A 72089-nucleotide genomic window follows, 5' to 3' on the forward strand; every position below is an offset into this window, starting at 1 on the left:
ATAGCAGGTCTGTGGAGTCGGGAGTCATATTTGAGACTCGGCGTACCGTAATCGATTTATTTTGCTGAAATCGGACTGATGGAGTCCCGAGTCTGACGTGCGCAATACCAATTTTAAAACTAATAATCCCGCCAAATGCAAATTAAAAAGGCGAAATAGCATATGGTGGATATTTTCCAGCAATGTATTTTGGTTGGATGAGATATATGACACCCCTATGAGGGGATTGTTGAAAATCCACCTTAATTTAGATACGTAAATGGGAAAATTAAACGCTGTAGGATTGCAGACGAGTCGGACTCGGGAGTTGGAGTCGGGTTATTTTTAACCGACTCCGCAAGCTGCTTAATAGATAATAGAATTGGGAGGCTGGTGTAATAAAAATTGCCAGCAAAAAACAAAGTTAGCAGTCGACTCGCGCGTCAGGTGCGCCACCACGTGAAAAAGGTCGAGAAACACTGATCTAAGTAAACTCTCCAAAATGCAAGGCAGGTTAAATAATTGCTTAAACAATGGCATAGAATGTAAACTTGCAGATGACAGACTGATATTTTTGGCATGTGGCATTTTGTCCAGGTGAGTACTGATTTGTTTGCACTTACCAGACTGACAGGGCTGCGGAGTTGGTTAAAAACAACCCGAATCCGACTCCCGACTTCGACTCCAGTCAAAAGAGCTATTTTGTCAAGTACCGAGCCTGGCCCGGACTCTACAGCCTGTATTTCACCAAATTGCGTAACTCTTATAACATGGATATTCAGCAATCCACCTATAGGGGTATAAAATAATTCATTCACTCACAATACATGGTTGGAAAATATTACACCATTACAATTTCCATTTGGCGGCCATATCAGTCTACTTGGGTAGATTTACAAGGTGTTACCCGAGTTCAGAGTCGAACTCCAACCAAAACAAATCGACTCCCCGAGTCCGACTCCGCATCCCTGCTAGCGAGTGAAAATTTAACTTCAAAATCAACCCTGGATCACTTTGTAATTTTGCAGATCCGTGGACAGTATTTCAAATTTCAAAATTTGATGCCAAGAAAACACAACTTTCAATAGTATTAAGAGCACTTATTTGTTGTATGTTATGCAATGAATTTAGGAATTTGAAAAAATGAATGTAACAGACCAAGAGCCATAACAAAATGATTGATTCTACAAATGTACACATGCTTTTAGAAAGGCTTCTAGAAATTGAGGGCTCTTTTAATTTGGTACATCAAAAAAGGCAAAAAAATACGAAAAGGTACGGTCTACAAATACCACATACTGCAACGCACATTATTTGAGTTAGCGTTTGGGTTAGTGTTAGCCAAGCATTATTATTAATAGTAAATAAAAAATGTGTGAACTCTTGAAACCCCAACCTGCAGGGTAACCCAAACAATGTGTGTTGCAGTGTTTGCAGACCATTTTTCTTTGCGTTACTCTTTACTTACCAAATTGAAAAAAATTGGTGCCCCAAAATCAGTTAGCTTAATCAGGATTTGCATGCAAGCAAGGCTATAAAATAACCTTTCTTTGCTTGCACTAAAATCCTGATCCAACTAATTTCAGTAAGCCTTCCCGAAGGCATGATGCATGGTATATAATGTGTGGAAATATCATTGGTCAGCACTAGGGAGAATTAATTAAATGTTTGGAGCTAAAATAAAATAGTTTTAAACATCATAATGATGAAATTAGGCACAAATATATTCGTCAGGATTTTCATTTTTCAATCCTGTTTCTCAGGAGTGAAAAAATCTGGGAACAAGAGGAACCCTAGTCAGCACAGCTCCAGAAGGGCTTGGTAACAAATTGTAAATTGTTTTATTTGTTGTATATGGGCTGTTGATCCTCTTCAAATAAAGTTGTATTTACCAACAAAATGCAGCAGGCGTCTGTGTTAATTGTCATGTTTCAAACAGCTCCCACTGAGCCTGTGCAGGTCAGTTGTAAAACGACAACAAATTTTAGACGTAGCTTTATTTTAGCACTGCAATAACCAGAGTTTCCAACTTCTAAATTGGTATACTGTACACTTAAATATTGAAAAAAGCTTTTGTGGTAGGATTTCCAACACAAGGTATGTAAAAACATAATTGCACACCTTGAAAGTTGTTTCTGTATGCTAGAGATCTCGGCGTAAAGTGCAATGAAATTCAGACAGCAGACTGGTGCTTATGTACTGCATGGTGGCTAATGGGTAAACAAGACATTTGCTACTTCCCCTAAACGTTGCTAAGTTTGTATAGCAAGCTACCATTTTGTACGCTTAATGGCACCTTTCCATGAGAAAACATATAAAGCTACAGTGTTAAAAGAGCTTCCCTGTTGTTTGTTGAGAGGGCAGCCAATTACATAAACTACAGAAACCCTGCATATGCCCCTTTTGTGCCAATTTATTACATTTCATTATAACTATAACCTACACTACAAGTACAAGAAGTTACTGGCGCTGGTCTAGAATCCTACCAAAACGCACATTATTTGGGTTAGGGTGGGTCAAGTATAATAATTAAATAATGAATATAACAACACAAAACTCACCCACACGCACGCCCAAACGCTAACACGCACGCTCAGGTTCGAAAGTAAGGCCAGTTTCCCGCTCATTCCATGTAAAATCAACGTATAATGCAGCCAGCCACTAAAAATCGCTCAAACGCGCAAAATTTTCGTCGCGATAACGGTTTTCATTCTTGTACTCCATTATCAGTCGCGCTAAATTTACAAATAACGTTATTACAGGAATTACAGCCGCGCAATTTCAAGCTGCAAAATCGTGGTAGGATTCTAGACCAGCGCCAAGTTACTTTTCCAGGCTATTTTGCTTTTGTCTGTTTTATTAGTTTATAAAATTATGTTGCTTGAAAAAAGCGCCTTTTGTCCTAGATTAGCGTTTTCCCGCGTTTCAGTCGCAAAAAGGTAAAGGGGAGTCCCCATCCAACGGGAATCAGGCATTTCTCTTTCTATGCTAACAGGCGTGATCCTGGAATCAGGAAATCATATTCCTTTGGCTTATCTTTGCGACAAAAATGCAGTATGCTGTGGCATGGCTAAGCCAAACTTGCCGACGAATCGGGTGCAAAATCAATATATTAATTAGAGCAGGGACGTGTAACCTGCGGCCCGCGGGCCAAATGCGGCCCGCGGAACCAAAACATGTGGCCCGCGGTGTGCTTTGGTTTTTGGCCCGCACAACTCAACTTTCAGGTGTTAAAATATTGAAACATCCTGACTGTTCAATAGCCTAGGCCGCCTTATATAGCATGTAAATTTTTAGTTTATTAGAATTAGAATAGAATGTGACCTGCTAACAAAATAAAACTACAAAATGTGTTTTGGATGCTGTTGCGGAAAGTGCACAACTTTGTGTGAAAGTGAATTGCACTGAGGGCTGCATTTTTTTTGTTCTTGAAATTCTTTCGAATAGCTACTTATGGCCATGTAAAGAAAGCATATTAAAAATGTCCGTTTGATCATGTTCGCTCATTTGAAATGTAATTGTTTTATATACAATATCAATGTTCATGTGAGTTGTAAAAAAAAAAGAAACAATTTCTCTCTGCGCAGCTAAAAAGTAGTTTTTTACCGCGAACATCTCGATCTAAATAAGTTTCCACAGCTTACAAAATTCGTCGCTTTTAAGGTGGCATTGTTCGGTTTAACGTAGGTGTGTAAGCAATTTTGTGGTAGTCACTAACACAGTGTTAGGCCCAACTGTGGACCGCGAGTTATTTTTGAATAGCTTGGTGTTATCATGTAACGTAGTTGTTGGCCGCATGATAGCCGTACATTCATTGCACTTTATTTTAACAATTGGTGGGGCATATAATGTTTTAAATTGGCTCAGCTTGGTAAGACCCACGTGCCAAATGTGATCTTGTGAGCCTGTAAAACTATATTTTTTGCCAACTTTAACTCTATGTAAACGCAAAATTTTCTCGCTTCGCGCGTATATTCTTTTTTATATAATGTTTTATATTATAGCCTGAATGCGCCACTGTTTTCGTAGTGGGCCTTTAAGTAACTCTGAAAAAACTACTTTGGGCCGCAACAAAAAGTTTGCCGACCACTGCACTAACAGGTAGACGACGAGATATGCAGTGGCCAGTGGTCTAATCCGAATACACATATTTGGCCCGGCAGTATGAAAGGTTGCACGCCCCTGATTTAGAGTACACAATATTTATAAATTTTTAGGGGGTCATGGCCTCTGTGGCCCCCTGAGCCTAACAGTCACATCCACTCCTTTTTTTACCAATCTCTTTGAAAGTTGCGTGTTATTTTTTTGTCCAGTCGTCTGATGCAAACCTTTTAAATGGGAAACAGATTTGCCTTTATTTATGACTCTAACTTCAGATTGATTGAAAGTGTAAATTTTCCTCCATTTTAGTTAAATTTTATATAAAAAACAATCCTTTACACTGCAAGAAGTCAATGTAGAAATGTTTCATAGCTGGGACGTCACATAAACTAATTTTATACCACTGTTACGTCATAAATACCAAAAACAGCTGTTTACAGTACTGCATTATCATGATGAACGAATCGTATCTCTAGAAAACATGGCGATCGTTCGGCAATTAATGAACGAAACTGAAATTTTTTTATGTAAACTAAAATTATTCTGCGGGCCGCACGAAATGTGTCCGCGGGCCGCATGCCGTCCGCGTGCCAGGGTTTGGACCACCCTGTGACAAACAGCCCGCCCCCTTTTTCTTGCTATATTTTACTTGTAATACCAAAAAATATTTTCTAGTTTTTAATATACGTTGAGTTCAGCAATGATCTACCACACTTACTTACCTAAATACATCATTCTAAAACACTTTGTCTGCAGTAGTTTAGAAAAATATCTTGTACAACGTGATACTGATGTTCTTCGGTGTCTTTTATGCGAAAAATGGAATCCTGCAAAGCAGTAGTGTTTTTTGTAAATTCGGCTTTTCGAGTTTGGAACCAAACTATTATAAAGATGATACAAGTTCGTATCGAAACGTCTTAATCAAGATGCTGTCGACCTACTTGACCTTTTTGGCTTTGAAATTTATTATTAAACTATTGTTAACATCCATAATAATTTTTAATTGACAAACGGTGTTTACAGCGCTTTTATACATCGACAAATGCGATTCTTTTACAATGGTGTATTATAATTATACTTTGCAACTATTACTTCTCTTTTTGCAATGATAATGCAATTGTTGCACAGTCGTCACGAGAAAACCTTAGCCCTAATAAAATAATAGTCTGCAAATTTTCGCTTACCGTTTCCGCAGTTTGGAGATAAAAACAAAGAAATGCTCACAACAACCATTATCAACAACAGGAGCCTCATTTTTGTAGTACCGGTATGCCTTTCCACTAGAATATATCCACTGGCTTGATTGATGCTGCATTTATATGCTTTCTCTCCCACAGCACCAGCTACGGACAAAACCTACCCTGGTGGATCTCTTGGTTTTGCGAGAACATAAGAACTTCATTGTTATTTACATTGGCCCGCTATAGTTGCTGACGGGGCTTTTCCAAAGTAAACAAGGCAAGGAGAAAATGTTGGGCCTACTCTGCAACTATGTCATTGTTACATCGCAAATCTACATTTTTGTAAACTGTTCCCCTTTCCGTGTAATTTAAATGGTTAAAAACACCGCCTCATGCGGTCACGGTGTCGCCTCGTTTTTTGTTGGAAACGTAGCCGTTTTGTTTGCTGAGTTTTTGAGCTGCTAATGTTTTATTGTTAATGCCTTTGCAGAAGTAATTTAAAACCTAAATTTGACCTAACTGTATGAAGTTACATTTTCTGTGTATTTGAACGCAAGCTGATATTTTTGGTAAGTGTTGTCTTGACTGTTGGAAGTGTACATGTAAACATAACTCAGTGTGTAGTAATTGTAAGAATTGTCATTATTGTTCATTGTTACGGCAATTGTTTTCATTGTGCCAACAATAACTAACCTAAATATCATGTTATTATTACAGTTTGGCTTCGTACCGACACATATTTAATTGAAAACCCAGGCACAAACGTTTCGGTGAGATTTGTGCTATTTGTTGTTTTGTGTTGAAATATGTATATATAATTTGCCTATTCGTTGATTTTAGAAAACCGCTCACTCGCCTACATAATTGCTCGTCCTGCCATTTCAAGCCTTTAAAGCGTGTCAATAATAAAGTTTTGGTTAGATGCTTTGGGGGAGAGAACTGTGTAGGAGGGCGCGTTTTTGAATCGTCAAACCTGAAGTACCCGTTTGGGCGTCTGCGTAGGCCTGGACGCAGAAGTAGACGCTACATTCGAAGTTTTCGAAACGTTTTTTGTAAACGTTTTGCACCGAAGATTTTGAAACGTTTTTTGTAAACGTTTTGAACTGAAGAACAGGCCATATTGCCCACCATGCCCGGAAGTGAGAGTGGACATTCCTATAGATCTTCTCCTATGCATAGGAGAACAGTACAGCTAACTAAACATGCTGTACCTTCAATGCAGGAATGTAAGCATGATAAAGATCTGTTAAATGACTGGTACAGAACGGCCGAAAATGCAATGATGTATGGATGCATCATTGGTTAAATCAGTTAGTAAACGTATTGAAGAAGTTTCAGTGCGTCTAATGAATAATTATTCAAAGTTATTGGACTGGTTACCACCTGGCGAAAAACGTGATGATTTCCAGCAGCAATTAGATGGAGTCGTTCATGGCAAGATGGAAATGGAAAATAGAATTACGCAGTTTGAACAAAAGCTGATAGATAACATTGGACATGACCTTACTTCGAGTTCCTTGACATTTCTAACATCTCCTGTTGCTCAACGAACAATTTCAGCTGGAAAGCATTTACCTGTTGCTAGTGAAAACTCACACTCTTTAAAGTCTACGCATCGTTCTGGAAGTGTTGCAAAGACCCTGTCAAGTACCTCATCCAGTACAAAGAGACTGGAAGCTAAAGTTAGACTTGAGAAGGCACGGGTAAGATCATCACATGTTGAAAAGGAACAGAAACTTGAAACTGAAAAACAGAGACTTGAAACTGAAAGTCGGAAACTAGCAGCACGAAGGAAACTTGAAGAAGCAGAAGCTGAAGTTAAAGTGTGGGAGACAGCGTCAAGGCTGTCTGTAGAAGATCATGTTGTAACACATGTTAATACTTGTGATCTTCCTGTTTTAGAACCACCTAATAAAATCGTTTCTGAAGAGGAAGTCCGTTCTCCATTTAAACTGGTTCTGCCTCAGTCTACCGTTACACAGGAGCACAAACATGATTATGATCCCCCAGCTAAGGAGGAAGTGACACAAAGGGAAAGTAATGCTGTAGTTCGTGGAATTATGACTGCAGTTGGAGAAGCAATGTACACCCCCAAAACGGATGCTGTAAAGTTTAATGGAGAACCAATGGAATATTGGCCATTCATCAGAAGTTTTGAAACAATGATAGAGAAGAAGGCACCATCTGACCAGGTGAAATTAAATTATCTGTTGGGCCATTGTAAAGGAAAAGCATATTCTCTTATAGAGCATTGTACAGCTTTACCCCCAAGTGATGGATACAATGAGGCTCGATCCATATTATATGATAATTTTGGTAAACCTTATATTGTTTCGAGGGCGTTTGTTCGCCAACTTACCAGCGGACCTAACCTTAAACCTGATGATTCAGATGGCTTGCAGCATTTTGCTACTTCATTGCGAAAATGCCTTTTAATTTTGAAAGGTTTAGGAAATTTCAGTGACCTAAATACTACTGATCGCCTAGTAGAGTTGGTACTCAAACTACCCTACAGTTCACAGAATCTGTGGAAGCGACGTGTGGCTACCATTCTCAGGGAGTCTGGTAAAGAAGCAAATTTCCAGCATCTGGTGGAATTTGTTGAAGAAGAATCCGAGGTTGCCAATACTGTTTTTGGAAAGCTGTTGGTTCCTCGCAAAAGAGAAGAAGAGAAGCAGACAGAAAGACAAACGAAAAAGAGCTCTGTTCACACCGTTGTAACAAAGGTGAACAGAGCGCCAACCCAGCCCGTTTTTGTTAGGCCAGTACCAAGATGCTTGTTTTGCAGTCAAGGACATTTATTTGTGAATTGTCCATATTTAAAGGCAAAGACAGTTGCGGAAAGAGCCGGCTGGCTACGTGAAAAGAATCTGTGCTTTAATTGTTTACAGAGTGGGCACATTGCAAGACTCTGTAGAGAAGCTGTTACATGTACTGTTCAAGGCTGTGGAAGAAGGCATCATGCACTGCTGCATTTGCCTCCGAAAAGCATTCCTGTCTCAAGAAGTCCTGAAGCAAGAGAAAGGCACCCATCTGAAAATGATGTGCCTTCGACATCCAAAGTGAGTTGTAACAGAGTAAAGGACGGACACAGCGCCTATATGAGTGTTGTCCCTGTCAGGTTTCTCGCCAATAGCAAGGAAGTGGAGTCCTATGCTTTCCTTGATATTGGTTCAGATTCAACGTTTTGCCATACCAAACTGATAGAGACGCTTGGCTTATCTGGAAAACAAAAACGAGTACAAATGGATAGACTTGGCAGAAGACCAAAGATACTAAAAGGAATTGGAGTTGATTTACAAGTTGTGTCCATGGATGGAAAGGAAGTCATTGATATAGAAGACGCAATGTCAGTGGACCATATTCCAGTTTGTCCATACACCTATCCTACTGAAGAGCAATTACAGCATTTACCTCATTTAAAGGGACTGGATATGCCAAGAGTTGATAGCCAGGAAATAATGTTGTTAATTGGCACCGATACGCCATATGCTCACCGAACCTTAGAAATTAGAACTGGAAGAAAGAAGGAGCCATTTGCAGCTCGAACACCTCTAGGTTGGTCTCTGATCGGTCCTTCTCCAGACAAGGGATACATTAAAGCAAACCGAATTCAGACAGTGGAGCTTGATCACCAAATACAAAGATCGTGGTATCAAGATTTTCAAAAGGAACCTGGAGAACTAGAAATCCCAACTTCCAAGGAGGACAGAGAAGTTTTAAAGTTGATGAAGGAAGAAGTCCAGCATGTCAATGGACACTACTACCTTCCTCTACCATGGAGGCCAGGCATGAAGGAACTAGAGAGCAATTTTATTATGGCAGAAAGAAGACTGCAGTATTTAAAGAAGCGCCTGCAAAGAGACGAAGCGCTTCGCAATAACTATGTGGATAAAATCCAAGAGTAAAGAGTGAAAGCATTCCAAGGTTGGAACTTGTTGCAGCTGTTCTTGCAATCAAGGCTGACAAGTGGTTAAGAAACAATTTGGATGTCTCTGAGTGTGAGTCTGTTTTCTGGACAGACTCAAACGCTGTTTTATTCAGCATTCGCAATGAGCGAAAGCGATTTTCAACTTTTGTGGCAAATCGATTGTCAAAAATTCACCAGCAAACTACTCCATTTCAGTGGAGGCACGTGAGGACTAAGCTAAACCCTGCTGATGAAGCATCACGTGGGGTCACCGTGAAGAGGTTGCTAGGATCCAGCACATGGCTAAAAGGTCCAGCATATTTATGGAAAAGCAAAGAGTTTTGGCCATGCACTTCTAGCTCAGAAGAAAAGATACCGGACGAATTCAAGCCCATAGAAGCAAAAACGTCAATGGCAACCTGCTGCGGTTCTATAACGCCATTGGAAACCTTTGTTCAAAGATATTCATCTCTGAATCGCCTAAAAAGGGCAGTAGCGTGGCTGTTGCGCTACAAACGTTTCCTACGTTTCAAGAAAGGAGGAGTTTCACAAGGAAGACTTACAGTTCAAGAGATTAATGAAGCAGAGTTGGAAATTGTGAAGTTTGTTCAACGCTCCGCTTTTCCAGCTGCATTCAAGGCACTATCAGAGTCAAATTCAAACGCTGATAGGCAGACTCGTCGTTGTCTTAAGAAGTGCGACCAAACGAAGTGTTTAAATAAACTGAATCCCCTACTAATGAATGGTGTCATAAGACTTGGAGGAATATTGGACAATGCACCTATACCATTTGAGTCCAAGGATCCGATAATTCTGCCCAGCTACCATCACCTTACGAAGCTGATAATAACCTATTATCACAAAGAAGCAGGTCATTCCGGAACTGCGCACACCTGGACGTTAATTCGCCAAAAGTATTGGATTATAAAAGGCGGTGCAGCAGTTCGGAGCACTCTGGCCCATTGCATACTATGTCGCAAGCGTAATGCGCCGCGCGGCCAGCAACTGATGGCAGATCTACCCGTGGCTCGTTTGAAGAACAGCGAACCACCGTTTGCGCACACTGGAATTGATTATTTTGGCCCGTTTATTGTAAAACGTGGCCGCAGCGATGTGAAAAGATACGGCTGCATTTTCACTTGTATGACTATGCGAGCAGTGCACATTGAAATCGCTGAGGATTTATCAACTGACGCATTTATTAATGCCTTACGAAGATTCATTGCAAGACGAGGAAAGCCAATTGAGATATACAGCGACAATGGAACCAATTTCGTTGGCGCTGAACGTGTTTTGCGAGAACTAATGGAACGAATAGATGAAAAGGGGCTGGAAACGCACCTTCAGCAACAAGGAATCAAGTGGTCGTTCAATCCGCCTGCAGCCAGCCATATGGGCGGAATATGGGAAAGGATGATCCGTTCAATTAAAAAGATTTTGAGCGGAATGTTGCATAAAGCACCTAGCATCAGCGAGGACACTCTTCACACCCTGATGATAGAAGTTGAGAATATCCTCAACTCGCGACCACTGACACCTGTCACGTTTACCCCCAGCAACGTAGAACCGCTGACACCAAATCACATTCTACTGCAAAGGCCCAGTCCTGTAATGTCACCTGGGCAGTTTGATGAAAAGGATAACTACAATCGACGTCGCTGGCGACAAGTTCAGTTTCTAGCAGACGAATTTTGGAGGAGGTGGACGAAAGAGTACCTGCCCACCATCGCTCTCCGACAGAAGTGGCCTGACAAAAGAAGAAACCTCGAAGAAGGAGATATCGTTCTCATCGTAAACGAATCCATGCCCCGCCGTGGCTGGGACATGGGTCGTGTGATCAAAACCTATCCGGACAAACATGGAGTTGTCCGACATGTGGATCTAAAAACGCAATCGAGTGTCGTAAAGCGACCGATTGCAAAATTATGCCTCATCGTAGAGGCGCGCACCGGCGTGCATCCGACACGCTCCGACAACTAGTCGTCGATTACTAGATCGGCGTGTGGTGCACAAAAGAAGGATGATATGGAAACGAACGCTCTGCTGGTTCACGCTTGCTCAAATACAGGCGTGACTATCGCGATTGCAAATGTACATACAGAGAGGCTTCGGTCTTTCGACCTTACGTTGATTTGCGCCGTTTTTTCGATGTCAATTGAAATGTACTGTCCTGTGTCGTACATTTAGGGGGGAGAATGTTACATCGCAAATCTACATTTTTGTAAACTGTTCCCCTTTCCGTGTAATTTAAATGGTTAAAAATACCGCCTCATGCGGTCACGATGTCGCCTCGTTTTTTGTTGGAAACGTAGCCGTTTTGTTTGCTGAGTTTTTAAGCTGCTAATGTTTTATTGTTAATGCCTTTGCAGAAAGATACACACAAACATATGTGTTTAATAACATCTGTGATCTAGCCCCTCGGAAGTTGCTTTATGACCAACGATTACGGCTTCCGTATCAATAGTACACCGAAAAGCCATCGCAGACTCGCCGAATCTGTCGATCTATGATGCAAGCAGAGCAAGCCAGAAAAACAACTGGCCTGCAGTGAGGCTCGAACTCGCCTTTGCAGAAGTAATTTAAAACCTAAATTTGACCTAACTGTATGAAGTTACATTTTCTGTGTATTTGAACGCAAGCTGATATTTTTGGTAAGTGTTGTCTTGACTGTTGGAAGTGTACATGTAAACATAACTCAGTGTGTAGTAATTGTAAGAATTGTCATTATTGTTCATTGTTACGGCAATTGTTTTCATTGTGCCAACAATAACTAACCTAAATATCATGTTATTATTACAGTTTGGCTTCGTACCGACACATATTTGGCACAAACGTTTCGGTGAGATTTGTGCTATTTGTTGTTTTGTGTTGAAATATGTATATATAATTTGCCTATTCGTTGATTTTAGAAAACCGCTCACTCGCCTACATAATTGCTCGTCCTGCCATTTCAAGCCTTTAAAGCGTGTCAATAATAAAGTTTTGGTTAGATGCTTTTGTGGAGTCTTTGGGGAAGAGAACTGTGTATAGGAGGGCGCGTTTTTGAATCGTCAAACCTGAAGTACCCGTTTGGGCGTCTGCGTAGGCCTGGACGCAGAAGTAGACGCTACAGTCATGTTAGGAGAAAGTTTCAAACTCAACTTTTTATTTTGCATTTTTAATAAATTAATAAACTTTTGAGGATGGTGTGTTCATTGCACGACTAATAACACAAATCTGCCCCATCAATTTTGTTGAATAAAAAGTGAAAGGTATTTTTTGGGGTTAAAGATTTCGAAAATGAATTCAATTTTTTTCTATCACGTCCGATTGTTTTCACAAAACGCAATTCAATCTTTTGAGTGTACGAACCAATGAATAGCATTTAATAGTTACAGTCACTCTTACAATAATATTATTATATAAATGTCTGTGTGTAACAAGCAATAAAAATTAATATCAGAACATGTGTATCTAAATCAGAGGTTGTTGACCGGCCAGTATTTGTTTTTCTATAAAGATTTTATTGGTTCCATGTTGCGTTTGTTTGTTGTTAAATCTACTTGTATATTATGCTGCCCTATACATAACACCTAAATTACACACGCGTAGATAAGTAACTGGGATTTGCGAGATTTTGAACTACTATATTTTCTTGGTTCTTGTACAAATGCCTACGGTACTTATTATGTTCAATTTGCTACTTATTGTGATTTTGGCTATGTTTAGTGAGAACAGTATGATATGCCCGCGCGAACCTGTCATTCATATATCACGATTGGTTAGCGCAGACAATCTCTTTTTTGCGCGAATTTTTAATGTTATTTGCAGTATATCCATTGCATTGTGTATCATCACACCTTTTAAAACACGATTGACGCAATGTTTAATTTTTGCGCTTCGGGCACTTTTTTAAGTGGTTTCCATACAGCCTTAGCCTACAACTGTGGAGTCAATATCTTCATACCAGGTTTGGCAAAATCAGCTCGATGAAAGCAATATATGGATTTTGTTTTGCAGACCAATGCAATTTGTAGTACTACTACTAATAAGTAGTAATAATATTAAGCCATTTCAAAAATTACCATCCAAATTCGTAGAGTAATTTATTTGCGATATTACGTCAGATGTGAACGTTTGTGCTTTAAAATTTCGACAGCGGAAAGCTGCAAGTCCTTCTTGCACACATCGCAATGATAATTGCGCTGAAATGACGTCGCTGATTTCGATGTATTACTGCTTGTACCGGAACCGTCTTCATTTTTCTTTACAAAAAAACATTAGCTGTATACCAATATCGAGCAAAAATCCAATGGATATACTATAAGCAATTTTTTCTTGGTTAAATCATTTTCGTACGTATAAAACTATCACTACAAGGCAGTGTTGTAAAGAATTAAGTCAATGAATAAAAGTATAGAGTTGATGGTATGCAAAATTCTGTCTAATAATTTCTAGGTTTATTTTAGTTTTTTTGTTCATCACTATAGATATACAACTGAAAAAAACCTTATCGTGTTCTAGTTTTGCGCTTGGATCGCCGCAACTTGTCTGGTGACGTAATCGCTCAGATGTGGTCAGCGGCATTTTGACGTCACAGGTAGGGCAGGTCCAAAATGTCCTCAAATAGTCGCCCGTGTACTCCACGGCACCTTCTTTGAGACAGTTGTAGGTAAGGTAGGTCGCAAGGGAGATTCCGCCCTTGATTGGATTGGGATTAGCTTCAGAAAGAGGAATTGCAAACTTTTCGGAGTTGATACCTGGAATAAAATATACTTTTCCATGTGCTCGAGCTTAAAAAATTTCCTAATTGGATTAGGGTGTAGCCTGTGTTATCGCGGATTAGAAATATAGACAATATGTTTTGAGAAAATATTGGTTGTACGCTTAAAATATATTTGTTTATATAAAATGATAACAATATGTTTAAAATAAAGAATATAATTTTGATAAGTAGGGGTTAGGTCTAGTAACTGCTTTAATGTGGTCAACTGTTTCACAGACAAGAGGGAATTTTATGCTTTTTATACCTGTTTTGCCAAAAACAGTCTAAATATAATTTGATTCGAAAGCAAGAATCTTTGTTTACATTTTAAGATCTGCGGGAGATTCCTTATATACGAAAGGGTTACAGTCTAACATAGGGGACATTATTCCTCCACTTTCTATTTAGTAATTAAATTAACTTAAATTTCCATATAAAATTCCTAGAATATCATTTGGTAAAATAAATTTTTGTTTTAAGTATTTTTTTTGAATAGAGTGTAGTTTTTAAATAAGAAAGCAGCACAAAATGGATTGTCATATAGTAGCTGTAACTACCACTGTTTGAAAATGTCTTATTGTGAGGGTTTTAAACACTCTACCTTTATGGCAGTCTTCTGTGTTGTGTCCAGCTCCAACATAAATCTGCTTTTTTTCTAGTGCAGTAAAGCGGCGCAACCTGTAAACTACCTTGCTGTCCAGAAACTCTGCAAGCTTGTCGCCAAGGAATCGTTGAAGCTGTAAAGTTTTTCGACTACGCTTCGGATCTGTAAAAAACGGAGTTTAAGTATTTCACAACAAGTAGGTTGAGGCCAATAAAGTGCCGAAATGTTTGTCAGGACAACATTATCGAAGTACAACAGGCTTATAATTCTAACACAGGCCAACTGAAACAATGCTGTAAGGTGGAAAGCATTTAATTGGTTGTAAACCCTATGTTAGATGAACTTATACAATGAGAAAAGCAACACAAAGTAATGATCCCTTTTTAAATTATGTATCCCATGTTCCCATTATATACAGTCGATACGTGCCATTAAAATGGATGGCGGTTGAAGTTTTCGATAAACCTATTTACCACCACCAAACCTTTTTTCCCCCATGTACGAATTTGTCTTTTAAACGAATAACTTAAAACTGTTATGATTTCAATGGGACTTTCAGTATTATGTCGCTTCTAAATAGCATTTTATTAAAAACAACTGGCAACGTAAGTGCATGTGTTTTCCTCATTGTGAGGAATCCGTCAATGTTATTTGATTACAACGGAAATTTTACGGACAACCTCCTCCTTCTCACCCAGTCCTTTGCTCCTGATTCCTTCCAGTCTCAGCCTAAGCAGCTCCTCCCATGCGTTGCGAAGTTGGAGTGTGGACGCTGTAATCCGCTGAGCGACTTCGTCATCATCCAAGCACAACTCGATCCACTCATCAGCAACGATCCTCTTGCAACTCGCGTCCGTGTCCAGGGAGCGCGCGAAAAGGAGTAGAGTCTGCAGGGCTGGAATCTGTCGTAAGATAAAGGAGTATTTCTTAGGAATGACAAAAATTCAACGCCAATATAGGAACCGATAAGAGGACAGATTTTCGACAGATTCAGTGAGTCAGCAATGGCTTTCGGTGTACTAATGATACGTTCGCCGTACTCGTTGGTCAAAAAGCAGCTTTAGAAGGGCTAGATCTCAGTTGTTAACACACATTTGTGTGTGCATGTTTCGTTGAATAAATGATATGGCACTGTGGATCCCCTTCAATATGAAGTTGCAGATTGAGCAAGCATTGGCGTTTGGTTGTTTCTCGACTCGCTCCTCTCTGAGCCTGTGTAGCTCAGTTGGTAGAGCGAAGGTCCCGTGAGTTCGAACCTCACTGCAGGCTAGTTGTTTTTCTAGCCTGTCCTGCTTGCGTCATTGATCGACAGACTAGGTGAGTCTGCAATGACTTACGGTGTACTAATGATACGTAAGCCGTAATCGTTGGTCATAAAGCAGCTTCACATGTGTGTGTGCATGTTTCATCGATAAGAGGATATTGATATTTTTGTTTTCAAGCCAAGTCGTGCATAGTATACAATTTAAATATTATAATAGTATACAATTTAAATACTTTGTAAAAGTCTGCCTTTCACAAAGTCTTAAAAATTGAAGAAAATGTGTTGTTTTTACACATTTTCTCAATTCATAACGTGAATAAGGTTTATACGAAAACGTTTAAGCCAAGGTACGAAAATTGAAGTACAATGATACACAACTAACGTTCCTTTGTGAACGTTCCTTGAATTCCAACATATACAGATTGTTCGGAGATTTTAAGTTCAAATTAAGCAAAACATAAGAGTTAATACAGCTATAAAAGAGCGTACAGTACATACTAGTCGTTCGTACCCTCATCGTGTTGACCAAATAAGGTTTTGTGGTTTCCAGCAGTGACACGTAGGTCAGAAGCTGGTGTCGGTGACCCAACAGACCACGATGACCAGACTGACCCTCTTTAAGCAGGGCTGGGTCATCTTTGCCGGTGGGTTCTAATATCTGGGGGTGATGGGCGAAGTAGCTGTTGGGGTGAAGGATAACGAACAACTTACTGCGCGTGTGGAACACCTGCGAAATAATTATTATTATCGATCACTAATAGAACTGATGCTTCAAACTCGATAGGCGTTGTATTGCAATTTGTTTAATCAAAAGCAGTGGTCTCCAACCTGTGGGTCGCGATCCCGAGTGGGGTCGCCTAAAATGTTTGTGGGGTTGCCATAACTTATCATATTCCTACTGTTTTAGTACGATTTACGTATTTCGTTTTCTTTGCGATGACGTCACACTAATAAACGTGAGTGAGTGCGTAGGTGAGACAAGCTTTCGTTTCTTCTACATAAAATTGCTGTTTTTAGGTCTTCAGGGTTGGGATGTGATGCAATCAACGTACCCCACTGTCTAATTATGTCATTGAAATACTCATTCCATTTTCAACCACATGGCTTTATAAAGCTGGACTTTTTGAATATTATAAACGAAACATCGTAATCGCTTGGAAGTAGAGCATGGCATGTGGTTGTGCTTAAGCAAAGTGAAGTCGCGATTGCAAAAAATTAGCGCAACCATCGCACTGAATGCTTTTTTCTGTTGAAACAAATTGAAATTTTTGTGTAATTGTTGAATTCAAATTTATATGTTAACTAAATCTTCCTTAACTAAAAAGGCAATCATTTTGGTCACATGCGTATATTCGCTTGTGCTACTTTGTTTAGCAATAATCAAAATATTTGTATTTGTATCTGACACAAAATAGGTCGCACTATATATTCTGATTACATTTTATTCAAATTGGGGTCGCTGGTTAAAAAGGTTGAAGACCACTGATCTAAAGTAAACGGTACAAAAACCAACGCTTTATACTTTATAGGATTTATAGCATATTTAATTTAGTAGAATGCCTAATATGTTTTGACTCTTTGTCATTTGAAGAATTCTTGAAATAGACGTTTACGGTAAATTGGGAGTTGTTTTTACTTGCTAATAGAGAAGTAAGTGAGATATATGCATTTACACATCTTAGAAAACACGCTAATGTTTAGCGGATTACAGATTCTTTTTTAAACGTTTTTACGAGTGAGTAGCTGAGTTAAAGTGCACTTTGTTAATTAGAATTTAAAAAATAATACAATCCGACTGACCTGATCTGAATCCGGAGAATAGGAATTGCAATCGTCGGGGAAGGCGAGATTAGGGTATAATCCCGAACATAAGATTACTTTTAGCATGATAATGTCGCGCAAGGTGAACTGACGACGTTCGTTGGATGCCTAGAAAATAATTAAAATTTAGATCACATAAAATAATAAAATTTGGGAAGAGGAAACAATCATTGAAAGCAAAAAATGAAAATACCTAATCATTTACGGGCAACTAATTTTGATCGGTCTTTGCTAGTCTAACAGTGTGTTTTTGAAAATTCCTATTAAACAGTAAATGGTAGATATCTAATCTAAAACAGAAAGTTCAGGGTTTTTATTATCATTCCATGTAGATCCCTGCTTTATTTTCGGAAAATACATAACAGAAGAGCAACTAATAATCAGTTAAGACTAAGTATCAGACCAATTCGTACACCTTATAAAGCTTATCCAGATTATGCCGTAGTTTAAATTCGAGATCTTTCACGTTCGATGCAAGTCGTGACGCCGAGTCGCGCTTTTCCGAGTCCGAATTGTCGTCTTCCGAGTTGTCCAACTCGTATTTTCCTGCATCCAGACGAAGCACCTTGGTTTTTCTTGACTCTTGCCTAAAACAACCCAAAAAACAACGTTGGCATCATTTTTTTTGTCGCCCAAATACCAAAAGAACGAAAGCAACACAAAGAAATCCACATATTTGATAGCGGCTGTAGGCAATGCAAAAATATTTTCAACCGACTGTAAATTTTGTTGTATCATTATAAATTGCGAGTTAATTTATTCATTTCTTACATTTAGGTTTAGTTTCAAAGATTTAAAAAGGCAATAATTTAACCTTCAATAACCCTTGATATAACTTGATATAACTATTCGACTACTAAAATATAACGTTTTTATGAACTATACGTGAGAACTGACTTTTATTTCCCAATCAAAATTTGAAACAACCCAGCCCTACTTTGATGAATGTAACATGAATTACCGCTGTTCGTTCTTGAGAACTCGAAGTCTCTTACGATCGGCGTGTCTTCTCCTTCTCTCGTGGCTCGTCGTCGCTTCTTCTTCCGGCTCTACGTGCGACAGGAGGGAGTTTCCCTGTTGTTAAGAGTAGCTTTAACTAATGGTTTGCATATAAAGTAGACCAGGGGTGTGAAACCTTTTAAGCCGGCGGGACAATTATGTGTATGCAAACGGGTAAAACGATTTTGGCATCGATCCGATTAGCCTTAACTCAGTGTTTTCCAATTTTTCAGTTCGCGACCCACTTTTAATGCAAGTTTTATTGTGCGACTCACATGAGATATGACCAAACGAATAAAGTTACATAAAACCTGTATCTTTAATACTGGCTAACGTACTGAAATACTTAATGGGACACAACACATCTTATTCTTACCTATTTGTGATATTGTTGCATAAATGTTGCGTAATGATAATACAATAATTTCCCGATCTAATAGAAAACTGTAAAATTTAGAAAGGCTTCGCGGCCCACCTGAAATACCCTCACGACCCACCAAAGGGTCGCGACCCACTGGTTGGAAAGAACTGCCTTTAACTGATATGCTGGCGACCTAAAGTCCATTCTCTAAGTGTCTATTTAGTCAGTATACTAACCGATCGAAGAACTTCGTGTAGCCTATAGTTTGCCAAACATGTCCAGTGCCCACGCACGTACTTTACCGAATGCCAATTTACAGCCGCGAAAGTTGCCAGGATATATATTAGGGTTGTTAAAAAAAAACACTTTCTTGTCAAATTTCAGTGGGGACCCCCTGGAATTGTTAGGTTGCGGCTAAAAACCACACAAACCAAATCTGAGCACGTTTGGTTCAGTATTGACCGTGCAACGTCAATTTGAAAATTCCGATTTGGGCTAAAATTAAAAAAAAAAAAATTGTCCTCCCCCTAAAATTCTTTTTTTACATTGCTTTGCAATTGAATAGCCATAAATAAATCTGTTTTGCAGTAAAAAAGTGAGTAGTCATGGTACAAATGTCACATTTCAACAACATTTGTTAGTCTGTTTTGTATGAAAAATGGCTTTTTAGCACATTTTTTTTGAACTTTAAATAAGTAATTGATATAATTGTATGAAGAATAAATAAACTATTTTATTAATTTGATGTCACGTGTGCTGCATCTACTTTATTTTAACATTTTAAGCCATTTTTTATACAAAACAGCCTAACAAATGTTGTTAAAATGAAACATTTATACAATAACTACTCACTTTTTTACTGCAAAACAGGTTTATCTCTGGCTATTCAATTGCAAAGCAATGCAAAAAAAGAAGAAAAAAAAATTTTTTAGGGGGAGGACAATTTATTTTTTCAAAAATTTTAGCCCAAATCGGAATTTTCAAATTGACGTAGCAAGGTCAATATTGAACAAAACGTGCTCAGATTTGGTTTGTGGATTTTTTACACGCAACCCAACAATTCCAGGGGGTCCCCACTGAAATTTGACAAAACAGTGTTTTTGTGAACAACCCTAATATATATATATACTAAAGCAATTCGAAGTGAGAGACATCATTCTAATATTAAACAGAACTACTGCTATTCTCGATAGATTAGCACACATAAAGCTTGAAAAAATGACGGGGCGATAAAAACGTCTAATTTTGATCGCCATTATTCTAAACTCGTCAAGGGTACCTATGTCGCGGACCAAATATATTCGCTCTGCGGGCCGCAGCTTACACACATCCCTGACTACCTGAACAAATGCACAGTACAACTTGTCGAATGTATTCAATCAACTGCACCTTAAAACAAGATTGGCTCCGCAAATCATTATCATTTCCATTATTTGTTGGAAATCGCCATTTAAAGTCTAATCAAATAATATACGTAAGAATAAAATAAACCACTTTAAGCAATGGTTTGTTCATTTTTGATTATCCTAACCATGCTTTGTAAACTTCAATGTTATCATCATACTTTACCTGGAGTAAGTCTTCGAATTGCCTTTTCACATTAGCCATCTCGTAGAACCTTTGTTCTTCCAAGCACCTCTTCTTGCACCACGCGCGACTTGATACTTTGCCTTCCCGTTTAACCTTATATAACAATTGATTTACCGAATCAACTAGTCATAATAGATGAATAAAATAAAAATGTTACCAATTTTAATCATCGTGCATTTCAAACGCTTTAAGCGATTTTTAAATAGGCAATAGTAAACCTGAATCCACTCGTCAAACAGATTCAACAAAGTTATGGGATCGCCGTGGTCAGACTCGAAAGGTCGTCTTCTCGTGCAAGATTCCGCATCGTTGTATGCCGACCGTGTGTATGGCGACTGCACGCTAAGCACAGCAGCTGTCGACATGACAGGCTCGGTGACGTCGAACAAGCTTCCCATGACCATCATTTTGCCTGCGGATAAATCACTTGCGTTAAAATGCGTTGAAAGAATGCGGACTGACGGTAAACTAGTTTCTTTAGGTCGTAAATTTAACAAATGTATAATTCGCAAAAATGCACACACGGTAACCGCTTGTAAATCACATTCTTGTGTGCAGACTTGGACGACTAGATTTATTTAAGCTTTTTAAAATTATATTAGAATTTAAAATTAGATTTTTTTTAGATTAGAATTAGATCATTTTAAGTTTTTAATTAGATTAGAATTACTGAACTCCTAAAAAAACAAATTTCAACTGGAATTTGAACTAGAATCACATTTAATTATTTAGATTCAATTTAATTCAATCGCAAATTATTCTTATAAGAATGGTAATGGTGAGTATGTGTTTGCTAATTTATATGTCTTTTTATGCTTTTTAGACTGTAAAAATTACACACAAGTCGTTCCAACCAAGGAGTTTTAATTGAAATTGTGTGTAACTGAGAGAATAAAACGCCGTTGGACGAAGTAGCATTTTTGGAAAAATCCGAATTTGATTAGAACTAGAATATGAGAACACAGGCAATGACCAAATTAGATTAGAATTAGAATTAGTCGCATTGAGGTCTTATTCGATGAATTAGAAAACCTTAATTATCTATTTGTCCAAGTCTGCTTGTGTGACGTACGGTAGATATTTTGTTTTTTATTGTTATCTGAAAGTTTTACTGAATACGCTTACCCACTGTAACATCAACTGGTAACTGGGCCAGCATTTCACCCAACGGCGTGATGGCCTCCTGAGCGTCAATTGCCCCGTGGTTAGTTAAAGAACGGATGGCGTCGTTAAGTGCAGACGATGGGGGTGATTCGATAAAGCGAAACGAACGGACGTCGCCCACTCCCATACTTTTCATCTGGATATTTGCAGATACGATTTGAACACAGAAAAGGCATATTAGACTGGTATTTCATACTTTACTAATAGTTACAATGATCAAAAACGGCAGATTGATGTAACTCGTAAATATGGAAGAGGGTGCAAGCAAGAAAAACGTAAGTGAAATTGTTCGGAATAATAATAATTTTTTGTAACCGGATAACAGATATATCCGGATATTTGTACTTTAACCTAACCGGTTAACAGGATATATATATAACATCTGATATAAGATTTTTTAGACTCTCGATCTTTCGCAATTTACGTAAATACACGTTTGAAAACACACCCAACAGTAACACACTTAAATATCAACATTAATACATGCCACACAAATAAATAAATCACATAATTTGAATATTTACTTTATTATGAAGGACATTGTATCAAGCTTTATTTTTGTAACCGCGGCCTGTTGTGTTTCTTTATGAGTCACAATTATACGAGATAAAGGGCTTGATTTAACGATTAAAGTATAAGCTGCTTAAAACTAGGTCACTCAATGCTAACAACAGTCTGCTGTAGCTTAACAGCATTAGTTCAGTAGACCTAGGCCTCCAGTAAACTGAATTCGATAAACTGTTGCCGCCGCCCCTGTCGGGCTCATAAGCAAACATTCACCCGAAGAAACTTTGCTGAAAACGGACTGATAAGATGTAAAAACGAACTAAAAACTGTTTAAATTATTATGTCCGCATATCAGATAGCAAAAACAACCTCGGTTAACCGCCATAACCGGCAATCCGGATAGCACAGCCCTACGACGGAAATAAACAGACCTTGCGAACCGTACCCTTACCCCATCGGCCTAGAGCAGGGGTCGGCAACCTTTTTCTAGTCGCGGGCCAAAACCAAACTTAAAAAGGTCTCTGCGGGCCGCACAAAATAATAACTAAGAATTGTGTTGTTAAAATGTTAGTGAAAACTAATGGATCCGATCCGATACTGAAGTCTTTATCAGTGTACACGAACAGGAATTTATTAAAACACGTAAAGGCTTAAACAAGTGGATTCCTTAATTCGAATGAATTAATACAAAACAATGTTAATAAAACAGAAACAGAATCAGTAAGTTAAACATCATCGCCAAACACTTACAAGTAACTAACAAAATGAGCTCCTACCGCGACAAGGTAGTAACACCAACTGCCGTAAGGACAACTACAATGTCAGGGCACCATGTGCTCAGTGACTTTTGACCGCAAGTCATAGAATGATCACACAATTAAATAGGTCATAAAGTACTTATATAAAAATGCGGTTTAGCAAGCTCACTGTTAATCTTAACAAACTCACTGTTATTTTTTTTTCTTAAAAAAGTGAATCGCAACGAATAGAAAGATTAACGAACACTCGGCAATGTATAGCAAACGCAAGAATAGAAACATAACAGTCCGTCCCAACACCAACTCATTTACTGCGTTGGTGTGACACGCACAATAGGGCCGTCAGTACAGCAATGCACCTTGGCTCCCTCGTATACCATCACAGCAACCGATCAACCTCAAGTTGACAGGACGAAAAGTAAGAACCCGATGATATGTTGACGAACTCATCTGTCGCTCGACGACCACCGTACTTATCATCTGGACGAAGCATCCAACCATTGGATATAGTTCCTTTTACCTTCTTGCATTCTTTACACGCGTTGAAGTAATATCGATTCCGCTTATCATTGGCGAGATGTGGACATTCACCACAGTCTTCGTACTGCGCTGCATCTGTGATTTTACTGATTACACGCACAACTCGTTTAGTGTACTTTTTACTAGGTTCGCTGACCTTAGGAGCCACTCTTACTGGGCACGACGATTTGGCCAAATTGCCAGGGCTTTTCGATTTCTTCCGACCATGGAAGTGGTTGTCGCCATGTTTGTGCCTCCTCGGAAAAACACCAACACAGTAGTGACCACTAGACGACACAAACAGTTCAACGTCTTTGTTGAACATTGTTGCTCGACCACGAGCAAGATCAAGTACAGCACCTGCTTTCTGGAGTGACGACCTGCTAAGCAACAGGGGCAAGTCGTTCTTGACGACAGAAACGTCAATGCTGCACAATTTTCCACCAACACAAGCAGGAATTAGGACTTGGGATCTGGAAATGACTCGCTTTCCGTCACCAAACTTAAAAACTGTACGCGAAGGAGTGATTTTAACGTCACGTTTATACTTGGAATGTAAATTGAATAAATAATTTCGCAGCCACCGTTCACCACAGACAGTTTTCGAGCAAGCAGTGTCTATAACTGCCGACTTGTAGGTTTCAGCTACGCAACTGTTGGTAACACTTGAAAATAGCACAATGTTGACTTCATCGTCTGAAACATCATTAGAAGAAATAGACGTATTACAACTTTTGTGAGGACATTTTGCCGCCCAATGCATTTTAGAATCACATATGACGCATCTAGATATTTTTCCAAACTTATCGATAGGATTGAACTTTCTTTTATCAAAACTTTTTCGATGTCTTGGATTACTGGCTACGTAAGATTCTTCTTTGACGTCAATATATTGTGACAGTTTATCAGAAATTGGGCTTTCAGTAAATATGCGTTTTAGAGCAGACTTCATGGAATCAAACCTAAGGTCACTTGCAAATGTCAAAGCCAATTGTCGTTCGTTAGAAGTTAAATTTGCGCCATCCAACAGTTTAAAAGAAAGAATTGTATCTGGCAATTCCATCTCGTGAAACGTCATCTTATGCGATAAATGTTCAAACTCTAGAATGTAGTCAATCATCGTCTCAGTACTTTTATCAAACCTTGTAAACTTCGTGTATGTAGAGTACGCATCATCTACAGATTCCGTCTTGAACGCTGCATCGAGTTTTCCAATCAACGTAGACATTCCACTCTCTGCGTGTAGTTCCTCGCGCGTTAATTGCGAAACAGCCTTTTCCGCTTTCGAGTTGCCCTCTAGGCCCTCCAGTAGAACAATAATTGCTTGCTCTTTCTTGACGACGCCTGTGACAAGCTGCCACATTTGTACCTTGTTCTTCCATGCAGAATAAGGCAAATCGTCTTTAAACTTTGGTGGAGATCTCTTTGCACTTGTTGCCATTTTTCGTGTTTACAACTGGTTTCCTGTAACCATCCTCTGCTACCATGAAAACTAATGGATCCGATCCGATACTGAAGTCTTTATCAGTGTACACGAACAGGAATTTATTAAAACACGTAAAGGCTTAAACAAGTGGATTCCTTAATTCGAATGAATTAATACAAAACAATGTTAATAAAACAGAAACAGAATCAGTAAGTTAAACATCATCGCCAAACACTTACAAGTAACTAACAAAATGAGCTCCTACCGCGACAAGGTAGTAACACCAACTGCCGTAAGGACAACTACAATGTCAGGGCACCATGTGCTCAGTGACTTTTGACCGCAAGTCATAGAATGATCACACAATTAAATAGGTCATAAAGTACTTATATAAAAATGCGGTTTAGCAAGCTCACTGTTAATCTTAACAGTTAGAACAATTGTGAATAAGGCAGGCGTTGGATATTTTTCGCACTTAAAACGTGTTTAATTTCATTTACAAAGGCAGCAAAGTGTTGACCCAAAGCGGATGAAGAGTGTAATAAAACTACTTTGAGTGACGGGATCACATTTTAAGTTAATCTAGCTGAGTGTTTGTTAACTGTTTCAAGTCAAGGCGCACCTGGCGAGCGCGATTTTTTTGGTAGACCGGTATTTCTTTTAAATTTTTTGCTTATTATTGCATTGCCGAAAATAGAAAATGTTAAAAAATATATATCCAATATTTTTTAATATTTTTTTCCCATTTTGCGAAACGCACTTGCTTGGCAGCCTTCCACGGCGCAACGGTAAAGAATCGCTGATCTAGTTGAAAAGGTATCATCAATAGGTAAACAAACCGGACGTATAATGAACATTCGCACGAAGCGCGAAATTTTTTCGCAATTACGTAGTTAAAATAGTCAAAACGTATGTCAAATAGACTCGTGTCTAATTTGTCAAAAAGGCGGCGGGCCGGATGAAATAAATCGGCGGGCCGGATCCGGCCCGCGGGCCGTAGGTTGCCGACCCCTGGCCTAGAGTATGAGCTCAGGAAAACTTGCGTTCAGAATAAAATGGTGATATTAGTTAAATAAATTAGTGTAAACGAGAGAAGATTGCTTTTCTCATCAACAAATTTGATGTTAGATGTGGTGAAAACATATTTCTGAGAATTCGCGATCGACCGCGTAACAACATCTCACCTGAAGTAGGAGCGAGTCGAGTGGGACTCGTTGGATCTCGGGTACCGCGTAATCGGCCAACGCCTCGTAATCATCTTCTGAGTAAAGTCGAAAGCAAACTCCGGGTCCTGTGCGCCCAGCACGACCTGCAGATAAACAAAATTACAATACAAAATTTTTACCCCAGAGAACGTATCTTAATGGAAAACATGAACAGCATTTTTGTTGTAGGTTTTTACTTATCTGATGCACATTTAAAATTCAAACATTTGTAAAATCAATATCGGACATGCTAAAAAAGAATTTACTTTAACAGTTCGCAGAAATATACGCTATCCCTGTTTTATGGTTTTAACCCCAGGCTGGTAAAAAGTCTATGAGACAAAATAACTAACAAAAAATGATTAGAACCTTTTCGTTGCTCGGCACTGGCCCTGCTGATCCAGAACTCATGCAGCTTCTTCATCTTAAACTGCGAATCATAACTCATTTCCTTAACTCGGCCAGAGTCGGCAACAAATCGGACGCCATCCACAGTTACAGAAGTTTCTGCAATGTTGGTTGACAGGATACACTTACGTACGCCCTCCGGTGCCAAATCAAATACCTACAGAGTGCGAAAAGCGAAATTATCATTACAGGTGGATACGTAACATTTGAGATTATTAAAGGTCGTTAAAACACGTGATGAATAACTTAATAAAAACTGAAGAGAAAAGCAGAATTACATCACACCTTGTCCTGTTCTTCAATGGACAAAGTGCTGTGCAAAGGGAGCACGATCCATCGCTCAGTTTGTTCCGCGTATAGTTTTGCGGCTTCTTCCACAGACGTAATCTCCTATTCAATTATCATGGTGTTAAATGTGCACAGAATGCAAAATTTAACATCTTAAACACGGGACCCGAACGCCACAATAAAATACCCTACAGAGCAGTTATTTCTTAACCTTTTTACATCAGGGATCACCTGTAAACAATATGCAAAGGCATACCACGCGTTATAGGGATACCTGTATATTCAGAATTGTTTTGCAGGGTTTATTATTAGGAATTATTAAGCAAAAAGTGTATTATCTTTAAAGCACAAGATCTAAAATAAACAGAAAGCCAAAAACCAAAAAAAATATCAAAAATAAAGCAATTAAATTGAGATGAATTAAAAATTATAAAAACGCAAAGAACAACTTTTGGTTAGAAACAATTTTGTTATGAATTGAAAAAAATATTACACAAATTTCGGATTAAGAAGCACTGCCCTATGACAAATTACTTATTTTGGCTAACCAGGGGAGTGTTCGGTTTGTAGCGTTTCACTTACGCTACTCCTCAAATTAAAATAACCTCGTGTTAACCTGCATTCCCGGAAGAAACACCAGAAGATCCCCCCTTTCAGACGAGGGGTACTTGGTGTCGATTTTCTGAAGAATGCGTACGTAAGGGCGCGGATCCAAACGAGAGCTTTTAGAAGACTTCTCCATCTAAACGGCAACAACGAATTCAATATAATAAACAAAAATGTCACAATAAGTAACTATAAGACTATAAAAGCGTTAGATGGACCAAAAGCACGAGTCAGTCTAACAATTCTGTTTACGGCGTTTGCTCTAGTCAAATCGTATTTATGATCTTATGATTTTTCCATTGCATTTATTTTCAATTAAAAACCAAGCTAATCTTCAATTAAGTAGTTATTTTTGAAAAATAGAAACGTTGGCCATTTTATGACCTTTAATAGACTTTTAACATAATTGAATTATCTGTAAAGACATATCTTAGGATCTTATTAAGACAAAAACTAAATAAAAAAATTAACACTGACTTAAAAGGGGAAAATGGTATCCTTGATCTTTATTGATAGCAGTTAATTTTAGACTTAATAGAGCAACTTACAGAAATTCAGGAGTATTTTATTTTTTATTGCTATCTCATAATCGGACAAAGTGTTTTCTTAAACAAAAAGTCCTACTGACGAGAATAGAGGTTCAAATTAGCTGTACATAGCGTTAAAGTAAATCCAGGCATCCTTGGCAAATTTTCAAGAAATCCGCTTAAAAATGTTAACGTTTGGCCAATTTATTTAGGTTTCCAATAGGTTTATGTGCAATAACTTGAATGCGTACGTTTCCAAACCTGAAATTTGGGTCGCGACAACAAAAAATGAATTAAGTCACTGATCTAGTGTAACTGTATTGTTAGACTTTTTCACAACACTTTAATGATAATATGCGTCCAAGTGTGTTTTAGATCCAAATACCTAGGGCTTACAACGGGATTTTCATATGTGTTGTGCTAATCCATACACAATGTTGGCGCGTAGTTGAAAAAACATGCACCAGTTCAAGTTCATGGCGAATTAACTGACCAAGAGAATTATAAGAACGACGTACCATAGGAATAGGATGGTACTTGACTTGTATGGGGTAGAGTCTACCAGGAACTTGGATAACAGGGGCGTCCTTAAAGTATTCAGAAAACAGCTCCAGATTAATGGTGGCCGACATCAACACCAGTCGGATGTCCGTCTTGCGCTCATCCGACATAAGAAGGTTGCGCAAAAGACCGAGAAGTAAGTCTGACTGAAGATGTCGCTCGTGGACCTTGACAACATTTAGCGTTCAAACGTTAAGCGCGGACTATGAAATAAGACAACAAATCCAGACAAAGTCACATAAAAAGTTGTTATCCAAAAATATTTTATACACTCACTAGTTTTTCCTGAAATGTATGCATTGTCACGTATATATAAAATTAAATAATAAAGAAAATGCGTAATAAATAAGGTCCTGTTGTCATTTTGGGTGGGATGTTTATGAGGCTAAACATGGCCCGCAAAGGTGTAAATAAATGTGGTTCCCAGATGGATTTATAGTTTTAAAATTGACTACATCACGGTCGCAACAACTACGGAATAAGACGTCAACTCGTTACAAGTTTAGGTAGATAACCCAGTAAAATATAAGGTAAATAACTCATATAAATAACCAAAGTACCTACAAGACGTGGGCATACAACAATCCACTCATTAGGGTTTCATATAACTTTGGGGATGTTAAAATTACAATATGGGATCCTCGGGATTCGAATTCCGAAATATTCCAATCCGTTTCTGTCCTTTATATCGGGTAATTTGAACCGCTAAAATTTATTAGTTTTGTCTCTAAAGGTTGCGGTTTGAAAGAAACCCTGTTAACTCATATATAGTACTTGGCTTGAATGCAGCATTGTATACGGCGTTAATGTTTTTAGTCCCAAAATTAAACGCTAGTCGCTACACGATTTATCAAGGTCACCTTAAGGCTAATATTGAGCAAGGTTACGTAAAGCGTAATTAAAAAATGAGGGTAGCGTTTTGCTACTGTCAGGATTACCTATATAGCGTACCTTTTCGGTTCCTAGCTTGCTACGTTGCTAACCGAGTAATCTAACTCGAATCCCGACTAGATCGAGTCTTAAATCTTCCAGCCCGGCTTTTACTACGCAGCGCTATCTATTACTCACCTAAATCCGATACATATTACCCACCATGAACAGCAAAACGGCAGCGTCCAAACGACATCCTTAGAAAAACGCGTGCGCAATATAATGTTAGCGACAAACCAATTACAGATTAATTAAACGATCAGAAATAAGTTTTGTGCACCGACATAACAATTCACGTTGTGTCTAAACAAAATACAACATTCGGCTTTGGTTGAAATCACTATGATAATAATGTACAAAACAACAGTATCTACAGCCGAATTGTATTAAGAACAACGAAATAGTTAAACCATTGGGAGGCTAGCGTTACATAAACAGCGGTTTTGTGGGCCTGTCGCTGCGGCGGCTAACAGAGAATTCATTTGGAAATTTTCCCAAAGGAGATCTTTTTCGGCGAACCAGAACAGACGATTTCTTAAATGGCAAATCCTGGTCTGCTGTAAATGACATTATTTTAAACTTTTGCAAGATGCGTGATGTTCGCTGACTGCGCGTAATTGTAAGTTCAACAATCAGACAATTTACTAATGGCTCTTTGTTGTTGCTTTTCGTAAATTAGACACTCTTCACAAATATACAGGTACCCCTGGTTAAAAACCCCTGATTTAAATGAACAGAACGATTTGCCAGAGAAACCGACACCCTAGCCGCCCTATGAACTACTTATAACAGATGTTACATTCCGACGGATTTTGATCTTATTCCAAGAGGTTTGGTCTTATACTGCAGTCAATTTGTTTTTGGTAAGGCATACGTTTTGTTATTTTTTTTAGAATATATCCCATTACATTTGCTTCTAATGTCCCCCCCTTTTCGGAAGTGACATTAACGTTTTTTGTTCGTTTTTGTCAGGGTTTACATCACCGTCCGAAGCTGCGTGTATTTTCTCAGTTTAATTGGGTCACACGTCTTGCTAATGCGAAACCAAAATCAAACGCAAAACGCCTTTTTCGTTTCTTGTTTGGTCGACCGTGAACGCAGGATATTTTTTTCTCTTTCGCCTTTCGTTATTCGTTCGGGTTGGCTGATCAACAAGTGTGTGTTCGACAATTAATAACAATCAATCAAGCGGTCTCTGTAATTCATCTGGCCCGCTGCCTCTTCGACAAACTATACACGAGTCCATTTTAAATACTTTTTGACTATTTTCACTACGTAAGTACGACAAATTTTCGCGCTTCGCGCGAATGTTCTTTTTACGTTTTGATGCTGTCTATTGAAATAGATTAGCGCTTCTCTACCGTTGCGCCGTGGAAGGCTGCCAAGTGCGTCGCAGACAAACGGAAAACGTATTCAAAAATATTGGACATATATTTTTCAACATTTCTTTTATTTTTATTTTCGGCAATGTAATAAAAACTTGCAAGAAATTTTAAAAAATGCCTTTTTCTCCCAAAACAAAATCGCGCTCCCTTCGCTCGCCAGGTGTGCACACATTTAAAAAGGTTAAAAACACTCAACTAGATTAACTATTGAAGTGGCGTTTTTGCAGATGTTGCGCTAATTAAATAACACCGGGGAAAAGCGATCTTCGTTTAGTATTGCAGGTGACGAAAGACGTGCCTTTAATTTAGCGTAGTCCCGTAGATGGATTTACCAAAATCGATCACATATATTTCACGGACTTGTTTTCGTTTTTTTCCTGAAGTTAACGATTGCACACTAAGCGGTTTCGCAGCTGGCGCCTGGCAGGATTGTCGGCGACGCACGTGTGACGGTGTGTTTGGCGTCTAAAAGTTTGCTTTTGCTGGACGTTAATGGGCTGTTTCTGATGATTTTTTTTATTATTGATGACGTCATTGCAATCGCTGTTTTATGACGTCATATCTGTCACTATGTTATGACGTCATTAACGTCAGACGGAAAAACGGGGAATTCCCGAAGTTGAAAATTCGGGACCTCCCCTTTTTGGATTTCTGGATACGCCCCTGTTTCATGTTTCCTTGAAAATATTAGACTATAAATTGTCTATACCTAAAATTACATTATAGCGTTTACCTCATCAAGGATAATAACGTTATACTGTTCCAACGACGTATCTTGCTGCATCTGACGTAGAAGCAGTCCTTCAGTAAGAAAAAGAATTCGAGTTGCTTTTGTCTTCGTACCTTCAAATCTAAAAAAATTAAAATTGTTTGACATTTACAAGTTACAGCCAAAAATGTCAAAAGAAAAGAATTACGTATGATAATACTTCCACACATACTTATTGTAGCTACTGATCAAGTGCTCTTGAAACTTACTTTTTGTACCAAATCAATTGCAATTTAATGCTTTAATCTATATATAGTAAATAACACATTTTTTTCCACAAAAAAAAAAATACTTATATTGCCCCTTAAGTATTAAAAAAGTTGTTTAATTTTATTTAGAGACTTGTATGTGGTATAAAATACTGGTTGGCCAATATAATTTCAAATTTCAAATATCAAAAAATTTCAAATTTCAAATTTTAATACTTATACAACTGACAGACTGAAATGGAATCTCTTACAAATTAAATGCATTGTGGTGTTGTTAAGAAGTATATATATAATTAGTTTGAACATTTATAACAGAACCTTTTCTTATAATATATTATTCAATTCAACAGATTTAACAACATTCTTACAAACATATACCTGATTTGGTAGGCAACTTCTGACCCATACTGGTTCAGTGTCTCATAGGCTACACGCTTGGACAGCGATATGGCAGCTATTCTCCTTGGCTGTGTACATGCTACTTTGGTGAAACCAGCATTAATAAGATATTGAGGTACTTGTGTCGACTTGCCGCAGCCAGTGTCCCCTGCCACAATGACAACCTTAAGAAATTTTGTAAATATATTTATGCAAAACTTCCATAGAAATAAGTTGTTTTAGATCTTTTGTATGTAGAGCTCTTTCTGTTTGTTAAAACAAATGCCCATGAACAGCATAAATCTACTAAATAGTTAAAAGTATGAATTTAGATGAGTTAGTTTAACGAACAATAACATACTGATTACACTAGCATTTATTTCATTAAAATATGTTTTTGATTGATTAACAGCAAGTAATAGTATTTTTAAAGCAAAACTTTTGAAAACAAGTAATCACATAATATGCCACAAAATAAATTATTACTGTAAACCAAAAAAAGAAACATTAAAATAAATTTACTAAGATATATTATGAGAGCGATGTATTATACCGAAAAATTTTAATTATTACCTTATTCGACTGCACAGCTTTCACAATTTTATTTTTAAACTGTGCAATGGGGAGATTGGCTTGGTCAGTTCGTAGCTTCATCAGTTTTTTAAAGGATTTCTTTTGGCAAAAATCAACATAATGCAAAACTGCTGAGCGAAAATCAGAAATTAAGTCTGCTGTCAACACATTTGCCCCATAAAAATCGCTGTCATAGCCTCTCCTGTAACATACAATTAGGGTTGAAATGACAATAATAACCAGCAAATTCTGAATTTAATGTTTCTTAACAAATCACATGCTTGTTTAGAATTGGCATCTTGTTTAGAATCTTGAAAACAAATTTAAATATATATATTACATATATAATTCTACCTGCTATTCTTTTTTGCATGTTTTTGATTTTTGGTAAAGATATCCAAGTCTTTGGTAATCAAGGAACAGTTTATTTTATATCTATAAAAATAAGAAAAGTACATGTAATGAAAAATGTGATCAAATCTACTTTTGGCAGCAAAAATATTAAAACTTTAAATTAAATATAAATATTTTTTTAAATCGACCAAAGTAACAAATTATAAATACGGCATTAAGATTTTCCTTGTTGTGGTACAAGTAATTTTACAGCGACATGAAGTAATCACACAACCTAGAATATGACTATGTAACAAAGTATCTCCAATGTAAAGAGTCAAGCTGATCACAAGAAAAAACAGTATTTTCCAATCCTACTTTTAAATTAGCCACTAGAGCAACTAAGTTCCAAATTTTAACTAAAATAATTGTAGTTGGGTGTACAGAAAGTACAGTGGTAGACAATGACAGTAAAACCTGTTCAACAGAAAGTAATGGAATTATGCAAAAGTCTGAATTAAAGAATGGTCTGAAACTAAGCTAACACCACTCATTTCATTATCAAAAAAATTCATACAATCAGTCCTATTTGGTATAAAACGACATGTAACCTGGGGTGGAATTCTTTGGGAATATCATTGTCCAGGCAACTGCTGCTCGCTTGTAAGTCAGCAGAATTACTTTTATAATACAACTTGGAAGCTTTGTCTTTTCTTCGGGATTCAAATACTCGATATCTTTCAAAGAACACCCAAAAATCATCATAGTCTTTTGATCCAACAGGTATAAAATCATTTTCTTTGAAGAAAAGCTGAAACATTTAATATCAATTATTTTAAAGTGGGAGGTTGTTGCTAATTTTAAATAGAAACCTAGAAGAAATTACCTTGTTTAAAATGCATAAACTTTTTATAGCATGAATTCATAGTGCATTAACCACACAAAAAACATTTGGGTGTACTAATGTTTACCTAGCCCAGATGATTGTGTAAACAGTAAAGTTGGTTTGGTGAAAAGGTGTTATTACATATTGTGGCATTATTGCAAAGACGTTATGGATCTTGAAACTTACAATGTTTTGCACTGAAAGACGTTTATAAAATCTAAAATTGTGCAGCTTCAATAAAGTTTATTCTAAAATTTGCAAAGTTGGTTAATGGAATACTACCAAAAAAGCATAAGCAAGACTAAATTATTGTGTGTCTAATCGATTTGTTGCGACTGAACTAATTTTAAGGTGATTTTCGATGTAATGCTGGGTTGCTGCCATGCCTGAAAGTGCAACTGTAGGGGCATAAAAAACAGCCCAGGCAAAACTTTCATCTGGCGGGGTGTTCTGTTGTATTGTAGCATAATACCATGTAATTATCCTTTGTGACAATGCAAATCCTTACCTTGTTTAGAGTGGACTTGTGTTGATTCCAGTCAAAGTTATCCATGGTCTAGGACTGGGGTTTGCAATTCTTTGTGACAAGGCGTTGTATGAGACACATTAAATATCTTGAGGGCAGTACAATTATTCCATAAAGTGTAATTCGTTTAAAAAAAAGCTGTAAATAGTATCGTTTTGACATTCAACTGTTTAGAGTGGGGGAAAGTGAGATACCTTACATGCGCAATATGCAAGCATTTTTTCTTTTTTCTTGCAAATATTGAATAATAATATTTTTTTATGATATTTTTATGAAATTTGTAAAATATAGTGTGGCGCCTCACAATTGTCCACTAACATCTTCTGCATATAGTGTGCTATTATATATAATTCCGCTTTAAATATGCTTGCTTTATACAATGATAGTATCATTGCTTTATAGATAGCAGTGGTTTTTTAAATGACTCAAAAGTCCAAGTCAAAAAAGTGTATTTCTCTCTTCTTACTCTTACACTCTTGCATGTGCCTTTTCGCGTTAACGCCCATGGCAGTCTGTTCGAGGGCTCTTGGTGTAAGGTCGCCCTTTTCTAATGCTATTAAATTGGACTGCTAAATCAAGTAGTCTTTGGGTTGATGTTAACTAACCTTCTGATAGGAATCTGATAAGGGGTCATAGGGATATATAAATAGTCCCAATAAACATTTAAGACATCCCAAACCGCTACACAAGTCAAGTCTGATTGTCAGGTCATAATCGGAGCAAGTCAACTTCAAGCCAAGTGCTTGTCATAAAAATAAAACTTAAAAACTGATAAACTTATACCATTATGAGCAATAACACAAGTAAAATATATAATAAGTGCAACGTATAACAACCAAATTCTTTTATGTGCAAATGCTAAGATAACTTACCCAGCTTAACCAAAAAAATGCCTAATGAAAAAACTTCATTTCAACCCAAGTCATTTGTTGGAATGACTTAAGTCAAGTCAGGTCATTTTGACCTAAAAACTAAAAGGTCAAGTCAAGTCGTTTGAAAATGGTGACTCAAGTTAAGTCAAGGGTCTCAAACTCAAATTGCTCTGAGGGCCAAATGAGGACGTGTCAAATGCCCAAGGGCCGCAATTCACAATAAATAGAACACAATAAAATATAAACACATGTAGGCTGATTTTAGGCTATAGTTATTCGCTCTGGCTGCTTTACTGGCAGCGTTTTTCAAGGACAAGGATCTCGATATTAGGCTTTAAATTGTCAGCAGAAACAAATCTTAGAGTTGCTTGCAGATGTGGACTGCCTAATATTGGCAAAGAAAATTCTTTGTTTGCAAAATGCTGGTTTAACTTTTTATTTTTTTACTTTGCCCTGGTAAGCATATTATTTATCGCGGTGCATGGTTTCGAAGTGCAAACCCTTGTTATACTTCTTCATAACAGCGATCTTCTGCCGGCAAATAAGGCAATAACTAGTACCTCTGACCGCAGTGACAAAATATAACTCCTCCAACTTATCTTGAAAAACTTTTCTTTCGCCTGTGATTTTTCTCATTTTTGAAGCAAAAGACAAGTGTAATTTAGCTTTTTAAGCTATAGAAATTTATTTCAATACTAGGGAAGAACAATCAAAGCCTAGAACTCAACAATTAATTTATACATTATGAGATGACCAATTACACTAACACCTGACTGACGCACTTTCCAGCGTTATTGTGACAACTGTACAGAGTTGAATAGGCAATGTGACGTAATAGTAGATCTTTCACCGCATAAATGGTAGCGTTTGAAAGTGATATGACAGTGAAGTTTGGTGAGTATAGTTTCAGTTTTTTGAAGCAATTTTAGAGTGAATTTTAACTTTCAAATCTGATAAAAAAGATATGTGGCACTTAAATATTGTTAAATACTTGGAAATCCAAAATTTCTACACGGGCCGCACAAAATGTTCTCGCGGGCCGCGTGTTTGAGACCCTTGAGTTAAGTCATTACAATACTAATAGACAGTAATGCATACTATCGATTGTCTCGAAGCTATTAGCTATGCTTAATTGTTTATTATGTTTTGTTTAAGTTTTCCTTGAGTATTAACTCAAAAAGTACCGTTTGGGAAATAACCTTGGTTTATCCTGAACAACAGGGTTGCTAAACTGACACGCCGAGATCCTGATCCGGATTTTTAGTGTTAGAAATGGTCTTTCTACCTAATCCACATTAAAATAACAATTTCAAAGTAATAAGAAATTGAAACTTGCCACTATAACTAATGAATTGCTGAACAATAATTTTTATGTTTTTTTAATTTGCAGTTGGAATGTTTTCAAATGCTTACCCGCCTGACTGGAGCAATTTGTGTGAACTTAAGTATCTGGAAGCTCGTTGGGTAATCCTATTTCACAATTTTGTTTCTGTCAACACGTTTTCAGGATTCGTTATGACAGGCCGTCAAAGACGTTTATACCTTATGCGTTCACCGTGTATTTGATCAGAAAGTAAAAAGAGATATCAACAGAAATTTTCACACTTTACTTAATGCAACCAACCTAGCCAATTAGACTTAAATTGGCGCTGGTCTAGAATCCTACCATTTTTCAACGCGTTGTCCGATTCTATACCAGCCCCATATATATGGGAAAATAAATGGCGCTGGTCTAGAACCCCACCACAGCGCACATTATTATTATTTGGGTTAGGGTGCGGGCTATTGCGTTTGGGTTTCGTAGGTCTTAAGCATTATTATTAAATAATAAATATAATAATACTTAACTCACCCTAACCAAAACCACTTGATAACAATGTAACTTTTGCACCCTTTTCCAACTAAAAAGTTTTATAATCTCAATTTTTTTACGTTTATGTAATTAAAACAGCCAAAAATATAGTTTAAGCCTGAGATGGAACAGCATGGCCTAGTACATCCTCGTTATGGCCATGCGAATGTCATACCTATTTAACAGGAAATGACGACTATCATGTAGATCGACAGCATCTTGATTAAGACGTGTCGATACGAACTTGTATCATCTTCAGTTAGTGTCAATCAAGATGCTGTCGATCTACTCGACCTTTTTGGCTTTAAAATTTATTATTAACCTAAATTACATATCCGTGCATAGTGTACCCAAGCACACTTTTGTTTTGGTAAATCGATCTTTCAAAAATTTAAAATTTTTACAAATTTTTTTTTTAAATTTTTGTTTTTTACAATTTTTTCTGTCTGATTCTTCGGCCGACAGTTGCCAGCTTTCTGCCATACTGCCATGTGCTTTCACTGTTATGTTTATTTTGGTTTGGCTTAAACTGTATATACATGCACCGGTCTGAATTCTGTGGCAGGTGCACTGTGCACACCAATATTTTTTCCAAAGAATTTTGTGTTCACACCTGAATTGCTATATTATGCACTTAAATATTGAATATAAGCTAAATTGTGTTAGGATTTCCAACCTTAGGTGTGCAAAAAAAACATACTTACACACCTGCACACCTCAATATACCACACCTGGGATCTCAGCGTGAAGTGCCATAAAAAGCAGACAGGTTCATGCACAATACATATATTTCTGACTGTGATCTTCCCTTTGTAATAATAACTAATCTAAATCAATAGATCACTAGGTAGGCCCTATAATTTCAATTAGCCTAGTGAGGATAACAATGAATTTTTGAGTTGTTTTATTAAATTTATGTGCAAGCATATTGGTGAAGACTTCAAAAGGTCTAAAACACCAGATTAAATGTTAAATCTTTGTTTTGTTTAATAGAATTTTGTATTTATAAATGGGCAAAGGCAAACTGCTATCAAAAAACTTTTAATGTCTCAAAAGAAAGTGACTGGTGTAGGATCAAAGATAGCAAGACCTCGTTCTGGTGGAGATCAGAAACGTAAAGCACTTCCATCTGACAAGCTAAACCCCAAAACAATAGATCCAGTAAGTTACTCATTTATGTTAGTTTTGTTTCTATCTATATCAGTGGTTCTCAAACTGTAGCACACTAAAATAATTGAAAAACAAGTCCGGCACCCTTTCTACAAAACAACAATGTCATAGCTTGACAACCGTCCTTAATACCAGGGCTGTGGGGTCGGTTAAAAAGACTTAAGTCTGACTTCTTATTCTGACACAGGCAAAAAATGAAATTTAGTCGGTCTCTAGCCAATTTGCTGATTTCATAAAGTCTGGCTCCAACTCTATAACATTTATTACACCCATTTACTAAACTTAAACAGGGTATACAGCAATCCACTTAAAGTATGGGTTGAATAACTTATCCAGCCACAATAGGTAGTTGGAAAATATTCTACCGTAGGCTATTCTTCTTTTACAAATTATAGTTTGCACTCTTAGCGATTTACAATTTGTGCATGCACATGTGGGTCTGTAACAGTGGAGAAACAAATTTAGTGTACTTGCTTTAAATGTACCTATGTAGTGCAGTGTCAGCTTTTTGAAGATGACCAATTTTTTGCCAATAACCTGCACCTAATCATTAAGTGGTATTGTGCAGACGGCTAACGCATGATGCCAGTTGCGGAAATTTTGCAATTTTCTTAGTGTAACTGTGCAAAGTACGCTGGTGACTTAAGGTCAACTTACGGCCAAATGTTTTTATCGAGGTTGTGTCACAGCATAGTTGTCAAAAATTAGTATTAAAGCAATTGGAAATAAACCGATAAATCCGTGACTGATAGTAACAGCCAATATTTTGCTTCTACCAATATACCAGTAAATTTGGGGCAATATTTTTTAATTTTTTTTCTATTACTAAAACAAATTTCATATTTTTTTAGCAACAAAAATTTCATTCTCATCACAAACATTCTTAAAAACTTTCCCCTGTGTTATTGGACAAGACTAAAATACCTGTCCAACTGTACTGTGATCTCCACTTGTTTAGGTTCTGGGACACTAGTTAAATTTTCTGATCTATTTTTTATACTAAGGTAAATTTGTAGAATTCAGGTTAACATCTCAAGGTAAATACCTTCATGTGGTATTGATCACAAACATTTTTTCAAAATATCGGGTATCGGTATCGGAAAAAAGTCAAGTCCCTTTTCGTGACCAAAAATGTTTTTTAAATGTTTCACTTTCTTCTGATATAAAGGATTCAATTACTAAATAGTTTATTGTGTTGCATTGTACTCTAAATATGGGCAAAATGTTTTTGTTTTGTTTGTTTATATAGTTATGTATTGCGGTTTACACAACTGCTTCAACTAACAGTTGTTTAATATGTTATACTTCTGAACAATTATTTTTTTATTAGAAATATTTATAAATAAGTTCGCAAATTGTTTTTTGTTATTTATTGCTGTCCCTATAGAGTACATCATAATTATCCTCCCCTCCCCCCGAAAATAAATATATATATTTATATATAAGCTGAAACACTTTAGTAAGAAATCTCCCACAGACAAAATGTAAAAGAAAGATTCCTGTTTTCCTATCAGATTATCTTTAACTCTTAAAAAAAAACAGGTAAAACATAAAATCATTTCTTAAGTTTTAACAGAAGTATATATTTCGCCTATAAGGCATAAAAAAAAATGCCAATAAAAGTAAAATATAAAATTGATGTTTTTTAAATTTGTCTTTCCTTGCTATCATAAGAATTGTGGAAATTCACCCAACTGGTAAATTCTTTAAGTTATTTGTCAGATCTGAAAAATGAATATTCATTGCAAAAGAGGGGCATAGTTATTTGCTATGAGAGGCGTGCAACACTTAAATATAAGGTCATCGTGTCTGAAACAAAAAAAATTATTCTGGGCTGCAAACGCTAACATTGGGGTTTAATGGAATATTGTGTGTAACAACCTAAAAACAAAAGTATTATGGCGCAAAATGGTGGCACCCCTAAACCAAATAGGCTTTGAACAGTAATCTGTGATGCCTACTCAACACAGGAAAGAGTCCCCCATGAATGTGGCACCAGTTTGCTAATCAAACTACAACTTAAATCCACAAAAATGTTCAGCCAATGAGTTATTGCTTTTTTGTCTTGAACTTAGTTAATAATCAGGCAAGACAGACAAGAAACAAATACTATAAAACAGTGGTTCTCAACCTTTTGACCTTACAGACAGGTAATATTTCAAAACAAATTTTACGGACCGGTGGACTTTCAAAAATCAAAATCAACCCAAAATTTAATTACCACAAAAGTTTCAAGTTAAAAGCAAAAGATGCAAGTTAAAAAGCAAAGAATGGAAACTTCAATTTAATGAGCAATTACATGTTATACGTTGTTCTATGGAAGTTTTTTACTTACCTTTTAAACAAGTTGTATAGCCTACTTTTAAACAGTTTGGCACAACACTTGCAGCATTGTGACGTACGATAAATAATAGACCATTAAGTCTATGCTACGTCACAATGCTGCAAAATGTGGAACTGACGAAGTTCTAAATTTGACGGATAAACCTTCAACATCTTGCATTTGCAATTAAGATATAAAATTGTAATATATTTGGTGGACCGGCAGACCGGCGGTTGAGAACCACTATAAAATGTAGTTAAGGCAAAATGAGGAGATAGTAAGAATCAGGCAGTCATAATAACACCAATGTTTACATTTTTAGTTCACAAAGAAAACATCATCTCAATCTGCTTTTGAATCTATCTATGCCAGGAGCGGAATTCCTTGTAGACTTGTCCATGGATCGGTGAAGCATAAGCTACACTGGGATGTGCCTAAAGAACAAGTTTCATTTGACCCAATTCTTATCACTCTTGCAGAGGTGCCTTACACGTTTTAATACAAATAATATTTTTAGTTAGTTTTTATTTTGTGCATAATCCTGCTTTTTTCCTTCTTTGCATATATGTATATACTGAATTGCACAATTCATCTCCACTTGGTCTTCTGTTTAAAATTTTAAGGTTTTTATTTCTAATGCCTCTTCTATTTTTACCTTGTTGCCTATCACAGTTAACTGAAAGACAGAACTGTTTGTCCTGACAATTTCTATAACTAAACATTTAATAAACAGTTGGATATAAAAAACTATAATCCCATCTGCATGTTGAGTGGTTTTATCCTTTGAGATTATATTAAACTTCGCTATTAAACATCTCTTTAACAATATATTACTCACAGTAGTTTCATTAATTTACAATTACTTCATGCAGGGCCTTAGAGAGACAAAACACCCATACACTTTTGTTTCAATCGAGGGATTCAAAGATTTACTAACTGTTGATGGTGCAGCTCTAAAAACGACACCACTTTTGTCAAAGCTAGCACCATCTCTGCGAGCTGCACTGGCTTCAAGCAACGCTGGGTCATTTGAAAGAGGGTTAACAGCATTGTCTCACCTCAGTGACTGTGTCGGACCAGAGTTGGATATAATCCTAAAGGTTGGATGCATGTTACCTTTTTACAGAATTAAAAAAACAAAAAACAATTTTCTTTAATTGAGATATGGAATTGCCAAAAATAATAAAATGTCACAGTTTATTGTCCATCTACACCAGCGGTTCCCAAACTTTTCTAAAAATTTTGCCTGGTGGACCCTTTTAAATTATTTTGATATTTTGCGTCCCTATAAAAATTCAAGGGTCAGTTGACCCATGTTTCTTGTAGTAAACTAGTACAGTCACGATTCTTTCTAATGTAACAACTTTTTAACTAATGCGAGCGATTCACTGATAGCAGGTAGTATAGCATAATAAATGCTTTGTGATGTCACAAGAGACATCATAAAACAAGCTATATGAACGAATAATAATGTATAACCGAAGACAATAATGATGACAGATATTTTTTAAAACATAGATTAATGTTTTTTTTTAAAACATTCGCTAAAGCCTATAATATTGAAAAACTTAAAAGACTAATTCTCCTTGCGGACCCTCTGAAACTGCTGTATGGGCCCCATTTGTACGGCGGACCCCAGTTTAGGAACCACTGATCTACACCATTTTGGTGATAACCATTTCTTTGAAAACTTTTTTTGGGATCTCTGATATAAACTGATTCATTAATTTAGTGTACACACCATAAGCACATGTTCTACTATTCATAATTACACCTTGAGCATCAAAAAACATCTTCTAATTTTGCTCATCTTTCACAACTTCTTAATTACAGACTAGTAAAGAGTTAGTGAACCTCTGGGTGCACATTTTGTTTAGGCAAATTTCACTAAACCAGCATATTTAGCTACAAATTACATTGTTGACATTTAGTTTAACTACCAGTTTAAAACTATTATTTTTATTGTTGTCCACAAATATATTTTAACAGCTTAGTGACAATAAATTGGTTGATGTTGCTCATTTTAAAGTGTGCTAAACGTGTGCTCTCGGCTGAAGTTCAGTATCAATTGTTTGCAGATACAAAAATATGAGTCCTCTGCAAAAGTAGTTACACATCTAATATTTTGGTTTCACAAAAAAATGCTACTCTCAGACAAACATATTAAAGCAGTTAGGGTCTTAGTATTTTAATTAAGGGCATAGTTAACATAATAAGTTTTGGGGTAGGGGAACCCACAACTAGATTTACTGTAGCTTTTTAAAATTAGATCAGAATTAGACTTAAAAAAGGAATTTCGACTAGAATTACATGTAATTATTTACAATCAATTTAATTTAAATTGCATTTTTTTCTAATAATAAAAATGTGAATAGTGAATATGTGTGTGTGCTAATTTCGCTTTAGAATAGACTATGCTTTTCAGACTGTATAATTACAATCTGTCTTTAGGCCCACCTGTTAAGATTTACAATTCATGCTTCCCCGCATTACTTAATGGGTTAAACCACTATTGTTTTAATTTGTTTACAAAGATATATTTGTATTTAAGTTGCTAAGTTTACAGTTTTAGGTGTAGTATTGTGGAATCGTGGTTTACTATCAGTGAGGTATGAATTGATTCCTGTTAAATGTTAAATTGCACTTTGCAGCCACTCATGACCAGTCTTGCCAAACGAATGTCCACTGACAGAAAGCGAAGGGATGATGTAACAGCTGTAATCCAAAAACTCGAGTTAAATGGAGGAAAAGACGTGTATCATCTTATTAAATCCAAAGTCCCTGCCTATTGTTCAGTATTTTCTTGAAGCATCAATTTAAACATTTAAATTTGTCAATTTCTATTGGCACACCTAAACTGGAGAGTTATTGCTGGTTATCATTGTGTATATTTAGCTTAGGGGTTTTACAACTGTGATTTTAAATACGTCTTCCATGTCTTCACTGTTGTAAGAAATTTTGTAGTCAATTGTTTGGTTAAATTTGCTTTTTTGAACAAGCATTTCTATTGGTGATAGACTTTCGTTGTAGTGATGTCACTTCGTTTAAACTGTGTATATAATATTTTTATGTATACTTTATTTTATCAAAAAATAAATCCGTCAATTTTACTGTGGTGATTCATTTTTTAATAGTTTACTGAAACAGCTTGGAAAAAAAATAAAACAACTAACCACGAAGAGTTTACCGGCCATTTTTTTAAAAACTGCGTAATATTTAGCATGTAGAACTTCGTTAATTTTTGCGTCATTGCGTACAAAAAACACAGGTCACGTAGCATTATGTTTACGACGTACAAGGACTATGGGGACATTCGTAAAAAATGATTCGTTACAAACAATCTAATAAAAAACTAAAGTTGTGCAATTGTAATAGGGTAGCCCATTTACCGGACCAAAGTTATTTCGCCTTTACTTTGGTAGGATTAATAGATTGCTTCCGGTGCAACATTATTACTGTTGAATTAAACACGATATTTTGCGTGGGTAAACATAATGTAGGAATCCATTGAGCTCTATTAGTATCGCATAATATGTTGTGCCATGTGGTAAAAATGCTGAAATTTATCCACTGATTTAAAAATATGATTGTGACAATTTTATAAGTTACCACACACAATGTCTTTGTTATGAGTGTTAATGTTAAATAATGTAAATATTGTTTAAATTCGTAGGATTTTTATTTTGCTCAAAACCGTGCAATATGTGGCGCTAAACGTTCGTTAAATAGAAATTTTACAATATGCGAATGCGATGCAGTGGATTTGGCTGTGAGTCAAAAGCATGTAGCCTGCCCTACATTGCGCTCCTTACTACATCAATAGTATGATAATTTAGACATCAAATACTATAAAAATTACCCTGTTGGTTAGATTAGGATAGAATATTGTCTCTTAATTTAAAGTAGATGGGTCGCTTACTACGGTTATAAATCAACCTTTTCCCTCTTAAGTTTTTTTGTGACGCGCAAACATGCTGAACGACTGGCGTAAAATCGGCAAATATATATGAAGATATAAATATTGTTTATTCGGTAGGTGTCGCACCATATTTATATAACTCCCTTCAAGATTGCATTGATTAATAAAAAAATGTATGCACATTTCTAAACCGTTAATCTATTTACATCTTTGAATGTTAATTAATTTTATATACTGATAGTTAAAAACGACCCTTAGATTAATTGTAATTCAATTAGCGCCGAAAAGTTTCGTCTTGGTGCACAAGTAGTGGGAAAATGAGTGTTGATGCAGTTGAAATAGTAATCGATCCTGATAATCCTGGTGAAAATATTTCCCAACCGAATAGAGTGGAAATTGTAAGTAAGGCATATTTTACTATTACCTTATTAAAGCAAAACAGTACTCTTTTGATTTCATAAATTATTTTAATCAAAATTCATAAAGGTTAGTGCTACCCAACCCTCAGTCTACATTATCCCGAGTTTTTTTAAGTAATTTTTCTGCACACTTGAATTAACAACTTGTACACCCAAATTCCAGAAAAGGGTTGAATTGTGCTAGATTCCCAACTTCAGATGTGCGTAAAACCTTGATTGCACACCTTGAATTTTGGCTTCACACCGAGATTAGGCATGAAATACAAACTGGCCCAAATTGTTGTTCCCTGACCCTATTTAAGAAATCATTGCTGGATTTAGTAGTATTAAACATAAACGAGAGATTTATGTTGTTATGCAACATAAATGATGTCATATACTAAGAAGACAAATCATTTGGGCGCTCGTCTAGAATCCTACCACAACGAACTTTATTTGGGTTAGGCTGCCGGTTAGCGTTTGGGTTTGGGTGAGTCCAGTAACAGTGTTAAACAATATTACTTAACCTACCCACACCCAAACACTAACCGACACCCTAACCCACATATTATGCATTGCTTAATAATTATTTCAACGTTGTGGTAGGATTCTAGACCAGCGCCATCATTTGGGCTAATAGCATCCCATCAAAACTGTTTATTTGTGACCATATAAAATATTACTAGAAATTAAACTGTGTTAAAATGTGGATGTTGAGTGTAATATTATTAAAGGACAACTAAATCTTTTGCTATTTTTCTTTCGCATATATGGAAAATAGTTTTGTCTTTCAAATTTAATACCATATTCCCAGGCAAAAAACCTCTTCCCTAAATGTTAATAAAATCCAAAAAGCTGTTCCATAGGCATTTTGTAGAAAAGCACTACAAGGAAATTTCAAACTTGGACCCTAAATCACAAAACGAGTTTGAATTGTTTCAATTTTCAAAATAGACATATTTATTGTTATATAGGCGTTATTCTTCAGTTGTATAAAAATTGTATTAATAATTTATTTTCAGTGGTTCCAAACGATTGACACCGCTTACAAAGCTATTCACCAGTTTGAGCAGCTGACCCATACCAAGCATATTGTCTTTTTTAAGACAAAAGGTTAATATTTTTGTTTGATTTGACAATTCATGAATTGTGTATTGAACCTCTGTTTTAGACTGTCATATTGATTTTATTCAGGTGCCAAGACAATATTTTTTGATCATGGTGACAGAGTTCCATTTTCTGTGATACAGCGGATAAAACTTGAATGTCAACATGGCCCAGATAGAAATAAGGCATGTAATGAAAAACGCAAGGCAGCCAGAAGTGAATTTAAGAAAAACAAAAACTATGTTCGAGCTCAATCTTCAATTAAAGTTGGATGCACAGCTGATATACGAATCGTTGAAGCCATTAAATATCCAGAATTTCAGGTAACTTTGCAGACTTTTATTATGTATGCAGAATTGCATGTCACTTTGCTTGCAGTGTTTTATGTTGATATACATAAACAAAATCTGATACAGGGCGTAAACTGTTTGATTAAAGCTAAATTAAAACAAAATTAGCAGTGATCTTTGGAACATATTTCTGAAGGTTATAGTTAAATGTAGAATGAATATAGCATTTCACAAAAAGTTACCTACTTCTGTATGGGCTTTGATATTTATTCTATGATTTGCTGTAATATTCGGTGATTGTTTAGAAACTTCATTGATTCTGTGTTACTTCATTTGAACAAGTGTGTATATATATCCTAATTTTGTCAATCTTTCCTCTTAATCTCAGAAGATAAATTGTTTGCCATTTGTTTCTGTTGTCAGGCAATGAGCTTGTCAAAGACTCACAAAGACTCAATGAGCCAGGAATTGCGAATGTCTTTGGCAAAGGGCGATCAAAATATTTTGAAGGAAAGAGCCTGTCGTGTTTCTTTTCCTTTGCCAGCGGCACATCATGGACACGAACTGGGCGTGGTAATTAAAGATCGACCGATAGATACCGATTTTTTATATATATTCCTGGGAAATGTTTAAAACTTGAATTAAATGTGAATAAAATCCAATTAAAATACCTATATTAATTCTTAAACTACTATGTTGCATATTGCCTTGACATGATGCTAAAACCCATAATTTAAAAATGATTAAGTTATTTATTGTTCAGGAAAAATGATATCATATTTTCCTAATAAAATATCAGAAAATCGGCTTACATTTTCCGATACCGATATATCGGTAGAAGTCAAATATCGGCCGGTATTATCTGCAAACCAATATATCGGTCTGTCTCTAGTGGTAATTTTATTTTAGTAACAGATTTAGTTATTAAACTTTGTAATGTAAAATAATTACTTTAAAAACTATTCGATTTTTGAAGCTTTGTTATCATAATATTTTTTGAATGTGATGTACTATGCCTTCAATATGAGTTTACACCCTTGAAACTTGGATATGTGTTAGTTGCTGTACTGTGGTCATCTTTCATTAGCTTATAATGTATTACTTAAATAGCCTTGTGAACGAGGACATGGCGTGATGGACCGACGGGTGTTAGCAAAGATTGGTAAACTTGCTGAAGAAGGGATTCTGTCACTAAAAGACATACAGCACCAACTGAGAAAATATGTTCTTGATGAAATATTTCAAAACCAGCAAGCACCGAGCAAATCCTATCGAAGGTTTTTTCCTACCAGAAAAGTTATTTGTGAACATTATGTTCAGGCATGCATAAAGCAGAATAAAATTCAGGTAATACTTTATATTCCACCGAACTACTTTAATTTATTATAATTACTTAAATTAATGACTTTATACTTAGGTTGCAGTTTTCAAAATTACTTGCCTTGGATCTAAGTCACTCATTTTAAAATTATGTGATTTAATTGAATTTTATTTTCGTAAAATTGAGAATTTTTGAGATATCTACTATTATTCTTAAACGATTTGCTAGCTGTTTTGTGGCTGTAAATACAAGCACATCGCAAAATTATTCTGTATAGATACTGTACTCTATTAATGTAATATAATGCTTACAGATTTTATAATTGCTGGCATTTGGATTCAAACTTCTTACTGCGAAAAAAAAACAGCAGTTAGTTATTATGATATTATTATATAAAACAATTTGGTGTAATAATTTTAGTTAAAATTAGTGAAGCTTTATTGCTTGATGCATCGCAACAGGGCTGCAGAGTCCGTTAAAAACAACCCCAGTCCGACTCCGATAAAATGTGCGTACTGGTTTAAAATGTTATTTTTTGTTACCAATGACTTAAACAGAACCTTTTTTTATCTGATTCTAAGATATTACTTAGGATATCATGAGCTTTTTTGAAAGCTTAAAACTTTTTTTAATTATCTTGGGATTGAATAGCTATTTATTTGTTTTAATAGAATATTGCTACTAGCCTTACAGTCAGCTTTTGTGTTCCAGTGTTAGTTTGCCCCAAATTTTTTTTTATGAAAGTATTTCTACAATGCGTTTATTTACATAGCTACTCAGTTTTCCAGTCCAACTTTAAATCCCTTTAGATTAGAGTCAAATTCGCCAAAGCCAGATTGCCCCTAATTCGATCTCTATTATTTGGTTCAGGTTTGTACATAAGTCCAAAAAATAAGCGACCTAAAAAACGGAAACCGTACACCTATTTACAATCGCCTAAATTATCATTTACCTCCAGGTGGAAGGTAACAAGTTGACCCTGTTCGTAGACGACTGGGAAAACTCGGCCACAGCCACCAATGACAACGTGTTTCAAATGTACATTTCTTCGTCGGGCGCCGACAATACCGAATCGGGCGCTAAAAGCGACAAGGGCGACGACGATCCGATCCGGGTGTTTCCGATGGTAGCTAAAATCGCCGAGGAGTATGCAAACCATGTGCCGATGCCGGAAAACGTTGTGCTCGAAGAACCGTTATACGTCTCGCCCGATGATGTCATGAAACGCGTCATGACGTTGCTAGGCAACATACGTGACGCGGCGGATTACGACAAACGAGTCGTGTATGATCTGCTGGAAATTGAATCCAACCTTAGCGACACGCTGACAGAGATAATGCAGCGAAGTCGGGACCATGACCATGTAAGGCCGAAAGCAAAAAGGCGGAAAAACATCACCGACTCTGATCCAGAAGCAAACGACGAAAATATCAACGAGCCAAAGCTGGAACTGCACATTGATACCTCACCACTGCCCACCTTTCAACACACCATCTCAAAAACACAACGAGCGGTTAAAACGACCCCTTCTTTAGTTTTCGAAGATATTCGGCCACCTGTTACGTCTTCTTAGTTTGAGTGACTTTTTAGTTTACGTGATCTCAAACTTGATTGAAACTAATCAACAACCGCAATAAATCAATCGGACGTAGGCGAACTTCACGATATAACTGTAAAATCCGGCTAATATCTAAAAAAATATTTTATTTAGAAAATGTTGAACTATGTCTTTTTTAAAAAGCTTTACCAAGAAAAAATTATATACCGATTTTGTATGCAAACAAATTTACAAGCTCAAAATACATTTTGTATAATAGCCATTTTACGAGTAATATAAGCATGACCAAGTGGTAACGAAAACTTTTTTTTTGGACTTGGAAACCTTTTTCGGATGATTTGACTGTTGTCCATTTTTTAATTTTGTTGTACGGTTATAAAATAAAGAAAATACTATTAACTAGTACATAAATAATACTTAGCATCTACACGCATAGATTTGTAAACCATATGCTTTTACAGTGGTCATATCCACATAGCATAACAACATGTCTAGTCCATGGCATTTTGAAATAGCCTCAAGAGTATCAAGTCAGTCCTGACTCGTTCCTGTATTAATGAAGGGGGAGTAGTTCAGTTGCCCTTTATTATTACCTTACACATTAAAAAAATCATACATATCTTTCCATTTAAACTTTCCCCTGTTTTTGGGTGATCGGCTAATAACATCGCTCGACTGAATGGTTTTGTCCACAACGACATAACTCGTAGATTATTTTGACCAGACTTGAGAATATATTTCGTCTGTCCTATCAATGTTCTATGTGAATGTTATTTAATACTTATACGCTTGATTAGCTAAATATATCGCATATTTAGAAGATTGTTTTACACGCTGTGCTGTTAATATCGACAAGGTTAAATATATGCGCTTTTACTGTTTCCTACAACTGATTTTCTTCCACACGAAAAGTTGTTTTTCAAAGCCGATTTGCAAATACCCTTCGCAAGTTTGACTTTATAATTATATAGATAAAACATTATTTGTATATTTGCCACGTATACCCTGGCCTGAATGTATTGCTAAAAAGCTTTGAAATGCGAGTAACCTGTACAATCTACATTGGCCGATAGATACTTGAGTTTATACCACTGCCTAGCGTTAGCTTTATGATATTGCACCCATTTACCAGATGGTTTTGACTAAACATAATTTAAATCGGTTTTAAAAATGAGCCAATGTAAAAACAAATAGGCCCAAACAACAAGAACCTATAAAAAATTAGTAGCACACAAAAAAATAATAGCACAAAAAAAACGAAATCACAAATCATTAACCATTTATTTTTTATGCTGCACGGAATTTTTTTAGCGCGTCCCACGGTTGGGGGCCAGTCCAACACAAAAAAACAGCTTTCAATGAAATGATTAATAGTTGTTGAAATGTTAAGTTCAAGCCAAACAATTTTGCCGAAAATCTTAAGTCAAGCCGTTTAAATCAATTGCCCAACACCAGGTAACCTGCGGGCCGCGCTATAAATGAGGTTCAGAAAGCAAAATTGTGGCTCGCGGCAGATTTAATTTGGTTAGCACACACACACACACAAATGTATATAATCATAAGTTTTATCTATTTATATAAAAAAATTAATCGTATATGGGTAAGTTGATAAATTTAAAATGCTTAACCACCGCACAAAAGAGTAATACTTCTGCTTAGTTGGTCGTCGCTGACTTTATAATCACACAAATCACTCTCGATTTTTTTATTTCGTTTATAAATTATTCACCTTTTTATGTTGTGCTGACTTTAAAACGTAATCAGTTAGCAAAAAACAGCCCGGCCCACCAGGCAATTAAATCCAGCCCGCGGTTAAATTTCCTTACAATATTTTTGCATTTTACTCCATTATTTGATCTCTTACTTTAAATTGTAACAAACTTTGGACTAATTGTATTTTTGTAACAAAATTTTGACCTGGAATACGTTGATTTAAACAACGTAAGTATTGCATTAGTGTCTTGGCGTCGTGAGTCCCTTGCTTTTGGTATTTCACTATTTTACTGACGACCGGTGGAACACAAATGAAATATTTTTCGGGTTTATGCAAAACCTAGTGGTTAACTTGATTTGTTTTGAGCAAGATTTTCCAAAAATTGGAGATATTACGAAACAATACAATTCGGCTAAGTAATTGCGTCGCCGCAAAAAGATATTGAAAAACAGTGCTTCCCAGAAACGATATACTAAAAAATAAATCAGTTGGTCTCTATAATTGTAGTTCTGCGCTAGTAGGCGCCATATACACCCTATTTGGACACTTTATTGCCCAGACTAAATAGTCGTACTTTTTACTCATGGTTGCCAGACTAAAATAAAAAAAAAAGAAAACCGTGAAAGAAATAAAGCCAAACATTAATTAAACGAATTTTTATATTCAAAACGCATAAAAGGCTATAAATAGTAGTATAAGTTGATTTGTATAATAATAAATAACCATTAAGGTCCAAACTGGTGTAGTGCGGCCACATTAGAAACAAAACATGTTCACAACATAGCCTACCCCCGAAATGGAAATTTTATTCGTTGGAAAAGCTCAGTTATCCTATAGGATTTTTTGGCTGAAAAAATAATATTTTTTGTAATTGTCAAGCTTTCCATTGAAAAATACTTTGGTTTGGTCCCGGCCAGAAACTACGGCAGATCTCGACGAGATCTTGTGGGTTCACAGCCGAAAAGAGGGTGACCTGGTGCACCCCGCCAATATAAAATATGGGAAAACAGGGTGCATATTTATTTTCTAGGTGTACAGTAGATGTCTGTTGAAGAAAATCGCGGGTGCATTTGTCATACACTCCATAGTGGGATTATGTTGAGCTTGTAGCGTCTTAAGTAAAAATTAGTGGATAATTTGGAATTTATTGTATTGTGTATTTATCAAATATGTTACGATTTATGATTTGTCACTTTTTCACGCCTTTTTCCAAACACTCGCTGTCACACCGAGAACAGAGCATTCGGCTGTTTCACGCATGAATAATCTTATATCGTGACACATATTTCCGTTATAGATAAAAGTATTTCACCTGTGTGAACGCGTTATTGCTAAAGTTCCCGGCTGTCCGAAAATGCTCCGGGTTATAAATCATTTCCGCTTTTTGGTGTTGCCTTTCCTCTTTTATGCAAACTTTCAACTTATATATGCGAAAGTTTATATCAATATAACCAGTCTTGTCTAGTCAATACAGTGAGTGGTTGTGCTTGCCCATAATAGCCAACAAAAACTGTGTGGATTTGTAATCTGACTATAGCAATACTTATTGAAGCAATAGCGAGGTTGATTGATCGAGGCAAATTAGTTTAATGAGACTTGTAATCAACACGCATGCCTCAAGCTCACCTTAAAAGCGGTGTTTCTTAACCTTTTAGGGCTGCCACCCAAAAGTAATAGAGCGGAGCTTTGGTAACTCAAACGAAATAATATCATAAAAATTCAAATTTAAGTATAAACCTTTTTTTGTATTATTCGCAATTTTTCAAATTTGTAAAATATCTTGCTAAGAATCAATGCCAATCCTAATAAATCTAAACGTAAACCAAAAAATCCAGCAGGTTGGTGACCCTTTGGTTGAGAAACACTGCGGCCTGGAGACATGCGGTACAGATCTTAAATCGAAAGTATTAGAACTATGAAGAGATGCAATTTGATTAGTTTTAGCAAGCCTTTACAAAAAAGCCAAAAAGTCAACTAAATTTTCTGACGCAAACCATGTTAAAAAAAGAGCCAGTTATCTCAAATTAATCGTCAAAAAAGCCAAACTGGCAACCCTGCTGTCAATACTAAAAATATGTTCATCGACTAGTTTAAAACAAGCCAAATAGACTTAAAAGAAGTAAAAGGACTTCCAATTTTAGAACAAAGATGTAACAATGTACAAACTACTTTATAACTGTGACGACATAACATATCCATTATTATCGACAAAAGAAGAAAATGGTGGCAGAATGTTTCGTTTTGTTGAAGGTCTTTCATATCTGGTAGACTGTCGCGTTGATACTCTTTCATTAAGGAAAAGATCAGGTATCGAGACTGTGGAGAACTGATCGCTAGTAGTGGTTAACTGAAAGCCGATACTGCTAATTACCTGTTGGTTACCGTTCAGCTATTTTGTTTACTGGTTACCCAATCAGTATGCGAAAGCCATCAAAGATGCCGAGTGCTAAAAAGTCGCGGGTGAGTAAACTTCTATTAGTAAAGGATTTGTCGTATAAAAAATGATATACCTGGGTTAGTCTATAATATTTCTATTCTAGGGAAAGAAACGAGAAAGAGAAAAAAATGAGGTAAGTTTTAATTTATACTAATTAATTGTAGCACTTTGCTTATTTTAGCATGGAATCTAAAACCTTTTATTCAATTTAAGAGACGCTCAACATGTTTCATTTGATTTAATTTAAAGGTTTCCTAAATAAAAAAAGTGGATGTTTGTTTTGTTATTATTTTAGTTTTTTGTGTTAATAGTAAATGTAGCAGTTGAAGTTTAATAAGCCATTATTAAAAAAGGCGCTGGTCTACAATACTACCACTTTTTTACAGTAACGAAACGACTTGTCAAAATTAGAACTGCAAGAAAGTATAAATGGGAGAAATAACACGGAAGTATAAATGGGAGAATAAATATATTAATAATACTGGACCCACCCAAACCCAAAAGCTAACTCGCACCCTAACCTAAATAATGTTAGAAGTATAAACCCCCGGACAAAAACGTAATAGGATTCTAGACCAGAAAAAAAAATTGTTTGCAGAAATTATAAATTTTTAATTAAGATCTTCATTTTGTAAACATTTTTACACTTTTGTAAACTTTTCTACACTTTAAGCCGTTGTTTACCTTCACAGCACCAATTACTCAACCGTGCCTAAACACGTGATCGAATTCGTCACGCTGTTGTTATGGAAACATACCCACACCGTACTTTTTTCTTGAATGTTTGGCGCTTGTTTTCAGTGTAAACAGAAATTCGTGTTGCGCGAGAAACGCTACAAGTTGATTTTATTTTGGTTAAGAGCTTTGAGCGCTGTAAATGTCATCTGTCTAGGAGACATATCAACTTAAGTTACTAAATCAACAACTATAATGAGTGTTAAATCCCATGGCGGCAAAGGCAAATCTCGCAAGGACGCACTTTTGCCTGCCCTAACGGTAGGAATATGAAAAAAAATCAATTGTTTTTTGTTATTTTATTTTCTACTGTTTTATACTCTGTTGAATAAAGCAACATGTGAATTACACGCAAATACAGTATACATTTACATAAATGTTTAAATTGAACGCAACATAACCAACAGTTCTTTGTTTCTGAAATATTCCAAATATATGTATTTTTTAATTTTGTCTAGGACAAAGAAGCAGTTGAAAAAGAGCCAGAAGGATCTTTTGCATGGAAAGTTTTGGTTCCTTCAAAAGTTAGAAAACTAATGCAATGTGAATCACCAGAAGAACTTCAAATGTATGTGTCTCAGTATAAATTATCAGCCTATATGTAGGTTAGACTTGAATTAATTTGACAATTTATATATTGGTAAAAAAACGGTAAAATCTAACACTTTTAATTTATATTTATTGTTTTACAGCCTAATGGCAGCAACATTGAACTTTGACCAGCATGAAGTTGATTTAAAGCAAGCATCTCAATTGGATTGCTTTGTAATTGCGTTTCACTGGGCAATGCAGCAGGGTTTCGATGAAAGGCAATTAAGCGGATTTATAACATTATTGTCAACAATTTTAAAAAATATTCAAGGTAAGTTTTTAAATTTCAAGTTAGTAGAGCTAAAATAATAGGAGAAAATTTGTGTTTTTAGAAGCATAATCATTTGTCAGCAATTGGCAGTTCCATCTATTTAAAAATTATTCATACCTTGGGTAAATTTTTTTATTAAACTGTATAATATCTGTCAATTGATGCAGTTATTCTAATCTATACCAATATAGATTTATGCAGACTATCAGTAGGTCCTACTCAAATTACATTTTTTGCCAATTTAAACTAGAGATATACGATATATCAACATACTGATAATTAATTAATTTGTTTCGCTTATACCGATATGTCGTTAAATATGGTCAGACATTTTGGCTGATATTTAGTACAGAAATATGATGGAGTTTAATAAATATTGGTATATAATACTTCTTTATACTGAACATCACACCCAAAACTTTTTTGTTTTGTGTTATTTTCTAGCTTGCAAACTTGATGTATATGCCTTCTTGTGCTTAAACATTACTTTAATCTCTGATGCCGGGAGGAAGACCATTGCAAATTTTCTTCAAAAAAAAATTCAACTTGTAATAAGGCATCATCACCTATGTCTAATTTTTCACCATTTCTATTTTTTTCATAACTTTTTTCACCCTTGATTCCAAATGTTTTTACTAAATTTTCACCAGCCGGTCCAAACTTAAAACAATGATAATTACAGCTTTCCATTAAAAGAAATCGAGTCGTATAATATGTTATTTTCAGATAATCTTTTTGACATGGCCTTTGAATTGAATACATTTTCTTTTTTTGATGCGACCTGTGTCATAAATATTTACCCAAACCTCTAAAATCTATTTAAACTGACTGGTGCTATTGCATTTTTTTGAACTTGCAGAAAGTCACATGACAAAGTCAGAAAACCTGCACTTCCTCAAAGAGTGCTTCTCTGGAGTTGGTTCAGACCGTCCAGATGTGGTGCCCATACGGCTTTATTTTTTTAAATTAGAACATGCCAAGCTAATTATGGAGTACCTGTTGACAACCCTTTTCCACGATTACTCACTTTATGAGTTTCTTTACTCTCAAGAACAGGATGAACTAGTTATTGGAACAGATGTAAGTTTTAACCTTCTTAAGATTTTTTATGCTATATCTTTCGGCATTTTATATTTTTGTTCATTATGAATATTAAACATAAAATTGATAGCGAGATGAAGAGATCATTTTTAATATAGTAATGTTTTTCAAATGGCCGTGTGTTTTTTGTGTTACTTAGGTGAACTAACGTAGGTGTTTTTTATCTAATGTATCTAATAAACTTTACAAAATTCTATCGGGAATATTTACTATTTAGTATAGTTTAAATCAAATTCATTTACAAAAACTTTCAATATTTGTCAATGTGACTAATTTTGTGACATTTTGCGTAGCTTTGTACCGAAGTTTGTTCTGAAATCTCCGGCCCCTTCCCACCTCCCTTGGAAGAGGGGATGCCCTTGGAGATATACGAATCCTTCCTGCTTTCACAAACAAAGGTATGCAGGCGAGGTCATGTTCGCACCCCACGCAGTTATTTCCAACGAAATGCTCCCTTAACATTTCTGAAAGTTTCCTAACAAGGTTGAAAACGAATAAAGAGTTATTCGAAACGTTCAAAATGATGCCTTCTTCTGTATGGGCTTTGATATTCTTATTACGTCTTACTACCACCACCAACCATTTTGCTCCAATGTCATAACTAGGGCGATTATGTTTTGACCTAAAAAATGAGAAATGCCATCTGGTTATTTTAAAAAATTTTGTGTAAATACTTGAAATACTAAGCGATTCATGTGTATTTTTAATCGATTTCCATTGGAAATAATTTTGACCTAACAAATAATCGCCCTAGTCATAACATTGCTTAACTTTCTAAGTGTAACGAAACGCATTCCCAATTTTTTCAGGAGGAAAGCGCAGAAGACTTGGAGGACTTAATCGACGAGAACGAGATGACGGAGGCTGTGATGGCTGCCATTCAGTCGTCAGGCGATGAAGTCGTCAAGACCGTTCCCGCGTCGGAGCTGCGAAAGATCATTGAACGCGTAACCAAAGAACTGATAACGCCGGCACGACTTGACTTGCGGAAGCGGATTCGTGAAAAGGAAGCCGCCTACCTTGCGCGAATAGAGAAGATCCCCGCAAAATAGCTTGCGTATTATTTTCTCTTGCGTGTCGTTCCCTCGTTTTTTTTTAGATTTTTCTTTTCTTTTTTTATTTTATAAAGAGTATTTCATCATTGTTTTTTTTGCAATACACTGGATATGGATCCTTTGATTGGATCACCACTATATGAACCTTTAGTACTTGAGAAACCCTAATCCAAACAGTAAGACAAAAGACATTGTAGGCCTACGCCAAAGCAAATAGCGCATTAATATTACCTAGGCTGGTTAACAGGGCGCCAATGCATTTGTTTTTTTCCCGAATATAACCTGGGTGCACCTATTCTTCAAAGCTGATCTTTGAATAAGTAAACGTCAACTGGACAAAATACCTGACGATTCCCATATAAAATTTAAGGTATTTACTAGTTTGGGGGCTTGTTCAAACCAGGGCTGCGGAGTCGGTTAAAAATAACCCGAGAACAACTCCGGTCAAATGCGGTATTTTGAGTCCGGTCCGGATTCCACAGCCTGTATTCCGCCAATTTACGTAACTAAAATAACTTGGATATTAAGAAATCCACTTACAGGGGTGTCGTATAATTCATTCACTCATGGTAGGAAAATATTCCACCTTAACAATTTCCAGTGGCCGGCCATATCAGCTTAAAATTTGGTACTGCGCATCCGCATGTCGGACTCGGGTAGTTTCACGTGGTCGTACCCGACTCTTCGAGTCCGAGTCCGGCTCCGCAGCACTGCTACAAACAATTTGCATCGGACTTAAGATCTTATATCACAAGAGGAACATTGCAGCCTTTATCAAGCATTATTTCACTGCGTTGCCCAACTGACGTCACAATGCACGTGCCCGGTGTCCACTGACGTGTGAATAAGACCCGAACCGATCGTTATCGGCGTTTCGCGATTCATTCTATACTTGTTAGGCCTACAGCTTTATACCAGCGGCTTTTTTCAACGTGTTACGTTATGGAATATACTTAGATTTGTCGATATACTCAACGAGCAATATCAACTGAGTGAAGTGACTCTGTGTAGAGTTCAAGAAGTTAAGGGCAGGTCATTTAGCGGCCTAGTTCTTGAAGTCAGTTGTAACAAGAAACGTGTAAGAGACTTAGGCAGCCGTCTGCCTTCGCCTTGCGGGCCAGCGGCTTACCCGTAACAAAACACCCTAAATGCTATAACATTTATACTGATTATAAGAGAGACACTACTAAATGTCCCTTTATTGCGAACAACCCCTAAAATGAAGTCGAAGGCTACATTTAATCCTTAATATATTTTTTATTCAGTAATAAGTAGGGCCCGCTAAAGTCAATGAAGTTAAATTTTTTTAAAGAGCTCGTCTGTCCACCAATTAAACAATAAAGTTGTTTTCAGCACCTAGAGGACTGATTCTAAGAAGTTTATATGTTAAAATAAAGTTAAAATTTACAATAAAGTCAAAATTTTGAATAAAGTCAAAATTTGTCAAATTATGACTTTTTACAAGGTTTTTGTGTTTCTTGAGAGTAGTTTTTGTAAAAATCGCCGTGGAAGCATTGTAAATCAATAACTGCGACACTATTAAACCATATTAACCCATAAAACCAGGAAATATGTTACAATGCCCACTTGGATCAGCAGTAACTTTTATCGCAAATTGTCCAGTTTTCATTCACAGTTACGCATTTAAATAATTCTTATAAAACACTTCCTTTTCATAATAAACGTGGTCTTAATAAATTTCATAAACGTGGTCTTTTCAGAGATGAACAGTTTGGATCTTAGGAATAGCCTATCTGACATTCTGTAATACAAAAATGCCTAAGCAAGCCAAATCTATCGCCAAAAAACACGACGCATTTTTTAAATCGACAAAATATTACGTTTGGGTCTAAAATCGACAAAATATTATGTTTGGGTAACTGGCATCAATTCAAGAAAGAACTGTAGCCTCTACAAATAAGCACTTTTAGGTTAAAATAATTTTTTTGAGGTTAAAATAAAAATGACCCTATACGCTTCGTTAACTTTTTTCGATTTCTGTCTTTTATGTGTGGAGATTGTTTACTGCTCATCTTTTATGCGCCCAACGCGTCAAACATACTTCTAAGCCTAAGGTACCCGTTACGTCAGGCTATATCGTGATTTATTACGTTATGTGTAAGATTTTTTTAGGTCGTCCAAATAAAATTTGTAGACGCCCTTGCAACAATAGCCCGCCGTATGAAACGAATTGCTTCTGATGGCCGGCGAAAAAAATACAGTTGGATCACGCTGACTTTCACTGGTTTTTAAAGTGCCAAGGTTTCACGAAAGAATGTTTTCACGAAAAGAAGTCTTATAAAACTTAACCGAACATAGTCAAACAGATAAATAAATAATTAAAGCAAAGCAAGTGAACCAATGTTACTAAACCTTACCTTATATTTGTTATTTTATATACACATGGGTTGTTTTGTTCCTTATTCCTTTGATAGAAAGGCCAGTGGACCAAGAAAATAATATTAAAACAGTCCTATGCCAACAATTAAATAAAATACTGATTTAGATCCGTAAAGAATAAATTATATTTATTTTTTGTTTTTAAGACGAACACTGCTGTTTTGTGTTATTATTAGGGCCCGCAAAAGTAAATAAAGTCAAAATTTGTCAAATTATGGCTTTTGACAAAGTTTTTGTGTTTCTTGAGAGTAATTTTTGTAAAAATCGTCGTGGAAGCATTGTAAATCAGGAACTGCGACAAATAATTCTTATAAAACACTTCATCTTGATAAACGTGGTCTTTTCGAAGATTAACAGTTTGGATTTTAGGAATAGCCTACTGACATTCTGTAATAAAAAAATGCCTAAGCAAGCTAAATCTATCGCCAAAAAAACCGACACACTTTTTATAATCCATAAAGCACCTTTAACTTTGCGACAAAATATTACGTTTGGGTGTGAAATCGACAAAATATCATGTTTGGGTAACTGGATTCAATTCAAGGAAGAACTGTGGCCTCTACAAATGAGCAATTTCGTTAGGTTAAAATAATAAATGTGATAAAAATAAAGTTAAAATTTTTTTTTTAGGTTAAAATAAAAATGGCCCTAGTAATAAGAAAAAAATATTAGCCTACGCTTCCACCGTTTTATGGCGTAATTGAATTCGACATATGCCAGCAAATTTGCGTTGCAACAAGCCAATCTAGTGTTTAAAAAAAACATAGCCTCCCGCATTGAAGAGGGTGGCCCTAACGTGACGTTTATTAGCACTATGTCCGTGGGATCCAGAGAATAACGTAAAAGAGCTACTTAATTGTCAAACACACAATACTCCTCTTGCAAAAATAACTATTACCATTATATGAAAAAGTGAACAAAATGGCGTTTTAACCCTGCGCCGTTAAAACAATATAAGTTAGCCGGCCCGCGCCACCTTTTCTACAAACTGGTTACGAGATTTTTTTGGTATACCGGCATTTCTTTTAATTTTTTTAGCAAGTTTTTATTACATTGACGAAAATAAAAAATGATAAAAAATATACGTCCTTCATCTTGCTTTACAGTAAAGTATTATATTAATCGTTGTCTAACATCATATTGTCTTCACTTTCGTTTCGATAAGCTGTCAGTCATATTTTAGGTTGTCTAACATACATTGTCGCGGGCCAAAACCAAACTCTGAAAGGTCTCTGCGGGCCGCACAAAATGTTAACTAAGAATTGTGTTATTCAAATGTTAAGACAACTGTTAATAAGGCGGGCCTCAGATTTTTTTCATCCATACTACTAATTAAAAGTGTAATAAAGCTACTTTTGAAAACGCGATAACCTTAATAGATTTTGAATTCCGGGCGCACCTGGCGAGAAGCGAGCGCGATTTTTTGGGGGTATACCGGCATTTCTGTTAAAATTCCTGCTAGCTTTTATTACCTTGCCGAAAACAAATAAAAAATTGTTAAGAAATATGTCTAATATTTTTTGATATGTTTTCCGTTTGTTTGCGACGTACTTGGCAGCCTTCTACGGCGCAACGGTAAAGAATCCCTGATCTAGATCTAGTCCAACGACAGCATCAAAACGTAAACAAACTGCAGATAGGAAAAACTTTTTTTGGGCCTGTACTAAGTTAAAAACATGTTTGTCTGTACTAAGTTAAAATAGTGAAAGAGTATTTGAAATGGACTCGTGTCTAGTTGTCAAAGCGGCGGCAAGCCGAATCCGGCCCGTGGGCCGTAGGTTGGTGACCCCTGCTTTAAATGTACAAACATTTTGCCGCGTATAAAACGGTGAAACGCAACCGCAACCAACAACTTTACATAAGAAAGCCAATTATTACGTAACAATGGTCGGGAAACTACTACAACTTTACAGTACGGAAGTTGCCATTTAAGCTTAAATGTTGCTTACAGTGCTGTTTGTTACTATTTTATTTTTTGTATTAAAATGTCATGGCCCGCGATCTATTCTTGGTTACAATGCTAAAATTGCTCGCAAATCATCTAATTTTAAGCAATTAGACTACTTAATATAGCAACAACTTGGCCTTGTTAGTTTGATACCTAACTTAGGCTATATACCGGGACTGGAATTTAACTTGCCACTTATAAAAGATTTACTCAAATTTTCTGCAAATGGGGCAAAAACCTGCAAAAATTGTGTTTAACAGAGGTTTTGTATATCAAGCCACACGACAAGTTTCAGTATTTTAATTGTATAATTTTCGCTTTAGTGTAAACAATAATGTAGTCAATAAAACCTATTTTTTGTTTGTTTGGAACTATCACCAGGTGGGTCAGTTAATATATAGGAAACATCCTTCCAAAATCACTGTATCCTAACTTATTCATGAAAAGTCTGTAACAAAGCCAAAACAGCTGAACTTGACAACAAAAGAAGCAGCAGCAAATACAAAGACCTCCTATCAAATACATTTTTCTAAGCGTTTTCGTCTTTTTTTGACGAATCCTTTTTATCGCCGGTATTTGACCGTCGGGGCTGGGTTAACTCGTCCATTGCCTGACGGACTGCGTCGCTTTGAGGATCAACTCCAGGTAGACTCTGCAGAACGCTTTGGATGAACTCCGGGTCTGTAATGACGTCATCATCGCTTTCGTCAAAATCGTTGGTCTCCATCTTGCATAGAGCACAAACAAATAACTTTTTAAATGCATATTTTTTTATTCTGGTTTTTATTATTTTTTCTCATTTGGAAAGCGTAGTCTTACAATTCAAAAACAGTTTGGTTTGCGAAGAATGTTCTAAAGGTTTTTAATTTTTTACCTTAACACACAGCAATATTTTAATTATTTTTTGGCGAGTTATTAGCTTAAGTAACCAAAAAATTGACGCTAATTTAAAGAATTGTTATTTCAATGACGTAATATTTTTTGCGCTATAAATAATTTAAATTAGTTCACGTCGACAAAACACTAATAAATACCTTTTGTTGAAAACCACCTTCTGCCTCCATAGGTGTTTGCGCAGTGCTCTCTAGAGATACAACAAAAACAGTTAAATTTATACTTCCCTATATTTAACAAAAAAGTTGCACCCAATTGAATTTAACGTCTTATAACACATGACAAATATTTGTAAAAATATTAACGAAAAACTAAGTTTAGTCAATATGGGCAGTGACAGTAACATACCGCTGGGAGTGGTTTGCATTGACATTTGCATTGCATAAGCGATTTGTTCTTCCTCTGTCATTGCACTAACATCGACCGACTCTGCCATGGTGGCAGGTGGAGCTGTTGCCGGTGGTTCCATGCCATGATCCATAGACATGGCCAAAGCTGCTTGCAGCATATCGTCTTCAGATGTGGCGTTACCTGTTGAAAGTAAATAGTTAAGTTTAAAAGGTGATTTGGGGCAAAGTGTGCAACCTCTATTGTTTAGGCAAATTAGGAAAATAGATAACAATTCAAACAAATTGGTTGTATACGCAAGCAAAGACATCAGTGTTGTAAACAAGTCATTTTAAAATGACTTAAGTCCAAGTCAATGGAATTTGTAAAATAACTTAAGTCAAGTCCCAGTTCAAGCCTAAAGTTGCGCAAGTCAAGTCCCAGTCAAGTCATAATTTAGAGTCATCTTCAAGTCACGGTAAAGTGTCAAAAGAAAACGTGAAACTATTCGTAATTTCAAAAACGTACGACTATGAGCTATCACTGAACTAAAAAATAAGAAAAACGCAACACATGGCAAGCAAATTGTTTTATGTGCAAAAATTTGGATAAACAGCTTTTATAAAAAAATACTTACAGAAAACACTTTATTTCAGCCGAAGTAATTTGCCTAAAAGACTTGAGTCAAGTCAAGTCATTTTAAAACAGTGACTTAAGCCAAGTCTTTGACTTAAGTGATTACAACACTGATAGACATGTTTTGTTCAGTTTAAAAAAACAATATATTACACAACATTTACCTCCCGCAGTTGCCGGTGCAGACTGAGTTTCCTGAGTTGTCTTTGTCCTTCTTGCATCCTCCTCCTGCCGCGCCCTTTGCTCTTCCAGAGACACTCGGAGAGCTAGAGCGAGTTCAGGATCAGCATTGGGATCAAAACCAAGATCAAAGTCTGATCCTCCGGCAGGTGCTCCTCCGCCAAATTGCTGGACAATTGGCGAGCTAGATATTGCTCCAGAAAGCATGGAACCAGGAGGGATTGTCACTAAGTGTGAACTAAACAACAGAAATGCAACAATATCACAGCACGAAAATTTACAATAAGTTAGATGTTTAACTAAACTTAGGGTTAAATGGTACTTCGTATTTTATTGAAATGCGGATACTTATTATGGGCAAAAGTAAGTTTGTTGAATTCAGTGGTTACTAAGCGGGGGTCAACAGAGGTATTTCAAATGGTCCGGAGCTTTGTATGCACAATTGCACATGATCAATGTAAAATAGAAAAAATAAATTAATCATTTGTGTGGCTCAGTTGCAAACGATTACAAGATATTCCAAATCTGACATTAAAGAGCATATTGACTTATCTTTAGGCAAATGACTCGGCTCAATAATTTTTGCCCCAAGATATCTCATTTCTCCTAACCTTCTTAACAAGAAAACCAGTTTCCCGGGTGTATGTTTAGCTAATTATGCTTGTCATGCAAAGGAAAGATTTGGTATCTTTAGGAACTTAATTTTATATAAGTCAATTGGTTTGTTATTTGTTCAAAACGGTTTGACATGGAGTCAGGCCATTGTGCAATGACTTCACTTAGAATTTGGCTATGGATTATTCCAAAATATTTTTTTTACAATTTACTGAATTCTTTGCTTTCTGGAAAACTCAACTTGATTAACCAACGATATTGTCTTGCTTTGTACTGTAGTTAAGCCGGGTTTAAGGGATATTTCTGCACAAAAATCATATGTACGATAGTATTCTTTAATAAAGTTTGAGATACTTACTCAACATAAATGCATTTTTTGTATGTCAATTTTTGTCGATTAAACATAAGCATAAACTCTGTTGTAATTTAATTGAATTTTTTTGGTGCATGAAGTTTCAAACTGTGCAATTTTGAGCCATACAGCTATTGGGTCTTTCGGTGAATATTAACATGAATTGTACCGACAACAGAATGTCTCCTTAGAGAATCTTGCTTTCTGACATGTTGTGACATATAAACTTTTTTTTTGATCCGCCCCTGTGTTTTTTCTTGTTTGATTAGGGGTCACAGTTTTCAACTAAAACCCCCAAAATCTTTTAACCGTATCATTGTATACGTGGTACATTGTGATTCTTACCCAGAGCCATCCTTGCCATTGAGAGTGTTGATAAATGTATTGAGCTTCTCTGTGTTGACCTCCTGTTCACCAAAACTTATAATATCAACGGACACTTTTTCCTTTTTAAGCTTCTTGGCAAGCTTCACCAGCTAAATTAATAAAATAAAAGAAAGTTAAAACACATATCGTCATGCTCATAACCAAATTACCTAAGTCATTTTTTAATTATTTTTAGAGTTTTTGCCTAAGTCATTCCTTGTTGCCATCCCAATCCATAGAAAAAGTGCCTAAGTCATATTTTTGCACAAGGGAGAGGGAAATGACCTATTAATGACCCAAGCACTTTTTCTGTGGATGGTGATGGTAACAAGGAGTAACTGATTCAAAAACTTTGAAAATCAATAAAAAATGACTTAGGCAATTTGGTTATGAGCGTGACGATATTAAACCTTTAAATCATTATTACTTACAAGCCTGCACAATTCTTAATAATACCGGACTTCTACCTTCTACTGTTGTAATAGAATTTTCACTAATTTTAATGTCTGCATTCCTCAATGCAAGCTTTTTTTTATCAGTGGATAATAATTAATTAGTTTCCTACAGTGTTTTTTAGATCAGTGGTTTCCAACCTGGGGTTGAGGGTTGTCTGGAAGGTCCCATGTAGTAGTTGATGAATTAAAAATGACAAGGAAAAGCAGAGCAACTAAAAGTTGGCAGTTTAAAGGCTTTAAGCAACCAGTCTAAAAGTTGGGTTTATGTGGCATTTGCTGCAGTGAAACAGTCGTGTTTGTGAGTTGTGACTTCACCATTGCAGTTGTTCTGAAGGAAGGAATTGAGCATACCTTTATATGAGGGAATTGAGCATACCTTCATTCGGTTTGTTCTATAAAATTGTAATGCGGCGAATTTAGAGTCTTAACCACAACTCTATCAAGCTAGTGCAGTATTACAGACCAAAATACTAAGCATGAGTATAACAGCAACCTAATTCTGTTCACTTAACTTTTTCTAAGCTTGAAGTAAACAAAACACAAATATAGACAATAGCACTAATTAATTTGAATTGAAGTAATATGATATATGCCTTCCCTTCATATTGCTTTGGCGATTTTCTCAAATTTGTTAAATTTTGGAACACTATATACGGATCTGTTCATAAGTTTAATGGTGAAAATAACGGCCCAAATAGACATAAAAGCCACATGCTTTATTATTCAAACGTTTCGGCAAATGCTCATGCCATCATCAGTGATATGAAGGCGTTTTTGGTTTATGCATCATACATAAAATTAGGGGTTGTATAAATTTTAGAAAAACTCAAAAGGGGTAGCGAGAACAAAAAGATTGGGGACCACTGTTCTAGATATATAGAACTATTATTTTTTTCTTTGGAAATTTGATTTCGTTTATTCTGCAAGTTTATAGCTTGCAGACTTGCCTTAGTGCAGTGATTGCCTGATCGGCAAACTTTTTTTCGTTGTGGCCAAAAGTTCCCTTTTACGAGCTATTGAAGGCCCACTATGCAAAACCGCTACGAAAACAGTGGCGGATTCAGGATATTTGTTTTTAATTACACAGCGCCTTGCTGCCCTAAACACTACCATGCCATAATGTAAAACATAATAAAAAAGGAAGAATAAACATGTGAAGTGCGGAAAATTTTGAGCTAACATGTAGTTAACGTAAACAAAAATAGTTTGACAAGCTCTCAGGACCACATTTAGCATGTGGGTCTGAACCATGCTGAGACATACAAAAATTCTAGGCCACACAAACTTTTAGAATAAAGGGCTATCACGCGGCCCACAACTACATGATAACACTTAGCATTTCAAAAGTAACTCGCAGCCCATTAAATGGTTCTGAGGCCCACAGTTTGCCGACCACTGCCTTAGTGCATCACTAGCCATAACACTACTAAATTGCAAATAAATCTTGTGGTGGACAAACAGAACATTCTATATTAGTAATTAGTAGCACATGCAATTAATTTAACTTTATGTGGGTCATATTATTTTTATATTTCCACCTCTTTATCATCTTCAGTGATGGGACTTCCAACAAAAGACACAATCCTGGTTTTGTGATTTTTTCCTTGTCGATGCTTAAGAGCAAGATGAGCAACACGCATTCCGTTCACAAACTTAAGGTCACCTTTGGGTTGTATCAAGTTGAGTTTTGACAAAAGCTTGCCAGAGTCGGTTGTAAGGGTTACATGAACTTGCATGCTGAAAAACAATGCGAGGTTCTACAACAGAAATAATTATGGTAAAATCAACTCTTATTACAATTTATCAATGGGTAAAAATTTATCACAGAATCGCTTGCACACTAAATGTAAGCCATATATATACCTAAAACACCTACACAAAATTACTGAAAGTCCTAAACAAAATCACTGATTATTACTAATGTAGTGAAACAAACATTTACAAAAAAGTGCGGTCTCCTTGAAGGTGGCAATTGTGTGGTAGATTATTTGCTTCTGTAACCATTTTTTACTGTTGGTTTAGATCAGAGGTTCCCAACGTGGGCGGTACCGCCCCCTTGTGTTGGCGAGTTACTAGGGGGGCGTTTTGGGTCTCTTTCACATTTGGGCGGCGCTGAACGCACATAAGGGGGCGTTACATGAAAGTACTTTTGGCTAAATTTTATAAAAAGTTCACATAACAAATCGTAACAAACAGCTCTGTAGGTAACTTTTAACCTTAAATGCTTCCGTACTGCAAACTTGTGTAGTAGTGTCCCGACCATTGTTACGTAATAATTGGCTTTCTTATGTAAAGTTGTTGGTTGTTGTTGCGTTACACCGTTTTATACGCGGCTAAAGGTTTGTATATTCAAAGCAGGGGTCGCAAACTTATGGCCCACGGGCCGGATTCGGCCCGCCGCCTCTTTGACCACTAGATGAAGTCGATTTCAAATGCTTTTTGACTATTTTACCTTAGTACGGTCAAAAAATTTTCGCGCTTTGCGCGAATGATCTTACGTCCAGTTTGTTTACGTTTTGATGCTGTCTTTGACCTAGTTCAGCGCTTCTTTACTGTTGCGCCATGGAAGTCTGCTAAGTGCGTCGCGGAAAAACGGAAAACGTATTCAAAAATATTACACATACTTTTTAACATTTTTTATTTTTTTAGGCAATGTAATAAAAACTAGCAGGAAATTTAAAAAAAATGCCGGTATACCCAAAAAAATCGCATTCGCTACGCTCGCCAGGTGCGCCCGGGCTTATCTAATAAGGTTATCGCGTTTCCTCAAAAGCTTTATTACACTTTTCATTAGTACTATGGATGAAAAAAATCCGAGGTCCGCCTGATTCACAGTTGTTCTAATATTTTAATAATACAATTTCTTAGTTAACATTTTGTGCGGCCCACAGAGACCTTTCTGAGATTGGTTGGCGACTAGAAAAGGTCGCCGACCCCTGATTTAAAGTCTTGGTGCAGAAAGTTAAATTTTTCCTGGTAATGACATAACCTGGTGAAATAATGTATCTATAAATTCCTATAGTGAATGTATGTTACACAACCTAAAATATGACTGACAGCTTATCGAAACGAAGGTGAAGACAATATGATGTGTGTGAACGATTAATATAATACTTTCCTGTAAAGCAAAATGAGGGGGGCGATATGAAATAATATTGAGCCCAAGGGGGCACTAGTGTAAAAAAGGTTGGGATACACTGGTTTAGTTTGATTAAGAACTTTAATTTCTTATTCACACACATTCATAATTTAGGTATTTCTGTTGTTTTTATTTACTACTATGGGGATAATTATCTTAACTAGTTGTTGGAAAAAATGAATAACAAAACTTTTCTTGTATACTTAAAATATAGGCAAGAAATCTTATTCTACTTAAACTTATAATAGTGTAAACCTGTGATTGGGCAATGCTGGTTATATCTATTCTTAAACAAATGAATACATCAAAAATATATATAATGCTTACTCAGACATGGATAACAATGCAACAGTATTCTCTGGATTAGACTGCAATTTTGATCTACAAACCAGATTGGCTGCATCTTGTTGAGACTGAATTCTTGTTGGCAAATAGTCTCCATTTCTCATGTATTCACTGTTATCCACACTAAAAACAAATATCTATATATCAACCATAGTGCATATTGACCAGTTAGTCTTGAATGTTGAGCTCGGCACTAGGCAGCAATTATTTATACATTTATAAAGAATATGTACTGGTGTTTTAGATATTTTATGTTTCGTTTATGAATGAGTCTTGTATATGAAATGACCTAACCGCAAAGCCTAAATAAAGTATATTTTACTGTTCTATATTCAACACTTACTGAATCAACAAAATCTGTTTGATTTAAGCAGGGTCAAAATTCAGTTTAAAAGATCTTTTGCAATTAACAAATTAACTAGGTTGCATATGCTTTTGGTTGGTATTATGGTTGTTATACAATCTTCTGAATAGTCAAATTCCAGTTAAATAGACGAAATAAAAGTATGATATTTTTATTAAATCAACGCACAACATTTAGGTTCGGGTGCGAGTTAGTCTTAAAATGACAAAAGAGAAAATACAGAAAGTGAATGTCTAAGTTTATCCGACTTACCAAATAATAGTACTTTCCAAAACCATTGTACGTTAATTGCAAGTTAATCAAAGAATCAAAAATCAACTTATGCTAAAACGTAATGACAAAATATATTCAATGGCTTAAAACATAGAATACTAAATTTTGATTTATTTTTTCACAACCTTTGAAAAAATGATTTTAATACAAACGCAATAAATTAAAAAACTAATAAAAGTTTCCCAGATCGCTTCTTTTAGTGTTAAATATTCAGGTAGGTTAAGTTTTTTCTCATTTGGTCTGCGCTAAATATCGTTTATTGAATAACAATATTGATCCAGAAAAAAAAAACACTTTTCCACCAATCAAAAAGCGCTTTGGTAATATAATCAGCTGATTTGATTGTCAGGAGTCTATCAGTTGCTGTCTGCTGTAGCGGTTTTTCTGCGATTTCTATCAGTTTCCCATAATGCTGTTTGCTGGACGGTTAGCTGTTTGTCACCTTTAAAATAATGCTTCCTTCGCGAAGTCGAAGTATTCGACCAAACGGCAAGGTAGTGTACTTAGTGCCGCCGCAGATTCAGTACTTCAACGCGTTTCCACAAAATTCCAACGGTAAATAAGGTCAGTTTTTGTTTCATACATATTGTTGTATGAATTATTTTGGCCAATGATAAGGTTACTTAGATAGGCATTTGCACTGTTCTGCGTGTTGAGGCGCTCTAGCTCGCATATTGATTTCAAAAATAGGTGCGGGATGGCGCGATTTATGGTGAAAGAGGCGATTTATGGTCCTAGGCACTTTTGCATCCTGGGGATTGTTTTTGTGCCAGGCATTTTTCAATCTCAGATTTGTTAAGGTTTAAACAATGTGAAGCTGGTTTAGAAGATCGAATTTTTTTCTTCCAAAATTTACACTTTTAATAATCCGTTCTTGCGTTTTTATAACTCACACGTCACATCATGATAAACGTATCGTTTTTTGGCACTAGTCTAGAATCTTGCCACTTTTTCACAGTAACGAAACAAGTTGTCAAAATTGAAATTGCAGGGAAGAAATAAATATGGGAGAATAAACATAATTTTATTTCTATAGTTAAAATAGGCAAAAATGCAGTTTGAGGGTCCATGACCACGTCGCGCCCCTCTTATTCGCTCCTTACTCATATACCACTGTGGAAAGTATGGCAAGTGCACCCGCGAGTTTTTTTCAACCTTTTAAAAGTGCACCCCGAAAAATAACTAAACTAAACCCCAATTATGTAAAACGCTTGTGCGGAATACGTTTACAGTGCAATGTATGCAATACAGAGTGGTTTGGAAAATTGAAAGTGCACCCGAGGTGTACTTTTTTGACGTTTGTTGCACCCGGTCACCTGGATTTTTTCGGCCGTGCACCCGCGAGATCTCGTCGAAATCTGCCATACTTTCCAGACTTGCTCATATATAATACGATACAACTCAAAGCGCAAATTGTTTTTGATTAAGATTTTTTTACAGTTCAACAACCGATCAGCCCTCAGCTGTATGTCCACCATGCTGTTCCATGCCCCATTATACCGTTTTTTCGCGGTGTCGGCAGGGGTCCATCGTTCTTCTCACCAACTAAAGAAAAGTCACATCTCATTAAATGTGATGTTTCTCCGTCAGGTAATTTAGTTTTCTATCGTTGACGATAGCAAAATTCAATAGCTTCTATGTTGGTTGCTTGTACGTTTACGTTTAATTGCCAATTGTCCGATTACCAATTTTTTTTATGGACACTACAATTAGGCATATATATGTTGTTTTTAACCGTAGGGCCTTATATTTACTCATATCAGTTGGACAGACTTATATGTGTCTTATTATATACACTAAGTTTTTACCAAGTGTGGCCACCAGACCAAGGCCTTTTTCTTTTGATAGCTACAAAAAGCCACGCTAAACCAATCGGCATAAATAAACATCCCCGCTTTCTTCTACTTACAAGCATATAGTCACATATGTTTTATCAGTTAGACTAAATGTAAACCTTTAACTTCAACAATAATGAATGCACTGCATAAAGAGAGGTGTTATTCACAAGGAGAATGTGTTGCATTCACGTACGTTGTTATAAACCAGTGGTTCTCAAACGGGGCGCCGCAGCACTTTAGGGTGTCATCTTTAACGCTTAAGGTGGACGAGTGATATATCAAATTCTTTAGGATTCCAATTTTTGCTCTATTGGTAAGCTTCTTAATACAATTTTTGTGTACACTAAAGGTGCCAAAAATTGTTTTTTTTAACCTTGTTGCGTAGTTAATGAGCTGCTTCAATATCGTTTATTGTAATGTTACAGTCAAACACTCAGGAAAAATACGAGCAAAGCTGCCGCGAACTATTTATAATTTCTGTAGGGTGCCACACGGCAAAAAGGTTGCGAAACACTGTCATAAACAATTGATAATTATGTCACTTTCGAAGGTCGCTGTGGAGCGCGCTCTGTCTGGAATGACGTTCGAGCAGTACCACTTTCCTTTCAAGCCAAGCACCTGGAGAATTGCGAGTCGACATTTTCAAGCGACAGTGACGACGATCCATCGGAATGCAACGTCAAATGGCTGTTTGGAGACCATGGAAAGAAGTATGGGAATTTAATAAAACC

General features: G+C 36.2%; 5 protein-coding genes across 6 annotated transcripts; 3 read left to right on the forward strand and 2 right to left on the reverse strand.

The window, feature by feature from the left end:
- Positions 1-13268: 13268 nt before the first annotated feature.
- LOC146145149 (putative ATP-dependent RNA helicase DHX34) lies at positions 13269-34589 on the reverse strand. Its single transcript, XM_083389487.1, has 22 exons — positions 34495-34589; positions 33712-33911; positions 33122-33202; positions 32768-32969; positions 32195-32379; positions 31572-31689; positions 28481-28690; positions 27446-27571; positions 26827-26931; positions 26503-26698; positions 26113-26237; positions 21680-21854; positions 20773-20966; positions 20534-20647; positions 18566-18678; positions 18020-18191; positions 17584-17712; positions 16295-16510; positions 15214-15421; positions 14517-14681; positions 13660-13910; positions 13269-13415 (listed from the first exon to the last, which is right to left on the reverse strand). Exons 1-22 carry the CDS (start codon positions 34537-34539, stop codon positions 13269-13271), a joined length of 3477 nt encoding a protein of 1158 aa, XP_083245613.1. The 5' UTR covers positions 34540-34589.
- Positions 34590-38233: 3644 nt separating this feature from the next.
- Positions 38234-43804, forward strand: LOC146145150 (PACRG-like protein). The gene is made up of 4 exons (XM_083389488.1): positions 38234-38397; positions 41052-41210; positions 41602-41829; positions 43381-43804. The coding sequence occupies exons 1-4, from the start codon at positions 38281-38283 to the stop codon at positions 43534-43536; spliced, it is 660 nt and encodes a 219-aa protein (XP_083245614.1). The 5' UTR covers positions 38234-38280; the 3' UTR covers positions 43537-43804.
- Positions 43805-44622: 818 nt separating this feature from the next.
- LOC146145151 (uncharacterized) lies at positions 44623-50215 on the forward strand. The gene is made up of 6 exons (XM_083389974.1): positions 44623-45046; positions 46069-46159; positions 46241-46476; positions 46867-47016; positions 47554-47790; positions 48723-50215. The coding sequence occupies exons 1-6, from the start codon at positions 44966-44968 to the stop codon at positions 49335-49337; spliced, it is 1410 nt and encodes a 469-aa protein (XP_083246100.1). The 5' UTR covers positions 44623-44965; the 3' UTR covers positions 49338-50215.
- A 3188-nt stretch (positions 50216-53403) lies between these two features.
- Positions 53404-57253, forward strand: LOC146145152 (ciliary-associated calcium-binding coiled-coil protein 1-like). Of its 2 annotated transcripts, XM_083389842.1 has the most exons (7): positions 53404-53496; positions 53577-53606; positions 54667-54776; positions 54901-55070; positions 55930-56150; positions 56465-56569; positions 56981-57253. In XM_083389842.1, exons 1-7 carry the CDS (start codon positions 53455-53457, stop codon positions 57221-57223), a joined length of 921 nt encoding a protein of 306 aa, XP_083245968.1. In that variant the 5' UTR covers positions 53404-53454; the 3' UTR covers positions 57224-57253. The 2 variants fall into 2 exon arrangements, with proteins under 2 accessions (XP_083245968.1, XP_083245969.1); XM_083389843.1 differs by lacking the exons at positions 53404-53496; positions 53577-53606 and adding an exon at positions 53617-54469.
- Positions 57254-61858: 4605 nt separating this feature from the next.
- LOC146145153 (26S proteasome non-ATPase regulatory subunit 4-like) lies at positions 61859-69593 on the reverse strand. Its single transcript, XM_083389437.1, has 8 exons — positions 69500-69593; positions 68866-69006; positions 66938-67136; positions 64924-65054; positions 63596-63849; positions 62817-62999; positions 62609-62658; positions 61859-62301 (listed from the first exon to the last, which is right to left on the reverse strand). The coding sequence occupies exons 1-8, from the start codon at positions 69523-69525 to the stop codon at positions 62104-62106; spliced, it is 1182 nt and encodes a 393-aa protein (XP_083245563.1). The 5' UTR covers positions 69526-69593; the 3' UTR covers positions 61859-62103.
- Positions 69594-72089: the final 2496 nt, after the last annotated feature.

The sequence above is a fragment of the Ascidiella aspersa genome, chromosome 5 (genome assembly GCF_963924565.1).
Source record: "Ascidiella aspersa chromosome 5, kaAscAspe10.2, whole genome shotgun sequence".
NCBI lineage: Eukaryota > Metazoa > Chordata > Ascidiacea > Phlebobranchia > Ascidiidae > Ascidiella > Ascidiella aspersa.

Coding starts and splice junctions, on each gene's coding strand:
- LOC146145153 (XM_083389437.1), bottom strand. CDS start 69,525: ATGGTTTTGGAAAGTACTATTATTTG. Junction 65,055..66,937: donor TCACTGAAGATGATAAAGAG/GTGGAAATATAA, acceptor TTATTAATTTAG/CTGGTGAAGCTTGCCAAGAA. Junction 62,659..62,816: donor AATGCAAACCACTCCCAGCG/GTATGTTACTGT, acceptor TTGTATCTCTAG/AGAGCACTGCGCAAACACCT.
- LOC146145150 (XM_083389488.1), top strand. CDS start 38,281: ATGTCTCAAAAGAAAGTGACTGGTGTAGGATCAAAGATAGCAAGACCT. Junction 38,398..41,051: donor ACCCCAAAACAATAGATCCA/GTAAGTTACTCA, acceptor TTACATTTTTAG/TTCACAAAGAAAACATCATC. Junction 41,211..41,601: donor TTCTTATCACTCTTGCAGAG/GTGCCTTACACG, acceptor TACTTCATGCAG/GGCCTTAGAGAGACAAAACA.
- LOC146145149 (XM_083389487.1), bottom strand. CDS start 34,539: ATGGATAACTTTGACTGGAATCAACACAAGTCCACTCTAAACAAG. Junction 27,572..28,480: donor AGTACCATCCTATTCCTATG/GTACGTCGTTCT, acceptor GTTGCCGTTTAG/ATGGAGAAGTCTTCTAAAAG. Junction 21,855..26,112: donor TCGACTCGCTCCTACTTCAG/GTGAGATGTTGT, acceptor GCAAATATCCAG/ATGAAAAGTATGGGAGTGGG.
- LOC146145152 (XM_083389842.1), top strand. CDS start 53,455: ATGCGAAAGCCATCAAAGATGCCGAGTGCTAAAAAGTCGCGG. Junction 55,071..55,929: donor AATTTTAAAAAATATTCAAG/GTAAGTTTTTAA, acceptor TTGAACTTGCAG/AAAGTCACATGACAAAGTCA. Junction 56,151..56,464: donor AACTAGTTATTGGAACAGAT/GTAAGTTTTAAC, acceptor CATTTTGCGTAG/CTTTGTACCGAAGTTTGTTC.
- LOC146145151 (XM_083389974.1), top strand. CDS start 44,966: ATGAGTGTTGATGCAGTTGAAATAGTAATCGATCCTGATAATCCTGGT. Junction 46,160..46,240: donor TGTCTTTTTTAAGACAAAAG/GTTAATATTTTT, acceptor GATTTTATTCAG/GTGCCAAGACAATATTTTTT. Junction 47,791..48,722: donor TAAAGCAGAATAAAATTCAG/GTAATACTTTAT, acceptor ATTTACCTCCAG/GTGGAAGGTAACAAGTTGAC.